We start from the raw sequence: 68981 nt of genomic DNA on the forward strand, positions 1-68981 counted from the left end.
TGCTCATTCATCTCCAAGATATCATCCAAATTACTTTTTTTCATGTGCATACCAAATGTAAATGAATTAGTGGCTATATACTTTATCTACTATCAAATCATGATCTCAACCTCAGGATTATGAAATTGTGACTAAGTTTAAAAACTCATCAAATCATATAACCCTTGCATTCCATTAATTTTAGGGCCTTGAACTTTGTAAGAGTGCCAATAAGTCTCTCCTATCTCCTTAGCATTCACTTCTTAGAACAACTTTGACAATTAAAAAAACTTTGTTCCTTTCTGAAACAGTCAATTAGTCTATCAGTCAAGATGCCTGCTTATTGCATGGGAGTGTCTGGGTTCCAGTCCCAGCTCCAGCTTTAGACACCAGGTTCCTGCTCATGTAGATATTGAGAAGTATCAAGGATGGCTTAAGTAATTGGGTTCCTGCCACCCCCGTGGGATGGCTGGATTAAGTTTCAGGCTTGGGGAGTGAACACTAGAAGACAAAAGGCAATCCCCCTCAACAAAGATTAACTAAAAAGTCACTCTTTTCTACTCAGCCAAAGCATAACTTAATTCATACCACTGGAACATAATTACTGAAATCTATCATTCTTCTAAATAATAATCCTGGGGGTAGATATTGTGGCACATCAGGCTAAATCACTGCTTGAGGGGCCCATCTCTCATGTTGTAGCATGACTTCAAATCCTGGCTGCTCCACTTCAGACCCAGCTCTCCACTAACGTGCCTGAAAAGCAGCAGATGATGGCTCAAGAACTTGAGTCCCTGCTACCTACATAGCAGATTAGAATTCCTGGTCCCTGGGGGAGCAAGCCACCAGATAGAAGATCTCTCTCTCTCTGGTAAATAACTCTATTATAAAAATGATAATCCCTTCTCCTTTACTATTTTAATAAGGATCTTCTGTGACAGAAACCTCATTTTATCTAGGTTAAAAAATGCTGCATTGAGGGCAGGTTTGTGGTCTGGTGGTTACAACCTGGGACTCCTGCACCCCACAGCAGAATGCCTGGGCTTGAGTCCTGGCTCTGCTTTAGGCTCCAGCTTCCTGCTAATGAAGATCTGGGAGGCAGCAATGGCTCAAGTAGCACGGCTCTTGCTATCCATGTGGGAGAACTGATAGGATATCTGGCTTCCAAGTTCAGCCTGGCTTGTTCCTAGCTTTGTGGGCTTTTGGGGAGTAAGCAAATAAGAGATTTCTCTCTCTGTCTCACTAGCTCTTAAACAAAAAATTTAAGCCTATAAAAGGGATAAATTATTTCAACTTCTAATAGAATTCTATTGCTCATTCTTAATTATATCATTCAAATCATCTGTATAATTTTTAGAGGTGGGAACTAATGAGAATATGTTATACTTCATTTTCATTTCTAAATATTATTAAGCATAAAATATATGTGAGCTTTATTTAACAATGAAATAATTATAATGGTAATTATAAATATTTGTCCTTATAAATATTTGTTCATTATACTGCTTTGAAGTTTAAAATAACTTCCATAAAGTTATTTTATCATCTCAGAATTGGTGTAAGGTAGGTGAGATCATTTATTTTTATATATTTGAAATGCAGATAGATAGAGAGCTTTCTGGTTCACTTCCAAACACAGCAGTTGGGAGCCCGACGGCGCCTAGCAGCTAAAGTCCTCGTCTAGAATGCCCGGGATCCCATATGGGTGCCGGTTCTAATCCCAGCAGCTCCACTTCCCTTCCAGCTCCCTGCTTGTGACCTGGGAAAGCAGTTGAGGATGGCCCAAAGCTTTGGGACCCTGCACCCGTGTGGGATACCCAGAAGAAGTTCCTGGATCCTGGCTTCGGATTGGCATAGCATTGGCCGTTGTGCTCACTTGGGGAGTGAATCATCGGACAGATCTTTCTCTCTGTCATTCCTCCTCTCTGTATATCTGAATTTCCAATAAATAAATAAATCTTAACAAAAAATAAATGCAGCAGTTGGGGCTGCAGGTTGAAGGCGGGAACTAGCGTCTCAACCGTTACACCAAAAATTAGCTCTAGGTAATTTTTTTATTTAGATACTTTTAAATTCAAAATCAGAGACTGTGACTAATCCATATGAAGGACAGTTCTAGGAATATTATTCAGGTCCTTGAAACTAAATATTGAGTATTCTTGTCTCTTGGCAGAAAGGATTATTCTCTTTGAAATAGAAAACCTTTTGGGGGGGGGCAGGTGATATGGCTCAATAGGTAGAAGAATTACTGTTTGGGACACAGTCACCATCATCCCAAGTTGCATGGCCTGGATTCAGTCCTGCTTCCACTTCTAATACAGCTTCCAACTAATGCAGCCTCGGAGGCAGCTGGGAGAGATTAAGCGCTGGAGTCCCTGCACCTAGATGGAAAGCCTGGATGGAATCCTTAGTTGCTGCCATTGAGCTGGTTTAGCCCTAACTGTTGGGAACATTTGGGGATAGACTCAGCGAGTGCTTTTGTAATTAAGTAAATAAATAAGCAAGCTATTGATTCCCAAGTAGTAAATATCTGTCGTAAGTCTCCAATGCTCAGAAAACTATCAATTATTAAACAATATTGAAGAAAAGATTAAGATCTCGATCGGATTTAACAGAGGCTATAATTCAGTTTTTTTCCCCTGACTTTACAAGAATAGGCTTGTACAAATGTCTCATGACTAGGAAAGCATGAGGTGTATGAAATCCAAGGCACAAAGAGGCTTAGCACAGTGGGATAATCTGTTGCTTGCAATGATGGAATCTTACCTCTGAATACAAATGGAAGGACTGAGTTCTCCACTTGTAATTCAGCTTCCTGCTAATGCACCCAGGGGGCAGCAGTGGAGAGATTACCCAAATGTATGGGCTCCTGTCACCCACTAGAGACCCAAAGGGAATTCTGGGCCCCTGGCTTCTGCTTGGGCATTGGGGCCGATTGTGGAGTGAATCAGCAGGTGGAAGATGGCCCTCTCTCCCCGTCACACACACACAACACTTTCATTCTCTCTCTGCTCTTCAAATAAATAAGTCTCTTATAAAAAGAGTAAAGTAAAGAAAATACAGGATATGCATTAAGATGCTTTGTGAAATATCATACAATAAGATCTAAAAGAAATCCACCAATACAAAGGAAAATACCAGATCTGCATGATTTACTGCAAAACACAAGGAATTAACTAAAGCAAAAAAAGCAAAGCAAAACAAAACAAAACCAAAAAAACACAAACTTTTAGAAAAGCCAATAAAAATGTTAATCTCACCTGGAAAGAGGAGTCTTCTTTACAAAAATCTGAATCCGCCTGTATTAAAAGAGGCTCGCTTTTCCCACAGCTCTCCTGGCTGAGCAGCGTGTCTGCATAGTTGGGCTGTGGGAAGATGAGGTGGCTCCTCCGCGAGTCCGCGGTCAGGGACACCTCATGAGAATAGGTCTGCAGGAAAGCACGCACCCCGTCCACGCCCACCAAGTGCGACGCGGCCACGCCCGACAGCCCGCCTCCTCCTGACGCCTGCAGCAACCGCGACTTGTGCCAGCGCCTCAGCCTGAGTGCCAGCAGCACAATCACAAAGGCCAGGAAGACACACGACACTGTGGCCACTGCCACCACCAGGTACAGAGTCAGGTCTGCCTCATCAGCTTCCACTGAAGGCTTCAGGCTGCCCAGGTCAGCCAGCACTGCGGGGATGCTGTCAGCCACGGCTACTGTGAGTGTAACAGTGGCCGAGAGAGGCGGCTGCCCGTGGTCCTGGACAGCCACCACCAGGCTCTGCTTCAGTGCATCTCTGTCCAGCAGGGCCCGTGCTGTGCGCACCTCGCCCGTGTGCAGCCCCACAGAGAACAGCCCTGGCTCGCTGGCCTTGAGCAGCCGGTAGGACAGCCAGGCATTCTGGCCAGAGTCCCTGTCCACTGCCACCACCTTGGTCACCAGGTAGCCAGGTTCTGCAGAGCGTGGTGCCAGCTCCACGCCTGTGGATCCATCGGTGGGGAGGGTGGGGTAGAGGATCTCGGGGGCATTGTCATTCTGGTCCAGTACGAAGATGGTGAGGGAGGCATTGCTGCTGAGAGGTGGGTCCCCACTGTCACTGGCTGTCACCCAGAGCTGCAGGTCTCGGAACTGCTCATAGTCGAAGGAGCGCAGTGCATACAGGACACCAGTGTCAGAGTTGATGGATACATAGGAGGACAGCGGTACACCTTGGACGGTGTCCTCGGCCAAGGAGTAGGTGACTTGGGCGTTGCGGTCACTGTCGGGATCCAGTGCATTCACGGAGAAGATAGAGGCACCTCTGGGGTTGTTCTCCGGGACATAGATAGAATAAGAGGAGCGGGGGAAGGCAGGCGGGTTGTCGTTGGTGTCAGCCACCTGTAGGGAGATGAGCGTCTGCGTGGACAGTGGAGGCGTTCCTCTGTCCGTTGCTGTCACGGTGACGTTGTACAAGGACACCCGCTCCCGGTCCAGAGCTGCGGTCGTCACGAGTCGGTAATAGCTGTCTACTGTTTTTTCCAATTCAAACGGGAGATTCGTGGGGATGGAACATGCCACCAGTCCGTTCACTCCCGAGTCTCGGTCGTAGACCTGGAAAAGCCCGATCACCGTCCCCACGGGCGCGCTCTCGGCGACAGTTCGGGTTCCGGATGTGAGCATTACTTCCGGGGCATTATCGTTCACATCCAAGACGGTGATGAAGACTTTGGCTCGGCCTCTAAGCCCGGGACGATCCCTGGCTTCCACCTCTAGCTCGTAGGAACTCGAGACCTCGTAGTCTAGCTCTGCGGAGGTAGAAATTTCTCCTGTCACGATGTCCAAGCAGAAGATCCGAGAGATCTCTTCTGGGATTTTCACGAAGGAGTAGGTGACTTGGGCATGCGCACCCTCATCTTGGTCGGTGGCGTTTACGGCCAGCACCAGTGAACCCACGGGCAGATCCTCAGGGACACTCACTCGATACACGGGCTGAGTGAAGACGGGAGCGTTGTCGTTCGCATCCAGGACCGTGACCAGAATCCGAGCCACACCCGAGCGGGCAGGGTCCCCACCGTCCACGGCGGTGAGGACCAGGCGGTGAGCGGCTTCCACCTCGCGGTCCAGGGCGCGGTCCAGCACCAGCTCCGGGTACTCGCGCCCCTGGACCTCGCTTTGCACGGCCACCGAGAAGTGGCTGTTCTCGCTGAGCCTGAAGCCCTGGAGAGAGTTCATTCCCACATCGGGGTCATAGACCTCCATGAGCGGAAAGCGAGAGGATGGGGCTGCGTTTTCGTGAATTTTTACTTCGAATTCCTCCCTTGAGAATCGGGGGGCGTTGTCATTAATGTCTGTTACCTCCACCTCCACCGAATAAAGCTTCATTTTCTCTTCCACCAGGATGTTCAGGCTCACCAAGCACTGCGCGCTCTGGGCGCAGAGCTCCTCGCGGTCTACCCTGCCCGCCGTGACCAAGCTGCCGCTGCGCGCGTTCAGAGCGAACAGCTGCGCCCTACCTCGGGAGACGATGCGGACTCCGCGCTCCGCCAGCTCCCGCGGCTCCAGCCCCAGGTCCTTGGAGATATTCCCCACGAAGGAGCCCTTCTCCAGCTCCTCAGGAATGGAGTAGCGGATCTGTCCCGCACCGGCTCCCCGCAGCATCCACAGCAGAGTGAAGAGCAGGAGCAGCTCTCTGCGGGGCTGGCGCCCCCGCGCAGCCGCCATTGGTGCCTTCTGAGGGATTTTCCTGCGATTAGGAGTAAGAATGACAGATCCGCACGCCCTTTGATCTCTTCAGCATTAACATCAGGATTCCCAAATCAGCAAAGACCTGATGCAAAGAGTTTCAAGACCAAACATCCTCCGGACGTAGGTGGCAGATCGGCTTTGCTGGCTGGATGCAGAAATCCGAGTTCCCTGGGCTTCTTTTGTCCGAGTTAGTGAACAGCGACGCTTAGAGTCCGAGCGTAGTACTGCACCAGTTTGTGAAACAGGCTTTTACTTCTGCTAAAACTGCAGGGCTGACAAGTCTTAAAAAGTAAATTATCTCTCCAAAAAAGTGAAAAGTCTGAAAGAATCTAAGGAATTTCAAATAATTCTATATCTGTGATTTGCCATGCATTTTTGAAAATAATCTCCAAGGATCATGGAAAACAGGATTATTACTTTTTTGGAGGGAGGTAGATCACGAATGATCAGATTATTCCATCGTCTTCCACCTTTCACTGATTTTCACTAAGAGCACAAAAACAACAAACAACTTTGAATTAAGCCAGCACAGAGCCAGCCATGACAGTGACTATTTCTGGAGCTTATTATCTGTTTTTAATCAGCATATAGATTAAGAACAGCCTTGATGTGGGAAAAAAACTGTATATACTTTCTAAATTCTTTATTCTATTGATTTGAAAGGCATCCCCACATCTCTCTCTCTCTCTTTCTCTCTCTCTCTCTCTCTCACACACACAGAAGGGGTGGGGTGGGGAAGTGAGAAAGAGATTTTCCATAGGACCTGGCACGGTGGCTTAGTTAGCGGCTAAAGTCTTTGCCTTGCATGTGCCAGGATCCCATATGGGTGCCGGTTCATATCCTGGCTGCTTCACTTCCCTCCCAGCTCCCTGCTTGTGGCCTGGGAAAGCAGAAGAGGGCAGTCCAAAGTCTTGGGACCCTGCACCCGCGTGGGAGACCTGGAAGAGGCTCCTGGTTTCGGATTGACTCAGCTTCAGCCCTTGTGTCTGGAGTGAACCAGAGGATGGGACATCCTCTCTGTCTTTCCTCTCTGTAAATCTGATTTTGCAACAAAAATAGATCTTTTAAAAAAATCTTTCATATACTGCTTTACTACTCAAATGTGCATAATAGTTAGGGTTGGCCTAGGCCAGAACCAGGCACTCAATCTGGGTCTTCCACCTGGGAAACAATGACGCTAACACTGCAGGAGAGTGGCAGGTTGCTCCTGTCAGTGGCCATGGTGGTGACACTGTACTCCAGGGTTGGCTCTCAGTCAGGACTCCATCTGTCACCAGCTGTATGTGTTTTTCATATCTTGAATTAATTTGAATGGTAGCCTCCCTTTGAGTTGGCAAAGGACTTCCCCATGCAAGCCAGAGTATGGATCATGCGTTTTGATTAGCACCATTACTGTTCCTGGCTCAGCATCCTCTGGGAGATGCTGGGACTCCAGATGCCAGGGTTATCCCTGGGCATTTGTTGTTTTCGTCCAGAATCTCTATTTGTATTTTACAGCATGCACTGTGCCCTCTGCCGTCCCTTGCTTCCACTCTCAATGTGTAGTTTGCTCTCTCCTCAAAGTTCAGCTCTGCACTGGTGCTAAGCTCCCTTGTCTTACTACCCAGCCTGAACAACTGTCTGGCCGCCTCGCCAACATTGATGAAGGGGTAGGTGATCTGGGCATTGCCGCCCTCATCCGTGTCCTTGGCTATTACTCTCAGCAGCGCTGAGTTGGCAGGCAGGTTCTCCCGGACGCTCGCTGAGTACACGTGCAGGGTGAAGCTCGGTGGGTTACCGTTGGCGTCGGCCACCATGAGCTGGACCGGGGTTGCATTACTCCTGGGTGGTGCACCCCAGTCCATGGCTTTGAGGACCAGGTGGTGGTGAGCCTGCCTCTCCCTGTCCAGGGGCACCGTCTGCACCCGCTCTGGGTAACTGCTGCCATCTGGCTCCTCCTCCTGCACCAAGGAGAAGTGCGGATCGGCGCTGAGGTGGTACTTCGTGTGCCCACTCCAGCGCGAAGGTGGCTCCGGCCGGCCTTGCAAGTTTGGTGCTGTTGTCGCTGAAGATGGGCGTGTGGTTGAGGTCCTGGATCAGCACGGTGACGTGGAAGAAGTTTAAAGGTTTCTCGGCCACTAGAAGCACGTTGCCTTCTGGCCACAGATCTGCTCTCGATCTATGCGGTCCTCACAACCAAGTACCCATCCCCTGGGCTCAAGCTGAAGAATTTCTTCTCCCCACTAACCCGGAGATTCCGAGCGGGCAGATTGTGCACGGCCCCATGTCCCCCGCGAGGTTCCCCATCGGCCAGCCCCGGACCAGCTTCTCCGGGATGGCACAGTGGAGCTGCCCCGGCCCGCAGCGCAGAACAAAGGCAGCAGGAAGAGAAAGGGCGCCGGCGCCCACACCACCGGACCCCGGCGGGCCCGAGCCTTTGCTTCTGATTCCGAAGGGGTGATCCCAAGAGTTCTTGGGGGAGGGGAGGTTACGAGTGAGTGTCTCGGTGGGAGTCTCCGACGTGTATCTCCATGGAAGGCAGCGGGCGAGAGCGCGTTTCTCTTCCTGTGCCGCCAGCTTCTAGCAGTTCGGCCCTGCGGACCCTCCGCCCAGCACTAGCCAACATCGCCACCCTGCACCGAGGCACAGGTGACAAACCAACTGCAAATAAAGGCTTTCGGAGGCAGTTCTCCCATATATGAATACCGATATTCATTCTTTCATTTTACAAGAGGTTTTAATCTTTTAAGTATTCTTTGTTTCTTCAGTCTGGTTTTTCATTTCCTTGAACTTGAACTGTATCCGTCCAAATCTAGTGTCTTTGACTTGTCCGAGAGCAGAGATAAACCTGTTCAAGTTGTTCACTGGCATTGTGCTTTCAGTTCCCAAGTTCATAAAGTGATCATAACAATGTATTTCCTGCTTAACTTAACAAAAATGAAGACCAAATAATGTATATAAAAGGATACAAATGATAGTGTTGTTGATGCAGGTATAATATCAAAATTCCTAAAATATCAGCCTGATACCATATGATGTTATTTCATTCTTCCCTTTTCTTCATAGTTTTTAGCTTTCTTACATTTCAGTATCTTATATATTATTTTCCCATGGAAAGAAGTGACATGATAGGTAAGCACGAGGATTAATGGTCCTTGTAAAATAGAGATATGAGGATAGTAAGGAGAGTCACTCGTTCCCTGGTTTCCAACGGCGCTCTTTTAATTAGCACAGTACGGTTTAAACTATTTGACAGATGATTATTTTTCATAGTACATTATGGCTGTTCTAAACTTGACTGTTTCTTTGTAGCTAGATTAACAAGGTGAGATAGATATTTGGGTTTTAGGGGGTGAAGCACAGTTTCTATAATTGTACAAGGGGACTACAAAAGGCTCATGCAAAGATGGATTTCAAAGGTAACATGCATCTCCCTCCTATGTTCTAAGCAATGTAGCCAATGTTGTTATGTTTCCTTGATATTCAGGTGAGTAACTGATCACCCCATCCTCTTGTTATTGGCACTCTTCCTTGGTTAATATGCAGTTTGTTTACTTGCTTCTAAAACTTTCCTGAATGTTTAACTTCATTTCCAGGCCAGAAGATTTTCCAAGAAGCCATCTTTAGCTTCTGCGACATACCATTGTTAATCCAAAGCTTGGCAGGTGTGCAGCGATATGAACTCGCCTCGCGATGCAAACCACTCACACTGCTCATTGTATCTGGGATTCTCAGTAAGCTCCCGTTGATGTGTTTATAGCACATACAAATTGTTCCAGAAAATTCCCATGCAAGTGATTTCCACCCGTCTCTGAATACTTAAATTAATTAAATTAAATTAAATTAATTTAATTAAATTAATACGAGCAAGCTATATAAGTACATATACCACTAAACTATGTGGTAAAAATAGTAAGATAATGAGTGTATGAGGATTGGACATTTTATTATGCAAAGCCTATTGGCTGTATGTAGAGGTTTAAATGATATTTTTCTTTTGTGTGAAAAAGTTCACTCAGGATATACACCAAAACTGATATTCCTTTCTTTAAGAAGTAATAGGAGAGTTTTCATGCAGGAGTGGACAGTGTCCTACCAAATACATGCTCTTGTTAATCATGGGGTACATTTGCCATTGACTGAATCTGTACATTTTGTATTGAGTTCAGAATTGCATACCTATTCTAATGTCCTTGAAGTAAATGCTTAAACAACAAAAATGAGGTAGCCAACAGTTACCAGTTGTATCAAAACCCTTCCATCTGGCTGAGTTATGCAGCCTAACATCTCCTTAACAATACTGCATTATCGTTTCCCCTCATTCATAATTTGCAGCTACTACTCAAGGTGGTGAAAACTTGAAAGGCTAAAACATATTTGAAAAAGACATGCATACAAGTCATTTTCAGCGAAGTAGATGTAGAAAACGAACTAGGTATGTTTTTCCATCAAACACACACATATTCCTGGAATTTGATACTCACAGATATTTCATTAAGAAAGGCCTATTAAAATGATCACATCTCTCAGAAATGAAATTTTAAACTTTAAGCAATTCTTAAGTTGAATTGATTTTCCTTTCTTTTTAAAAAGGAGGACATGAAGCTCAATACACCTTTCCTATCCTTTTGGTCTTTCTTGTTCTAGATGATTCATTGATTCATTTGGAAGGCAGAGTGACAGAGAAAAAGAAGGACACACACACACGCCTTCCATCTGCTGGTTCACGTTCCCAAATCAATACCTATGACTGGATAAGGCTAAACCAGGAGTCAGGTACTCCATCTAGGTCTCCCATGTGGCTAGCAAGAACCTAAGGACTTGGACCACTATTTGGGCACATTAGCAGGAAGGTGGATTGAAACCAGAAGAGCGCCAACCAGCACTCTGATATGGAATGCCTGCATTCCAAGCAGTAGGTTAACCCACTGTGCCACAATGCCTACTCCCCCACGTTGACTTGTCAAATACACATCTTAGATTTTTGTTTAAAAAAAAAAAAGGCAGAAAAGCAGTCAGTCCAGAGATAATGATCATGATGAATGATGAGTTACCACTAACAAGAAGCTGTCTTATCTGACACCGGAGAGGCTCTTGTTTCTCACAATGAGCATATGCATATGACCTATGTTATTGATATAAATTGAATGTAGCAGAGTCTGAAGTCTTCATGTCACAGAATAAAACAAATTCTAAAGTTCCTTCTCATTGATTTCTTTGCTCAACAAATACACATATCTAATCATTAAGCGGTTTAGCCCAAACTTCAGATTTTAGAATGTTACAGCCATTATCATCAATAGACATTTGACCTACCTTTCTGATATTCACTGTGTAGAAGTTTCAGAATTTGCTGCTAACTTATGCAAATACTGTACATTATCGCAATGTGAAAACGTACATATACTAAAATATTCTTCCTAAACAATGTGTTTCCCAAAGCACATTCAACTCACAATGCTCTTGAGGCAAATATTCGAAACAAAGCAACATACTGAACAAGTTGAACTAACAAAACCACTATTTCATGAACAGAAGAGCAGTTCCAAAGGATGCAAAATCTTCAGACAAAATGTTTATGCCTGCCACTTTTCTTTAAAGCAACTTTTCACTGATGTCCACTCTCAACAGCTAAATTTTCTAATACCCACAACCGAATAAAGAAGACACTAAGTTAGAATTTGAAGATAAAGCAAATCAAATCCAGCTAATAGAGCCAATAGAAACTTACTGTATGGATAATGAGCTCATCCATACTACAAGAAAACTGACCTGAATGGCTCCAGGCTCCTCCTTGCTTGGGTTTATCTTATCTGACACCAGGAGAGGCTCTTGTTTCTCACCACTGTCTTCGCTAATGAGCATATCCGCATAGTTGGGCTGCGGGAAGATCAAATGGCTTTTCCGGGAGTCCGTGGTAAGAGAGATCTCATGAGAGTAGGTCTGCAGGAAGGTGTCCACTCCCACAAAGTGTGAGGCTGGCACACCCGACAATCTCCCTCTTGAGGCTTGCAGAAGGCGGGAGTGGTGCCAGCGCCTCAGCCTGAGTGCCAGCAGCACAATCACAAAGGCCAGGAAGACACACGACACTGTGGCCACTGCCACCACCAGGTACAGAGTCAGGTCTGCCTCATCAGCTTCCACTGAAGGCTTCAGGCTGCCCAGGTCAGCCAGCACTGCGGGGATGCTGTCGGCCACGGCCACTGTGAGTGTAACAGTGGCCGAGAGAGGCGGCTGCCCGTGGTCCTGGACGGCTACCACCAGGCTCTGCTTCAGTGCATCTCTGTCCAGCAGGGCCCGTGCTGTGCGCACCTCGCCCGTGTGCAGCCCCACAGAGAACAGCCCTGGCTCGCTGGCCTTGAGCAGCCGGTAGGACAGCCAGGCATTCTGGCCAGAGTCCCTGTCCACTGCCACCACCTTGGTCACCAGGTAGCCAGGTTCTGCAGAGCGGGGTGCCAGCTCCACGCCTGTGGATCCATCGGTGGGGAGGGTGGGGTAGAGGATCTCGGGGGCATTATCATTCTGGTCCAGCACAAAGAGGGTGAAGGAGACATTGCTGCTGAGAGGTGGGTCCCCACTGTCACTGGCTGTCACCCAGAGCTGCAGGTCTCGGAACTGCTCATAGTCGAAGGAGCGCAGTGCATACAGGACGCCAGTGTCAGTGTTGATGGAGATGTAGGAGGACAGAGGCGCTCCCTGAAATGTATATTCAGCCAGGGAGTAGGTGACTTGGGCATTGTCACCACTGTCTGGGTCATGAGCTGTCACGGAGAAGATGGAGACACCCCTGGGGTTGTTTTCCAGGAGGGAGGTGTAGTAGGAGGCATGAGTGAAAGTGGGTGGATTGTCATTCACATCACGGACTTTCAGGAAGATGTGATTTTCTGTAGACAAAGCAGGAGTTCCATGGTCCTTGACGGTTACTGTGATATTGTAATCTGAAGTCTCCTCCCTGTCCAGGGCGCTTGTGGTTAGCAGGTGATAGTAATTATCAATGGACTTTTCGAGTTTAAAAGGCAGGTTGCTGGGGACAGAGCATTCAATTTCACCATTCTCTGCAGAATCAGCATCATGCACACTGAACAGTGCGATCAAGGTCCCAGGAAGGCAGTCCTCAGCCACAGAACTGGTGAGAGAGGTGAGGATCACTTCGGGGACATTGTCATTCACGTCTTGGACTGTGATCAGCACTTTGGCGCTGGTCAGAAGGGCGCCTCCATCCTGGGCTACCACTTCCATGCGGTAGAAACTGGTTTTTTCATAATCCAGGGGTTGCAAAGTCGAGATTTCCCCCGTGTTGGGATCAAGATGGAAAGTCTCTGCAATTTTGTCTTCCTCATTGCGGAAAGTGTAGGCTAGTTTTCCGTTTATCCCTTCGTCTGGGTCCGTAGCGGTCAGCGTGAGGAGCTGAGTGCCCACGGGGACATTTTCCGGCACACTCACTCTGTACTCAGATCGAGGGAACAGGGGCGCGTTGTCGTTTGCGTCGAGGATCTCCACGAGGATGTGCGCGGTGCTAGACAGTGTGGGCTCTCCACCATCCAAGGCAGTAAGCAGGAGGCTGTAAACAGCTTCTTTTTCGCGGTCCAGGGGCTGTTCCAGCACCAGCTCCGGGTATTTCTCGCCATCATTTCCGGTTTTCACGTTCAAAGAGAAGTACAGATTGGAGCTGAGCTGGTAACTGTGGAGCGAGTTCACGCCCACATCCGCATCCCGCGCAAAGGGAAGCACCAACCGCGTCCCCACAGCCGCATTTTCATTGATTTTTACTTTTAATTCCTCATCCCGGAATCGCGGAAAGTTATCATTGATATCCATTATTTCTACCTCCACTCCATAAATTTTCATTTTATTTTCCACCAATACGTTGAAGCTCACCACACACCGCAGGCTCTGGGCACAAAGCTCCTCGCGGTCTATCCTGCCCGCCGTGACCAAGCTGCCGCTGCGCGCGTTCAGAGCGAACAGCTGCGCCCTACCTCGGGAGATGATGCGGACTCCGCGCTCCACCAGCTCCTGCGATTCCAGCCCCAGGTCCTTGGCGATGTCGCCCACCAGGGCGCCTTTTTCCAGCTCTTCGGGGACGGAGTAGCGGATCTGCCCGGCTCCCTGAGCGCACAATGTCCCCAGCAGCACAAGCAGTGGCAGCTCTGTGCAGCTCCAGGGCTTCCGTGGCTCCGCCATTGCCTTCCCTGCGGCCAATTTTCTTTCACTCTTGTCTCAGTCTGCTGTTTCTCTGTTTTTCTAAAACCAAGAGGAGCATATCCCCTGGCCAAGCTGGGAGTGGGGGCACAGATGCGCGGCTCTCCCCAGGATTTTATCTGATCTGTGTTCCATAGGGAAAGGCAGAGTCCGGCGGCTTCTCTTACAGCTTTTCTCCCATCTTGGTGAACAGCGACGCCCAGAGTCTTAATCAATTACTACACCAATTCTGTTTCTCATTTCCCTGAAGTTTAACTCCATATTAATTTCCAATAATTTTGCCATATCCTTAAAGTGCTGTAGTAATTTTGTTTATAATTTTCATGCTTTAATTTTGAAATAACGGAAGGGTGCCACTACGCTTCAAGTCAGTATATTATTTTACTTCCTCAGAAAAGTTGTATTTAATGTATCATCGAACATTTGCCCTTTACTTACCTTCTATATATTGAGTTCTTTTAGTTGAGATATCGAGATTCTTACCTTTGTATCCCTCAAGTGTTATTCAACCCCCCCCCCATGATATATGTATGAAAACTTGCCCATTGGTACTGAAAAAACACTAGGTTCTCAAATGTTTCTTTGCAAAAAAAAAAAAAATCATTGTGCAAATTCTATTCTATCACATGTCATGCGTAAAACGGTTAAGGGCCTTTGCTTCTTCTGAGGCTTTTCAGAAAGTTTTCTAGATTTTCCATCTATGAAAACAGCAACGGCACTGTCTCATCCCTGAATTGCATTACTTCCATATGTCTTACCCATGTTCCCAAATACTTGGAGTCAGACAGTGTACAGTGACAGGCTCTTGGAGGCGACAGATACAGTGATGCTGACCAGGCCTTCAGACCATCATCAGTACAGAAATCACGCCTGGCATACTCATCAGCAAGAAGCAGTGGGGGGCACTTTTGTGTTGGGACAGACACTGATGTTACCACCTTTTGAATGATATCAGAACAGAAAACCCTCTTAACAGAAAAGATGAAAGAGGACCCGAAAGAGGCCTCAAAGTGAGAGAAGCATTTTTTTTTTTTACCTAATGATGCCATCATAGGAAACATTTTAGCACAAGTTTAAGTGTAGATATTTTGTATCTAAAATTCAAAAACTCTAGACCAAAGATTTGATATTTGGCAGAAAAGGTGAGCACAGGTTGCAAACTGTTTTCTCAAAGATGCACTTTTCTCTGCAGAGCAGCTTGTTCATAAGCACAACCACATCAATTTCCCACCTTTGTTCTATTCACTGGTCATGGCAGACACACCGGACCTTAAACATCACCCAACCTTTAAAAATACATTTGGGGTGCCCTGAGCATTTAGCCTATAAAGTACTTAGCATGTGGGTCTTCAAGTCAGTAAGACTATATCTTTGCCAAGTTCTGTGACTTTGGGTGGAACTCTCCCTTTCCACTTTGTTTCCATAAACCAGCAAAATGAGGACCTTTAACTTGGAACTTTTATGAGGTTAATAGGAAATAGAAGGGGGCTAGTGCTGTGACACAGGGTTAAGTAGCTTCCCGTGATGGCTGACAACCCATGACACCCCTTCTGAACACTGATCCAAGTCCCAGCTGCACAAGTGCAGATCCAGTTTCATGCTAATGCACCAGGGAAAGCAGTGGGACAAGAACCAGGTACTTGGGCCTGCTACCACCCACAGATGGACCAGCCCTCCTGGTTGCATCCATGTGAAGAGTGAACCAACAGACAGGAGCACTCTATCTTACTTCATCTGCTCCTCCCTTCTCTCTGTAACTCAGCCTTTTGAATAAGTTTTTAAAAGGTATATTTTTTAAAAGAGAAACTAGAAATTACATTTGAGTAAGAAATGTCTTGTACGTGGAAGGAATCACACAGATATCTCCTAATAATAAAAAGGAAGAAATATAAACATGAGGAACAAAATGAAATACTTCAGGGCGTGAAGGCTTACAGCTACAAGTAACACTCTTCTGGTCGGAAGCCCACGCTGAAGAGTTGGTTAGATGAGAATAAGATAATTAAGGTAGAACATTGCTCAAACCTGACTGGAACCTACTACCCCAGTTACACGATGTGCTAACAAACAGTAAAATTTGGGGTGAAAAGAACTAAACCCAAACTCACATTTAATATGGTGTCTGACGCAGATGCAACTCCAGCATCTTCCTGATTCGCATTTGGTACCCAACCAGCATCGCCACAAAGAAGATCCTGAGGGGGAGCCGTTTCTGGGGCGACCGTGAGAAAATTAAATTCTGTTTTGGCCGACTGTGAGGCAACGCATAGATTGTAGGCATAGGGCAGAGTGCCCTCAGTGTAGCTGGGAAGAACTCCGGGTCCCAAGGTGGAGCTAAGCCCAGGCTGGAAGCAGCCTCCCATTGCGGAGCTGGAGGAGCGGCGCAGGCGCAGCGCGATGGCCAGGATCACCGTGAGCAGGAAGAGCACGGAGATGGCGGCCAAGGCCAGCACCAGGTAAAACTGCAGCTCGGCCTGAGGGTCCGAGGGCGCCGCGTGCTCACTCAGGTCCGGCGGCACCTCCTGCAGGCTGTCCGCGAAGACCAGGTGCAGCGTGGCGGTGGCAGACAGCGGCGGCTGGCCGCCATCGCGCACAGCCACCAGCAGGCGCTGGCGGGCCGCGTCCCTGTCGCCCAGGGCGCGCGCTGTGCGCACCTCGCCCGTGCGCAGCCCCAGGCTGAAGAGCCCGGGCTCGCTGGCCTGCAGCACGTGGTACGAGAGCCAGGCGTTGTGGCCAGAGTCGGCGTCCACCGCCACCACCTTGGTGACCAGGTAGCCGGGCTCGGCGGCGCGCGGCACCGTGTCGAAGAGCGCCGAGCCGTCGGGCGCCAGCGCCGGGTACAGCACGCGCGGCGCGTTGTCGTTGCGGTCGCCCACCAGCACGCGCACGCTCACGTTGGCGCTGAGTGCGGGCGAGCCCTGGTCGCGGGCCTGCAGCGTGAGGTGGAAGGCGCGCAGCTGCTCGTGGTCCAGGGCGCGCTGCGCGAACAGCACGCCGCTGTGTGCGCTCACTGACACGTAGGACGCCAGCGTTTGTGCCTCCAGGTCGCTGGCCACGATGGAGTAGGTGACCTGACCATTGGAGCCCAGATCGGGGTCGGAGGCGCTGACCTGCGCGATGGAGGCTCCTGGGGGATTGTTCTCTGCCACGTGGACCACGTAGGAGGGCTGCTGGAAGACAGGCGCGTTGTCGTTGACGTCAGCGATGTGCACTGTGACGCTGACACTGGAGGAGAGTGGTGGCTTGCCTCTGTCTGTGGCCGTGATGGTGACATTGTACTCCGGGGTCTGCTCGCGGTCCAGGACCTTGTCTGTAATGAGCTTGTAGTAGTTCTTGGAGGAAGATTTCAGTACGAACTCGGGTGTCTCTAGAACGCGGCAGTGGACTTTTCCATTGTCTCCAGAATCTCTGTCTCTCGTTTTGATCAAGGCGATCACCGTCCCTGGAGGCGAATCCTCGGGCAGGGGAGTGAACACAGAAGTCACAATGACTTCAGGTGCACAGTCGTTCACATCTTGAATTTCAACTTGTACCCTGCAGTGGGCGGCCAAATCTCCAGGGTCTTTCGCCTCTATATTCAGGGTGTAGCTCTGTGCAATTTCGTAATCCAGGTCGCCCTTTGTTTTGATTTCCCCCGTGATTTGGTCCAAACTAAAGAAGCGCTCCACTCGCTCGTCCGCATTATGGAAGGAGTAAGAGATGTGGGCGTTGCTGCCCTCGTCCTGGTCGGTGGCCACCACTCGGAGCACGGAGAAGCCGGTGGGCACGTCCTCCCACAGTGTGACGGTGTACACGTCCTGGCCGAACACTGGGGCGTTGTCATTGGCATCAGTGACCTGGATTTGGATCTGGGTGGTGCCGCTCTGGGGCGGGTCCCCGCCATCTACCGCCGTGAGGACCAGACGATGGAAACTCTGTTCTTCTCGATCCAGAGGACGTTTTAGAATCAATTCCAGGTATTTCTGCCCATCCAGAGTCTGTTTGTCCGCGAGATCAAAGTACTCGTTGTCATTCAGGTGGTAGCTTTGCAGCGAGTTTGGACTCGCATCTGAATCCAGGGCTGGGTCGAGCGGAAATGCGGCACCTGGTTTGGTGGATTCTCCAATTTTTAAATCCACATGAGTCTGCTTGAAGAGCGGGGTGTTGTCATTTATATCCAGCACTGTCACCGCTATGTGGAAAATATTTAGCGGGTTTTCAGCAACAGCATCGAAATCTAGGACGCACAGAGGCTGCTTCCCGCAGATCTGCTCTCGGTCTATCCTGTCTCCCACCAATAAGTCCCCGCTCTCCGGGCTCACAGTGAAATAGTCTTTCTCCGAGCTCACCCGCAGCTTCCGGGCTGGCAAGTCCCGGGCGCTGAGTCCCAGATCCTTGGCGAGGTTTCCTACCACCGAATTCTTAGCCAGCTCCTCGGGGACTGAATAACGAATTTGGTCCGCGAGAGCCCCGCGGAACAGACAGAGCAAAAAGGGCGACAGTACCTGCAGCCACGGCGCGGAAAGGCGCGGTCCTGCGCTCAGCTTCATTCTCTCTCCCTTTTTTCCAGGCGCTGCTCTGCTCCTTTGCCGCCAGGAGGAACGAGACCTTCAACGACGGCAGAATCTGAGGCTGAGGTACTTTTCCTGCTCTTATTTTCTGTATCTGAATCCCGTTGAGCCTTCTCTGCGGGTTGCTTTGAGCAGGAAGTTCCCCCAGCAAGAAACTCCCTAACGCGTCTCCGGTATCATCTCTCTTCATTTGCCTTATAGCGACACCCAGAGTTTTTTTCTGGAAACTGCACCCATATATTGTAAATGCCAAGAACCTTTTTCTTTTTTGCGTTGTAGAGAGTATCTATTTGTTGTAAAACATTTAAAAGATTCACAACCTCCAAAATCAGGGGATGCATGCAATAAACTTTCTCCTTCTCATCGCTGCTTTCAAGTGAGTGCTATGTTTCTTGGGTAATCCTCCCAGAACTACGATTTGTATAGTGCTGTGGATTTTCAAAATTAATCTCCTCCCTTCTTTCTTTATTCAAAAGTAGGCTGGCAATATAACATATTGTGCACTTTAATAAAAATCTGTTATATCTTTGAGATTTCTTCATGCCAGTTCATAAAGAGAATTTCTATTTATTTTCTACAGCTATGTAATATTATGTCATGTACATATTACCATAATAGTTACTTTCATTAGATCATCATTTATAAAAGAAATTAAGGATCCATTAAGCAACAATACATTTTACATTTTGTATTAGTTTACAGATGACCTTCTTCTCTAGTGGACCTTTAAGACATGTCCTACTGGGATTCTGGAATGTCACCATCTCTTTCAGACTCTGATTACATGGAAAGTATTTTTAGGGCTTCAGCATTTTAAGGCATTTTTCCTTAGACATGAGTTATGTCTCAATATTCACTGGTTATTTCTTCTTTCCTAAGCCAGTTAAATGTATATCACATTCTGTTTTATGTTTTGTTCCACAACTTCGATCAAAACAAAACTGTGTGGGCATGAAAATTCTTTTTCAAAATTTATATAGGAGACAGAGACAAGGACGCAGGAAGAGAGGGAGAGAGAGAGAAAAACATTTCCATGTGCTGGGTTACTTCCCAAATGCCCACAAAGGCCAGGGCTTGGCCTGGTCAAGCTAGGTACCAGGGATGTCACCCAAGTCTTGCACAAGAGTGGCAGAAGCCCCAACCCTTTAGCCATCACTACTACCTCCTAGGACAGGAACTGGCAGACAGCTGGAATCAGGGGGTAGGGCCTGGGCGGTGAATGCGGGCACCCTGATGCAGGATACAGGCGTTTTAACTGCCATAGGCTAAGTGCCAGTATCTAAACTGCTCGTCATTGTGCTTCTGTGGACTCACATTCTACAAGGAATTGCTAAAACTTCCAAGACCACAATATGTTGATTTGTACAGCTGTAAACATTTACAAATTTTGAATTAATGCACAGAGCTAAATGAGTGCACATCGCACAAGTGTTACACGCTTTCCTCACTCTGTTATCTGAGAGTGATTTAGCAAGACAATGATGAGATAGGCTTACTAAGAGACATCAGTATCAGTCCAGAATGCCAGAAACTCATCCGTTATAAGAGATCCAAATAATGAAAATTGCATAAACCCCAGAAAGCTTTTTACTTGGAAGCCATAATGAGTTTCAAAAGTGATGCTATGATAAGTGATTTAGATATTTTAAAATTTACTCCTACAACGGACTTCTATACTAGTAGATAAAAGGGAATGGATGATATTTTCAGTAATCACAGAACTGTATCTAATCTCTCGTATATACTCACAGAACAGAAAAAAAGAAATCCTGGCAAGTCCCAGTCGATTAATTCTATTTCGACAATAAAGTAACAAATATCAAGCATACACAAGCTGCCAATTTTTTCTAACTATGTGAGACAACAAACTGTAAAGAAAAGTAAACGTCAACAAAAGATGCTATCATGTAAAAGGAGGAAATACTAAAAATACTCAACACAAAATCAACAATATTTCCAGGAAGAGAAGCAAACATAACAGAACAGCTGTTACCAATATTGCTAGTGTAACCTATGCTTCAAAAATGCAAAAATAAGAGTGATATTTAAAGATGTAAATGCCTAAGTAGCTGCAACAGAAAATTCAATATGATGTAATGTCTACAGAAAAAAAGAAAAAACTCATACATCCTGGGTAAGCTACAATAAGAGAAGAACAAAGTAATACATGAAAAATATTTCCTTATATAATGTTCTGTTATTTATCACTTCTAAAATCATTGAAGAAGACATTGAAGGCAATGGAACATTCATAGAGAGGCGCAACTACTTCGGACCTTAACTAACACTCACAATAGAGACACACATTATGCCAACATTATTTGCTATATTAACATCAATCATAACTCAGACTCACCGGGGAAATCGGATCGCCTTTGGTTTCCAGTAAATCCTGAGCTACCAGGAGAGGCTCGCTTTTCCCACAGCTCTCCTGGCTGAGCAGCGTGTCTGCATAGTTGGGCTGAGGGAAGATGAGGTGGCTCCTCCGCGAGTCCGCGGTCAGGGACACCTCATGAGAATAGGTCTGCAGGAAAGCACGCACCCCGTCCACGCCCACCAAGTGCGACGCGGCCACGCCTGACAGCCCGCCTCCTGACGCCTGCAGCAATCGCGACTTGTGCCAGCGCCTCAGCCTGAGTGCCAGCAGCACAATCACAAAGGCCAGGAAGACACACGACACTGTGGCCACTGCCACCACCAGGTACAGAGTCAGGTCTGCCTCATCAGCTTCCACTGAAGGCTTGAGGCTGCCCAGGTCAGCCAGCACTGCGGGGATGCTGTCAGCCACGGCCACTGTGAGCGTGACAGTGGCTGAGAGAGGCGGCTGCCCGTGGTCCTGGACGGCCACCACCAGGCTCTGCTTGAGTGCATCTCTGTCCAGCAGGGCCCGTGCTGTGCGCACCTCGCCCGTGTGCAGCCCCACAGAGAACAGCCCTGGCTCGCTGGCCTTGAGCAGCCGGTAGGACAGCCAGGCATTCTGGCCAGAGTCCCTGTCCACTGCCACCACCTTGGTCACCAGGTAGCCAGGTTCTGCAGAGCGTGGTGCCAGCTCCACGCCTGTGGATCCATCGGTGGGGATGGTGGGGTAGAGGATCTCGGGGGCATTGTCATTCTGGTCCAGCACAAAGAGGGTGAGGGAGGCATTGCTGCTGAGAGGTGGGTCCCCACTGTCACTGGCTGTCACCCAGAGCTGCAGGTCTCGGAACTGCTCATAGTCAAAGGAGCGCAGTGCATACAGGACGCCAGTGTTGGAGTTGATGGACACGTAGGAGGACAGCGGTACACCCTGCACGGTGTCCTCAGCCAGGGAGTAAGTCACTTGGGCATTGTCTCCACTGTCGGCATCCTGGGCAGTCATGCCTAAGATGGAGGCTCCTCTGGGGTTGTTCTCAGGAATGTAGGCAGAGTAGGAAGTGCGAGGGAAGGCTGGCGCATTGTCATTGATGTCCACCACCTGCAGTGTGATGTGAGTTTCTGTAGACAAGGGCGGAGTCCCCTGGTCAGTTGCAGTCACAGTGATGTTGTACTCTGAGACCTCCTCCCTGTCCAGCGCCCTCTGTGTCAGCAGCCGGTGATAGTTTCCATAAGCCTTTTCAAGTGTAAAGGGCAGACTCTCAGGGACTGAACACGTGACAAGGCCATTCTCTCCAGAGTCACTGTCATGCACATTGAACAGTGCAATCACAGTCCCAGGGGGAGAAGCTTCCTGGATTGAACTGGTGAGAGAGGTCATTGTCATTTCAGGAGCGTTGTCATTCACATCCAGGACCGTCACCAGGACTTTGGTTCTGGTTCGGAGACCTGGTCCATCGTGGGCTTCAACATCAATATCATAGAATCCAGATTCCTCATAATCTAGCTTACCCAGGACCTTTAGGTCCCCACTCACAGAATCCAGCTGGAATAGCTGGGATATCTTGTCCCTCACTTTCCGGAAAGAATAAGCCACTTCTCCATTGGTTCCTTCATCCGGGTCTGTGGCTTTGATGGTGAGGAGCCTCGTGCCCACAGGCACGTTCTCACGAACACTTATGTGGTACTCGGGCTGAGAGAACACGGGAGCGTTATCATTGCTGTCTATAAGTGAGATATGAATGCTGACCGTGCCAGACAGAACCGGGTCACCTCCATCGAAGGCGGTGAGGACAAGCTGGTGAGATGCCTTCTCCTCGCGATCCAGGGCATGCTCCAGCACCAGCTCTGGATACTTAATCCCATCTGCCCCACTTTGCACGTCCAGGGAGAAGTGACCATTGGAACTGAGCTGGTAACCCTGTAGGGAATTCACTCCCACATCTGGATCAAAAGCCTCTGGAAGAGGAAATCTAGTTCCTGGAGATTCAATTTCAATCACTCTTATTTCCCTCTGCGCTGTTGCAAAGCTAGGCGCATTATCATTCACATCAAGTATCTCCACTTTCACGCCAATAATCCTCACCTTGTCTTCCAGGAGAATCTCCAGGTTTACCACACACGTTGGAGCTCTGTCACAGAGCTCCTCGCGGTCTACCCTGCCCGCCGTGACCAAGCTGCCGCTGCGCGCGTCCAGAGCGAACAGCTGCGCCCTACCTCGGGAGATGATGCGGACTCCGCGCTCCACCAGCTCCCGCGGCTTCAGCCCCAGGTCCTTGGCGATGTCGCCCACCAAGGAGCCCTTCTCCAGCTCCTCAGGCACCGAGTAGCGGATCTCTTCGGCCCCGATTCCCCACAGGCTGACCAGGAGAACGCAGATCCTCACCAGCGGGCTGCATCCTGGCTGAAAAGAAGTCGGAGCCGCCATGACAGCCTCGCTGCTGCACAGCCTGTGTTTGGGCTTTCCTGGGAGCAGAGCTGCGGAGCCCTAGGATCTTCGGGGTCCCACAAAGTATTCCTTCACTATGTTTTTTTGGATAGCTGTCGGGTGTTCGGAGTGTAGCTTCCGCAGAGCCTCAGAATCTGCAATTTTGCTTTAAAAAAATCTTGCTTGTGCTGAGATTCTTGGCTGGGTCTTTTTCCTCCTTTGGTGAACAGCGACACTCAGAGTCCTAACGTGTTACTGCAGTATGCATGTCTGATAACTATAGTAGCACGAATGAACACTTCTACACAGAATATTAACTTTTCCCAAGAAAAACGTATGGTAGGTTCTAGCTCAATTTTGTAACATAATTCTAAGTAGTTATCTAAAGCCTCAGTAATATAGACTTTGTGACAAAATTCATTTTTACTTAGAAAATACTCTGGTCCATGGGGTATGTTTTTCCTTTTATGTATTTGCATAGTTCATCCACAGGTGATACTTTGAGTATATTAAGCTATATACAGGCATAGCTATCCTCCCCCATACAAGGTGGGATGTGAGAAGAAAGGAAACATAATACAGTCGCCAGTTTGTTTGCAGGTCCTGCCCTAGAACCTGCCAATGCAGAAACAACTTTCCTATTATGAGCCAACAGATTTATTTGTAGAAACACACAGACACCACACACACATACAGACACACACAGAGCAGTAAGTGGGGAGGAGAGAGAGAAATTTCCATACTGATTCTCTTTCCAAATAATGCTGCAGCTACAACTCCAGCTCTCATGTAGCTGAGAAGGATCCAAAAGCAGGAGCCACATGTGCTGCCTTAGCAAGGGGCTGGAACCATGGCAGGTACAGCTTTGGAACCAGAGGCACTCTGACAAGGGCCATGGGCTTTCCTGCATGCCAAATGCTTGCACTGGATTATTAGCTTTTAATTAAAGAATATATTCTGTAGGAATATACACGTATCTGCTTACCACTATTTACTTTATATCATGTTCCATGCATATTTACATAAGTGATTTCCTAAGATTCATGTAGAGATCTATTTATTGGTTAGAGATGTAATAAAATACCATTTTTATACAGTTTCAGGTGACTCTCTTTCATGATTTCCTGAATAGGAAAACCTTCAAAAATGCCCACATGGAGTGTCAAATTCTGATCCACACAAGCTATAGCACATGAGCAGGACACAGGTCAAAGTGCTAGGTTTAAGCATATTCCCTACTGAGCCTTTGCCCTCTATGATTTATGATTCCTCTCAAGGGACAGCAAGTTATACTCCAGGTTTATACCCAAACCTTTGCAGGTAGAGACAAAAGCCTATATCAACATGAATATACACAAACAAGGATTATAATCACAATATGTATAATCATTTGCTTAATCCTTTGTAAATCATTAACTAAATGTGTCACTGAGATGAAAAGTATTGTGTGATTGGACAATGACAAATATATAGCTTTATGAGAGCACAAAACACCTGGGATAAATATATAACGTAACATGCTTATGTCTGTGAAGATAGGCTGGTGGGAAAGCCTAACACATTTCATGTTATGAAGATTTAAAAACAAAAATGCTTTATTTGTTAAAATTATGCAGACAAAGCTGTTCAAGGACAGGATCTAATCTGTTAACATATACTCAGGCAATTTAGTAAAACTAGTCACAGAAGAGTAACTTAGAGCCAAGACATTCTAACCAAGGAAACAGAGCATCCTGGGAAAAATGACAGGTGTCTCTCCCACTAACATTCATAAATTGGTTAGACCAAGGAACACAAGCCCACACAGTACTAGGCTGGTTAGGGAATGCGGAAATATAGAAAACAACAAGGACACTGCAACAAATGTTTAAAGCACAGGTCAAATAACAGACTTACAGCTATTTCAAATAAATGTAAAGAACTCTCAATAACAATGGCATTAGCATGACTGTGCTTCCTCACTTTGGATAAGGACTCACCGGAGGCAGCCTGAGGTCGTCTTTGGTTTCCAGTAAATCCTGAGCTACCAGGAGAGGCTCGCTTTTCCCACAGCTCTCCTGGCTGAGCAGCGTGTCTGCATAGTTGGGCTGAGGGAAGATGAGGTGGCTCCTCCGCGAGTCCGCGGTCAGGGACACCTCATGAGAATAGGTCTGCAGGAAAGCACGCACCCCGTCCACGCCCACCAAGTGCGATGCGGCCACGCCCGACAGCCCGCCTCCTCCTGACGCCTGCAGCAATCGCGACTTGTGCCAGCGCCTCAGCCTGAGTGCCAGCAGCACAATCACAAAGGCCAGGAAGACACACGACACTGTGGCCACTGCCACCACCAGGTACAGAGTCAGGTCTGCCTCATCAGCTTCCACTGAAGGCTTGAGGCTGCCCAGGTCAGCCAGCACTGCGGGGATGCTGTCAGCCACGGCCACTGTGAGCGTGACAGTGGCTGAGAGAGGCGGCTGCCCGTGGTCCTGGACGGCCACCACCAGGCTCTGCTTGAGTGCATCTCTGTCCAGCAGGGCCCGTGCTGTGCGCACCTCGCCCGTGTGCAGCCCCACAGAGAACAGCCCTGGCTCGCTGGCCTTGAGCAGCCGGTAGGACAGCCAGGCATTCTGGCCAGAGTCCCTGTCCACTGCCACCACCTTGGTCACCAGGTAGCCAGGTTCTGCAGAGCGGGGTGCCAGCTCCACGCCTGTGGATCCATCGGTGGGGAGGGTGGGGTAGAGGATCTCAGGGGCATTGTCATTCTGGTCCAGCACAAAGAGGGTGAGGGAGGCATTGCTGCTGAGAGGTGGGTCCCCACTGTCACTGGCTGTCACCCAGAGCTGCAGGTCTCGGAACTGCTCATAGTCAAAGGAGCGCAGTGCATACAGGACGCCAGTGTTGGAGTTGATGGACACGTAGGAGGACAGCGGTACACCCTGCACGGTGTCCTCAGCCAGGGAGTAAGTCACTTGGGCATTGTCTCCACTGTCGGCATCCTGGGCAGTCATGCCTAAGATGGAGGCTCCTCTGGGGTTGTTCTCGGGAATGTAGGCAGAGTAGGAAGTGCGAGGGAAGGCTGGCGCATTGTCATTGATGTCCACCACCTGCAGTGTGATGTGAGTTTCTGTAGACAAGGGCGGAGTCCCCTGGTCAGTTGCAGTCACAGTGATGTTGTACTCTGAGACCTCCTCCCTGTCCAGCGCCCTCTGTGTCAGCAGCCGGTGATAGTTTCCATAAGCCTTTTCAAGTGTAAAGGGCAGACTCTCAGGGACTGAACACGTGACAAGGCCATTCTCTCCAGAGTCACTGTCATGCACATTGAACAGTGCAATCACAGTCCCAGGGGGAGAAGCTTCCTGGATTGAACTGGTGAGAGAGGTCATTGTCATTTCAGGAGCGTTGTCATTCACATCCAGGACCGTCACCAGGACTTTGGTTCTGGTTCGGAGACCTGGTCCATCGTGGGCTTCAACATCAATATCATAGAATCCAGATTCCTCATAATCTAGCTTACCCAGGACCTTTAGGTCCCCACTCACAGAATCCAGCTGGAATAGCTGGGATATCTTGTCCCTCACTTTCCGGAAAGAATAAGCCACTTCTCCATTGGTTCCTTCATCCGGGTCTGTGGCTTTGATGGTGAGGAGCCTCGTGCCCACAGGCACGTTCTCACGAACACTTATGTGGTACTCGGGCTGAGAGAACACGGGAGCGTTATCATTGCTGTCTATAAGTGAGATATGAATGCTGACCGTGCCAGACAGAACCGGGTCACCTCCATCGAAGGCGGTGAGGACAAGCTGGTGAGATGCCTTCTCCTCGCGATCCAGGGCATGCTCCAGCACCAGCTCTGGATACTTAATCCCATCTGCCCCACTTTGCACGTCCAGGGAGAAGTGACCATTGGAACTGAGCTGGTAACCCTGTAGGGAATTCACTCCCACATCTGGATCAAAAGCCTCTGGAAGAGGAAATCTAGTTCCTGGAGATTCAATTTCAATCACTCTTATTTCCCTCTGCGCTGTTGCAAAGCTAGGCGCATTATCATTCACATCAAGTATCTCCACTTTCACGCCAATAATCCTCACCTTGTCTTCCAGGAGAATCTCCAGGTTTACCACACACGTTGGAGCTCTGTCACAGAGCTCCTCGCGGTCTACCCTGCCCGCCGTGACCAAGCTGCCGCTGCGCGCGTCCAGAGCGAACAGCTGCGCCCTACCTCGGGAGATGATGCGGACTCCGCGCTCCACCAGCTCCCGCGGCTTCAGCCCCAGGTCCTTGGCGATGTCGCCCACCAAGGAGCCCTTCTCCAGCTCCTCAGGCACCGAGTAGCGGATCTCTTCGGCCCCGATTCCCCACAGGCTGACCAGGAGAACGCAGATCCTCACCAGCGGGCTGCATCCTGGCTGAAAAGAAGTCGGAGCCGCCATGACAGCCTCGCTGCTGCACAGCCTGTGTTTGGGCTTTCCTGGGAGCAGAGCTGCGGAGCCCTAGGATCTTCGGGGTCCCACAAAGTATTCCTTCACTATGTTTTTTTGGATAGCTGTCGGGTGTTCGGAGTGTAGCTTCCGCAGAGCCTCAGAATCTGCAATTTTGCTTTAAAAAATCTTGCTTGTCCTGAGATTCTTGGCTGGGTCTTTTTCCTCCTTTGGTGAACAGCGACACTCCGAGTCCTAACGTGTTACTGCAGTATGCATGTCTGATAACTATAGTAGCACGAATGAACACTTCTACACAGAATATTAACTTTTCCCAAGAAAAACGTATGGTAGGTTCTAGCTCAATTTTGTAACATAATTCTAAGTAGTTATCTAAAGCCTCAGTAATATAGACTTTGTGACAAAATTCATTTTTACTTAGAAAATACTCTGGTCCATGGGGTATGTTTTTCCTTTTATGTATTTGCATAGTTCATCCACAGGTGATACTTTGAGTATATTAAGCTATATACAGGCATAGCTATCCTCCCCCATACAAGGTGGGATGTGAGAAGAAAGGAAACATAATACAGTCGCCAGTTTGTTTGCAGGTCCTGCCCTAGAACCTGCCAATGCAGAAACAACTTTCCTATTATGAGCCAACAGATTTATTTGTAGAAACACACAGACACCACACACACATACAGACACACACAGAGCAGTAAGTGGGGAGGAGAGAGAGAAATTTCCATACTGATTCTCTTTCCAAATAATGCTGCAGCTACAACTCCAGCTCTCATGTAGCTGAGAAGGATCCAAAAGCAGGAGCCACATGTGCTGCCTTAGCAAGGGGCTGGAACCATGGCAGGTACAGCTTTGGAACCAGAGGCACTCTGACAAGGGCCATGGGCTTTCCTGCATGCCAAATGCTTGCACTGGATTATTAGCTTTTAATTAAAGAATATATTCTGTAGGAATATACACGTATCTGCTTACCACTATTTACTTTATATCATGTTCCATGCATATTTACATAAGTGATTTCCTAAGATTCATGTAGAGATCTATTTATTGGTTAGAGATGTAATAAAATACCATTTTTATACAGTTTCAGGTGACTCTCTTTCATGATTTCCTGAATAGGAAAACCTTCAAAAATGCCCACATGGAGTGTCAAATTCTGATCCACACAAGCTATAGCACATGAGCAGGACACAGGTCAAAGTGCTAGGTTTAAGCATATTCCCTACTGAGCCTTTGCCCTCTATGATTTATGATTCCTCTCAAGGGACAGCAAGTTATACTCCAGGTTTATACCCAAACCTTTGCAGGTAGAGACAAAAGCCTATATCAACATGAATATACACAAACAAGGATTATAATCACAATATGTATAATCATTTGCTTAATCCTTTGTAAATCATTAACTAAATGTGTCACTGAGATGAAAAGTATTGTGTGATTGGACAATGACAAATATATAGCTTTATGAGAGCACAAAACACCTGGGATAAATATATAACGTAACATGCTTATGTCTGTGAAGATAGGCTGGTGGGAAAGCCTAACACATTTCATGTTATGAAGATTTAAAAACAAAAATGCTTTATTTGTTAAAATTATGCAGACAAAGCTGTTCAAGGACAGGATCTAATCTGTTAACATATACTCAGGCAATTTAGTAAAACTAGTCACAGAAGAGTAACTTAGAGCCAAGACATTCTAACCAAGGAAACAGAGCATCCTGGGAAAAATGACAGGTGTCTCTCCCACTAACATTCATAAATTGGTTAGACCAAGGAACACAAGCCCACACAGTACTAGGCTGGTTAGGGAATGCGGAAATATAGAAAACAACAAGGACACTGCAACAAATGTTTAAAGCACAGGTCAAATAACAGACTTACAGCTATTTCAAATAAATGTAAAGAACTCTCAATAACAATGGCATTAGCATGACTGTGCTTCCTCACTTTGGATAAGGACTCACCGGAGGCAGCCTGAGGTCGTCTTTGGTTTCCAGTAAATCCTGAGCTACCAGGAGAGGCTCGCTTTTCCCACAGCTCTCCTGGCTGAGCAGCGTGTCTGCATAGTTGGGCTGAGGGAAGATGAGGTGGCTCCTCCGCGAGTCCGCGGTCAGGGACACCTCATGAGAATAGGTCTGCAGGAAAGCACGCACCCCGTCCACGCCCACCAAGTGCGATGCGGCCACGCCCGACAGCCCGCCTCCTCCTGACGCCTGCAGCAATCGCGACTTGTGCCAGCGCCTCAGCCTGAGTGCCAGCAGCACAATCACAAAGGCCAGGAAGACACACGACACTGTGGCCACTGCCACCACCAGGTACAGAGTCAGGTCTGCCTCATCAGCTTCCACTGAAGGCTTGAGGCTGCCCAGGTCAGCCAGCACTGCGGGGATGCTGTCAGCCACGGCCACTGTGAGCGTGACAGTGGCTGAGAGAGGCGGCTGCCCGTGGTCCTGGACGGCCACCACCAGGCTCTGCTTGAGTGCATCTCTGTCCAGCAGGGCCCGTGCTGTGCGCACCTCGCCCGTGTGCAGCCCCACAGAGAACAGTCCTGGCTCGCTGGCCTTGAGCAGCCGGTAGGACAGCCAGGCATTCTGGCCAGAGTCCCTGTCCACTGCCACCACCTTGGTCACCAGGTAGCCAGGTTCTGCAGAGCGTGGTGCCAGCTCCACGCCTGTGGATCCATCGGTGGGGAGGGTGGGGTAGAGGATCTCAGGGGCATTGTCATTCTGGTCCAGCACAAAGAGGGTGAGGGAGGCATTGCTGCTGAGAGGTGGGTCCCCACTGTCACTGGCTGTCACCCAGAGCTGCAGGTCTCGGAACTGCTCATAGTCAAAGGAGCGCAGTGCATACAGGACGCCAGTGTTGGAGTTGATGGACACGTAGGAGGACAGCGGTACACCCTGCACGGTGTCCTCAGCCAGGGAGTAAGTCACTTGGGCATTGTCTCCACTGTCGGCATCCTGGGCAGTCATGCCTAAGATGGAGGCTCCTCTGGGGTTGTTCTCGGGAATGTAGGCAGAGTAGGAAGTGCGAGGGAAGGCTGGCGCATTGTCATTGATGTCCACCACCTGCAGTGTGATGTGAGTTTCTGTAGACAAGGGCGGAGTCCCCTGGTCAGTTGCAGTCACAGTGATGTTGTACTCTGAGACCTCCTCCCTGTCCAGCGCCCTCTGTGTCAGCAGCCGGTGATAGTTTCCATAAGCCTTTTCAAGCGTAAAGGGCAGACTCTCAGGGACTGAACACGTGACAAGGCCATTCTCTCCAGAGTCACTGTCATGCACATTGAACAGTGCAATCACAGTCCCAGGGGGAGAAGCTTCCTGGATTGAACTGGTGAGAGAGGTCATTGTCATTTCAGGAGCGTTGTCGTTCACATCCAGGACCGTCACCAGGACTTTGGTTCTGGTTCGGAGCCCTGGTCCATCGTGGGCTTCAACATCGATATCATAGAATCCAGATTCCTCATAATCTAGCTTACCCAGGACCTTTAGGTCCCCACTCACAGAATCCAGCTGGAATAGCTGGGATATCTTGTCCCTCACTTTCCGGAAAGAATAAACCACTTCTCCATTGGTTCCTTCATCCGGGTCTGTGGCTTTGATGGTGAGGAGCCTCGTGCCCACAGGCACGTTCTCACGAACACTTATGTGGTACTCGGGCTGAGAGAACACGGGAGCGTTATCATTGATGTCTATAAGTGAGATATGAATGCTGACCGTGCCAGACAGAACCGGGTCACCTCCATCGAAGGCGGTGAGGACAAGCTGGTGAGATGCCTTCTCCTCGCGATCCAGGGCATGCTCCAGCACCAGCTCTGGATACTTAATCCCATCTGCCCCACTCTGCACGTCCAGGGAGAAGTGACCATTGGAACTGAGCTGGTAACCCTGTAAGGAATTCACCCCCACATCTGGATCAAAAGCCTCTGGAAGAGGAAATCTAGTTCCTGGAGATTCATTTTCAACCACTCTTATCTCCCTCTGCATTGTTGCAAAGCTAGGCGCATTATCATTCACATCAAGTATCTCCACTTTCACGCCAACAATCCTCACCTTGTCTTCCAGGAGAATCTCCAGGTTTACCACACACGTTGGAGCTCTGTCACAGAGCTCCTCGCGGTCTACCCTGCCCGCCGTGACCAAGCTGCCGCTGCGCGCGTCCAGAGCGAACAGCTGCGCCCTACCTCGGGAGATGATTCGGATTCCGTGCCCTACCAGCTCCCGCGGCTTCAGCCCCAGGTCCTTGGCGATGTCGCCCACCAGGGAGCCCTTCTCCAGCTCCTCAGGCACCGAGTAGCGGATCTCTTCGGCCCCGATTCCCCACAGGCAGACCAGGAGAACGCAGATCCTCACCAGCGGGCTGCATCCTGGCTGAAAAGAAGTCGGAGCCGCCATGACAGCCTCGCTGCTGCACAGCCTGTGTTTGGGCTTTCCTGGGAGCAGAGCTGCGGAGCCCTAGGATCTTCGGGGTCCCACAAAGTATTCCTTCACTATGTTTTTTTGCATAGCTGTCGGGTGTTCGGAGTGTAGCTTCCGCAGAGCCTCAGAATCTGCAATTTTGCTTTAAAAAATCTTGCTTGTCCTGAGATTCTTGGCTGGGTCTTTTTCCTCCTTTGGTGAACAGCGACACTCAGAGTCCTAACCTGTTACTGCAATATATTTTTTTGGCTACTAGAGCATCACCTACAAACATATTTACCACACTGATTCTTAACTTTCCCCAAGATTAATTAAGCTCAGATATTAGATGCCAATTTTTGTCACAAAAAGCTAGAAAATTATCTAAAGCTTCCAATACAATACATTTATTATGTGTTTTATTTGCACAAAAATATATGATAATTTTGGGTGATTCTTTTCCTTATCTCGTCTTGTATTTTGTTATCCCCATAGGATACTCTGAGTATAGCATGTTGTATGGGGCAAAATTATCCTCCTATGAACAAGAAGGTGGGATTGAAGGAGAAAGGAAAGAGGTGCTGAGCAGACAGTAGCCAGTAAACTTGGAGGTCCAGTCTAGAATCTTCCTATGCACAAACAACTCATCTACTGTGAGCTGATAGTTTATATTTGAAAAAACAATATCACACACACACACACACACACACACGCACACACACACACACACACACACACACACAGCACAGAGGGGGAAAAACGAGAGAGAGAGATTTCCTACTGGCTGTCTTTCAAAGGAGGCTTCAACGCAATCTCCATCTCCCAAGTGGGTGACAGGGACGCAACTACTAGAGGGACCATGTGCTACATTGGCAAGGTGTGGAACCACAGGTGGATCTAGCTTTTGGACCCAGGCACTCTGACAAGCAGCGAGGGTTTCCAGGCGTCCAAATGCTTGCACCGGTTTATGCATCTTTTTATTTCTGTGATACGTCAAGTGAGACACAGCTCCTTACCTGTGTTGCATGCATTCTTCTTGTTACATGTGTGTTGCAATATGTGCTTTCTTAGTAGACTAAGATACAGATGTAGTCCTTAGTGATCTGATGAAATATTATTTTCATCAAGTTTCATGTCTTATTGAATGACAATATCTTCATAAATTCTCCAGTTGACTAACACTTCTAAACCAAGTGAGCTACACATGAGCAGGACTCATGTCTTGTTGTCATGTGCACGGACTGGAAATCTTTCAAACTGAGCCCTAGATGCAATCTGATCATTCCCAAAGGATAGTAAGTTATACTGCAGGTTTAAATCCACAGCCTTTTACACCTCCAGACAAAAGCCTAAACTCAACATGATTACCACACACAGTGCTAACATACATATAATCATTGAATCTTTTCTCATTAACTATTTGCATCATTGAGATAAAAACTATTGTCTGGGTTGGACAATGACAAATATATAGCTTTATGAGAGCAGAAAACACCTGGAATGAATACATTTTGTTCATTATGACTGTCAAGATAGGTTAATGGATTAGCTTCATACATTTCATGTCTTAAAGATTAAAACAGCAAGCAGATCTATTGATTGTATCTATGGAATCAAGCTGGTAAAGACCCAGGTCCTTCCTCTTGAATATTACTCAGAGAAATTAGTAAAAGCAGTCAGTTTCAAAGAGTAACAACAGATTAAGACATTCTCACTACGGCAACCAGAGCATCCTGGGAAAAATTACAATTGTGACCCCATCACCACTCAGGAGTCAAAACAGGCACACAGAACAACTCAGTACTAGGCAGGCTAGGGAATGCAGTAATATAGAAAACAACAAGGACACTGCAACAAATGTTTAAAGCACAGGTCAAATAACAGACTTACAGCTATTTCAAATAAATGTAAAGAACTCTCAATAACAATGGCATTGGCATGACTGTGCTTCCTCACTTTGGATAAGGACTCACCGGAGGCAGCCTGAGGTCTTCTTTGGTTTCCAGTAAATCCTGAGCTACCAGGAGAGGCTCGCTTTTCCCACAGCTCTCCTGGCTGAGCAGCGTGTCTGCATAGTTGGGCTGAGGGAAGATGAGGTGGCTCCTCCGCGAGTCCGCGGTCAGGGACACCTCATGAGAATAGGTCTGCAGGAAAGCACGCACCCCGTCCACGCCCACCAAGTGCGACGCGGCCACGCCCGACAGCCCGCCTCCTCCTGATGCCTGCAGCAATCGCGACTTGTGCCAGCGCCTCAGCCTGAGTGCCAGCAGCACAATCACAAAGGCCAGGAAGACACACGACACTGTGGCCACTGCCACCACCAGGTACAGAGTCAGGTCTGCCTCATCAGCTTCCACTGAAGGCTTCAGGCTGCCCAGGTCAGCCAGCACTGCGGGGATGCTGTCAGCCACGGCCACTGTGAGCGTGACAGTGGCCGAGAGAGGCGGCTGCCCGTGGTCTTGGACGGCCACCACCAGGCTCTGCTTGAGTGCATCTCTGTCCAGCAGGGCCCGTGCTGTGCGCACCTCGCCCGTGTGCAGCCCCACAGAGAACAGCCCTGGCTCGCTGGCCTTGAGCAGCCGGTAGGACAGCCAGGCATTCTGGCCAGAGTCCCTGTCCACTGCCACCACCTTGGTCACCAGGTAGCCAGGTTCTGCAGAGCGGGGTGCCAGCTCCACGCCTGTGGATCCATCGGTGGGGAGGGTGGGGTAGAGGATCTCAGGGGCATTGTCATTCTGGTCCAGCACAAAGAGGGTGAGGGAGGCATTGCTGCTGAGAGGTGGGTCCCCACTGTCACTGGCTGTCACCCAGAGCTGCAGGTCTCGGAACTGCTCATAGTCAAAGGAGCGCAGTGCATACAGGACGCCAGTGTTGGAGTTGATGGACACGTAGGAGGACAGTGGTACACCCTGCACGGTGTCCTCAGCCAGGGAGTAAGTCACTTGGGCATTGTCTCCACTGTCGGCATCCTGGGCAGTCATGCCTAAGATGGAGGCTCCTCTGGGGTTGTTCTCAGGAATGTAGGCAGAGTAGGAAGTGCGAGGGAAGGCTGGCGCATTGTCATTGATGTCCACCACCTGCAGTGTGATGTGAGTTTCTGTAGACAAGGGCGGAGTCCCCTGGTCAGTTGCAGTCACAGTGATGTTGTACTCTGAGACCTCCTCCCTGTCCAGCGCCCTCTGTGTCAGCAGCCGGTGATAGTTTCCATAAGCCTTTTCAAGCGTAAAGGGCAGACTTTCAGGGACTGAACACGTGACAAGGCCATTCTCTCCAGAGTCACTGTCACGCACATTGAACAGTGCAATCACAGTCCCGGGAGGAGAAGCTTCCTGGATTGAACTGGTGAGAGAGGTCATTGTCACTTTGGGAGCGTTGTCGTTCACATCCAGGACCGTCACCAGGACTTTGGTTCTGGTTCGGAGCCCTGGTCCATCGTGGGCTTCAACATCGATATCATAGAATCCAGATTCCTCATAATCTAGCTTACCCAGGACCTTTAGGTCCCCACTCACAGAATCCAGCTGGAATAGCTGGGATATCTTGTCCCTCACTTTCCGGAAAGAATAAACCACTTCTCCATTGGTTCCTTCATCCGGGTCTGTGGCTTTGATGGTGAGGAGCCTCGTGCCCACAGGCACGTTCTCACGAACACTTATGTGGTACTCGGGCTGAGAGAACACGGGAGCGTTATCATTGCTGTCTATAAGTGAGATATGAATGCTGACCGTGCCAGACAGAACCGGGTCACCTCCGTCGAAGGCGGTGAGGACAAGCTGGTGAGATGCCTTCTCCTCGCGATCCAGGGCATGCTCCAGCACCAGCTCTGGATACTTAATCCCATCTGCCCCACTCTGCACGTCCAGGGAGAAGTGACCATTGGAACTGAGCTGGTAACCCTGTAGGGAATTCACCCCCACATCTGGATCAAAAGCCTCTGGAAGAGGAAATCTAGTTCCTGGAGATTCATTCTCAAGAACTTTTATTTCCCTCTGCGCTGTTGCAAAGCTAGGCGCATTATCATTCACATCAAGTATCTCCACTTTCACGCCAATAATCCTCACCTTGTCTTCCAGGAGAATCTCCAGGTTTACCACACACGTTGGAGCTCTGTCACAGAGCTCCTCGCGGTCTACCCTGCCCGCCGTGACCAAGCTGCCGCTGCGCGCGTCCAGAGCGAACAGCTGCGCCCTACCTTCGGAGATGATTCGGATTCCGTGCCCTACCAGCTCCCGCGGCTTCAGCCCCAGGTCCTTGGCGATGTCGCCCACCAGGGAGCCCTTCTCCAGCTCCTCAGGCACCGAGTAGCGGATCTCTTCGGCCCCGATTCCCCACAGGCTGACCAGGAGAACGCAGATCCTCACCAGCGGGCTGCATCCTGGCTGAAAAGAAGTCGGAGCCGCCATGACAGCCTCGCTGCTGCACAGCCTGTGTTTGGGCTTTCCTGGGAGCAGAGCTGCGGAGCCCTAGGATCTTCGGGGTCCCACAAAGTATTCCTTCAGCATGTTTTTTGCATAGCTGTCGGGTGTTCGGAGTGTAGCTTCCGCAGAGCCTCAGAATCTGCAATTTTGCTTTTAAAAAAAATCTTGTTTGTCCTGAGATTCTTGGCTGGGTCTTTTTCCTCCTTTGGTGAACAGCGACACTCAGAGTCCTAACTTGTTACTGCAGTATGTTTAATTTTGTGACTAGAGTATACCTTTTTTACAGCTTTTCCCCCACCAAATTATAACTTTGTGTCAGAAAATGGAACTTACATTGCCTGTGTAAAAACAGCAGAAATCTTGTAATGACTTAACTGTTTTAGCAGAACTTATTTTTATCATGTTTTTTTTACAGAAATATTATTGCAATTAGAGATGTTTCCTTGTTTGTGTTTGCATTGTTTTTCCTCCACAGTCCTGGTGCATGTTGTGTAGGGGATTGTCATCCTCCAAGGCTAAGAGTGTATTTGAGAAGAAAGAAAAGGCTTTGCTGAGAAGGCAGTGCCTGGCATACTTAGACTTTCAGCTCTATATTCCCGCTATGGATATACTAGCTTCCTCCTTTAAGTTGATTCCTTACAGCCTTAATCAACGTTTCAATTTCTTTTCAAGAAACATACACCATGGAATAGGTGATTGTACCCCTGTGTAAATGAGGTAAGCAAATTACAATTTTGGAACTCCAAGCATGTTTGCGACTGTTTCCTCAGCTTGTAGAATGCCGGCTTCCATAGAGTGCGCACTCAGAAATATTTCTATATGTTTAATTAATGGATCACAAGTGGCAGCAGTAAAATCACTGATCAATAAGTCTGGTGGTGTAGATAGAGTACAAATGTCAGAATGAAGCATAGTAAAAAGTATGCATTCTGGGATTTTTCCCACAGAATACACATCCAGTATTATTTTGCCATTTATTTCTAAGTTCACATTAGTTTTGGTTTTAGAAGTAGCAAATAAGGCCTGAAATGGTAGCCTACACTAAAGTCTTCACCTTGCATACATGAGCATCCTGTATAGGCGCTGCTTTATATCCCAGCTGCTCCATTTCCCATCCAGCTCTCTGCTTGTGGCCTAGGAAAGCAGTAGAGAATGTCCCAAAGCCTTGGGACCCTGCACCTGCATGAGAGACCCAGAAGTAGCTCTTGGTTCCTAGCTTTAGATCAGCTTAGGTACATCCATTGCAGCCACTTGGGGAGAGAATCAGTACACGTAAGATCTTCCCTTCTGTTTCTCCTCCTCTCTGATATCTCTTTCCAAAAAAAGTAACTAAATCTTAAAAAACAAACAAAAAAAAAAACCACTCATTTTGGGCCAGTGTTGTAGCATAGTGGGTTAAGCTATGCCTTATAATGCCCATAGCTCACATGCTCTGCTTCCAATTCAGCATCCTGCTAATGTGCCTGGGACAGTAGAAGATGGCCCAAGTGTTTGGGTCTCTGTCATCCAGTGAGAGACCCAGAAGATGATTCTGCAGCCCATTATCTCTCTGGCCCAGCTTGAGCTGTTGTGGTCATTGGACAAGAGCACAATGAATGGAAACCCCTCTCCACCACTATCACTTTGCCTTTCAAATAAACACAAATCGAAATCTAAAAAAATTGACCTTTACTGTATTTGGAAAAAAAAGATGGAGAGAGAGAGAGAGAATAATAGAGAGGAGTTTCCATGCTGGTTCTCTTTCCAAAGGAGGCTGCAACTCAATTTGGTTATCCCATTGGGTGACATGGACCCACTACTTGAGCCATCACATACTGTGTTAGCAGAGGGCTGGAACCACATTGGATCCTGCATTGGAACTCAAGCACTCTGACATGGTGTGTGCGCTTCTCAGTGTGCCAAATGCTTGCACCAGGCTATGTATCTTTTAAGTTCATGATACATTGAGTGAGAACACAGCTGTATCGGTTTACCATTACTTTCTTCCTACAATGTTGCATGCATGTTTAAATATGTGTTTTCTTAGTAGATTGAGGTAAAGATCTATTCCTTGGGTAGATAACTAATGAAATGTTATTTTGGTCCAATTTTGGGTAACCCTTGCATGACTTCATGAATGACAATAATTTCACAAATTCCCAAGTACATTGACAACTGCTGACCCATACAAGCTGTAGAACATGAGCAGGACTCCTGTCAGAGCTCACAGTCTTGAAATCTTCCAACACTGAGCCACAGCCCTCTAAGGTCTTTGACTGGTCTCAAGGGACAATAAGTACCATTCCAAGTTTAAATCCATGACCCTTTCCACTTCCAGACAAAAGCCTAATGTCAACATGAATACACACATAAACACTTTAGGCCATACAGGTAAAGCTGATTAATATCTCTCTCATCTTTTAACTATTAGTGTCATTGAGATGGTAAGTATGGCCCACTTGCACATCGTCAAATATATATTTATAAGGATATGAATTAAGCTTGTTTAAAAACCTTCAGGATAGGCTAGTGGCCTATCACAACATTTTTAATTTCATGAGGACCAAAATGTAAAAGGTCTATTCATCCTAGGCAAACAGCCAATGCGGGTCCAACCCCAGGCCTTTATTTCAACATCTTTAATTCAGGAAACTAGCAAAAGCATCACGGTTCCCAAGAGTAACTTAAAGACAGACCAGAACATTCTCACCATGACAAGAGCATCCTGGGAAGAGTGACAGGTGTTACTCTCATTGGTTAGACCCAGGAAGACAGGCTCATTAAGGCCTAAGCTGACCAGGAAATGCAGTCCCATAGAAGCTGAGGAACTGGAACAAGTATTTAGAAAAAAAGAATTAGTGACTTCCTTACACCTATTTCAAATAGAAGTGCATGAACCCTCAATAACAATCACATTGGCATGACTGTGCTTCCTCACTTTAGATAAGGACTCACCGGAGGCAGCCTGAGGTCTTCTTTGGTTTCCAGTAAATCCTGAGCTACCAGGAGAGGCTCGCTTTTCCCACAGCTCTCCTGGCTGAGCAGCGTGTCCGCATAGTTGGGCTGTGGGAAGATGAGGTGGCTCCTCCGCGAGTCCGCGGTCAGGGACACCTCATGAGAATAGGTCTGCAGGAAAGCACGCACCCCGTCCACGCCCACCAAGTGCGACGCGGCCACGCCCGACAGCCCGCCTCCTCCTGACGCCTGCAGCAACCGCGACTTGTGCCAGCGCTTCAGCCTGAGTGCCAGCAGCACAATCACAAAGGCCAGGAAGACACACGACACTGTGGCCACTGCCACCACCAGGTACAGAGTCAGGTCTGCCTCATCAGCTTCCACTGAAGGCTTGAGGCTGCCCAGGTCAGCCAGCACTGCGGGGATGCTGTCAGCCACGGCCACTGTGAGCGTGACAGTGGCCGAGAGAGGCGGCTGCCCGTGGTCCTGGACGGCCACCACCAGGCTCTGCTTGAGTGCATCTCTGTCCAGCAGGGCCCGTGCTGTGCGCACCTCGCCCGTGTGCAGCCCCACAGAGAACAGCCCTGGCTCGCTGGCCTTGAGCAGCCGGTAGGACAGCCAGGCATTCTGGCCAGAGTCCCTGTCCACTGCCACCACCTTGGTCACCAGATAGCCAGGTTCTGCAGAGCGTGGTGCCAGCTCCACGCCTGTGGATCCATCGGTGGGGAGGGTGGGGTAGAGGATCTCAGGGGCATTGTCGTTCTGGTCCAGTACAAAGAGGGTGAGGGAGGCATTGCTGCTGAGAGGTGGGTCCCCACTGTCACTGGCTGTCACCCAGAGCTGCAGGTCTCGGAACTGCTCATAGTCGAAGGAGCGCAGTGCATACAGGACGCCAGTGTTGGAGTTGATGGACACGTAGGAGGACAGTGGTGCCCCTTGGATGGTGTCCTCAGTCAATGCATAGGTGATGCGGGCATTGTCATCGCTGTCAGGGTCCTGGGCGATCATGGAGAAGATGGAGACTCCTCTGGGGTTGTTTTCGGGAACATATGCAGAGTAAGAAGGTTGAGGGAATGCAGGGGGGTTATCATTGATGTCCACCACCTGCAGTGTGATGTGAGTTTCTGTGGACAGCGTCGGACGTCCCCCATCCATGGCCCTCACGCTGATGTTATATTCCGGCACCTGTTCTCGATTCAGGGATGCAGCTGTCACTAAGCGGTAGTATTGATCTATTGGCTTTTCTAAAACAAAGGGCAGATTTCCCAGGACAGAAACTTCGACCTGTCCGTTGTGTCCAGAATCTCGGTCATGCACATGGATCAGTGCAATTTCTCTTCCAGCTGGAGCTTCTTCAGGAACTGAGCCTGAGAGAGAAGTGACTGTAACTTCCGGGGCATTGTCGTTGACATCCACAACTGAGACTAAAATCTTGGCCTTTGAAAGAAGACCTGGTCCATCCTGTGCTTCAATTTTAATCTCATAGAATGCCTCATCCTCATAATCGAGACTTTTTAATATGGACACTTCTCCAGTCACTGAATTGAGGTCGAAAACCTCAGCGATTTTCCCAGGCATTTTGTCTAGAACATAAGATACCTGCGCGTTGAATCCCTCATCAGCATCTGTAGCATTGACTGTGAGGAGCTGGGTACCTACAGGCACATCCTCTTGAACGCTGACCCTGTACTCTGACTGCGTAAACATGGGTGGGTTGTCATTTGCATCCAGAACAATCACTCGTATGTATAGGTTCCCCGAGTGGACTGGGTCACCCCCGTCTGAGGCAGTGAGGACCAGCTGGTGAACCTGCTTTTTCTCACGATCCAGAGCACGCTCCAGAACCAGCTCTGGAGACTTTGCTCCATCAGACACGCTGTTCACCGCCAGGGAGAAATAGTCATCAGAGCTGAGCCTGTAGGTCTGCAGGGAATTCACGCCCACATCGGGGTCAAAGGCAGTTTTAAGTGGAAATCGGGTGCCAGGAACTGCTAGTTCACCAATTTTTATTTCCATTTCCTCTGTTAGGAATTTCGGAGCGTTATCATTAATGTCTTGAATTTCTATCTCCACGTCAAAAATTTTCAACTTATCCTCAAGCAGGATGTTAAATTTGATTGTGCACCGCGCGCGCTGAGCACAAAGCTCCTCGCGGTCTACCCTGCCCGCCGTGACCAAGCCGCCGCTGCGCGCGTTCAGAGCGAACAGCTGCGCCCTACCTCGGGAGACGATGCGGACTCCGCGCTCCACCAGCTCCCGCGGCTTCAGCCCCAGGTCCTTGGCGATGTCGCCCACCAGGGAGCCCTTCTCCAGCTCCTCAGGAATGGAATAGCGGATCTGCCCTCCTCCTGTCTCACACATCATCCCCAGGAGCGCGCACAGCAGTCCCAGTCCCCAGTAGTTCCGGAACCTCAGGCAATTGATCATTTCTTTCCTGGTGAATTATTTTTTCTGAAACTGGTTCCAGTTTTCCGCGACGGACTCAATCTTATTTTTCTAAATGTACTAAGGCTTTCGCGGTCCTGATTCGTAGCGCTGACTGGCTTACGGGGAGAGCTTGGGAGCGGTCCCGGATCTCCTGAGGCTGAGGTGCGGGTTCTTGGCGTTTTGGAGCAAGGAAATGGAGGACTTGCTCTCCGAGAGCTGATTTTTTTCTCCCCGCCTTGAGTGGTCAACAGCGACGCTCAGAGGCTTCACCATTTACTGCACCCTCGCAGACAACTGCAAGGTTAAGTTTCCAAGCATCTGTAATCTTACCAGTCAGAGATAATGGGACTGGTGTTGATTTGACATTACTGAATTGATAGTGACTTCAAATTACATTGCTTGTCAAGTCCTGCACAAACATAGCTTCATCCATGTTGTTTCAAACATATAGTATTTTAGTATATACAAATGTTCCGTTTAAGAATCACCAAGATATATTTGTTATTTTTGCATTTAAGAGCCTGACACTTTAGGTTTAATATTTATTAATTAACCAGCTTGAACAAAGATATAATTGGGTGCCAGACAATCTGCTTGCCTGGGGGGTTACAGTGAACCACACAGACACAGGTTTCTTGGAATTCGTGAGTATTTACAATTCACCGGGAAAATAACTGTGGCAGCCATTACAATGGGAGAAGCTGAGAACAAGAAGGCCTCCGACCCAGCCTTGAAGGTTAGCAGACGGATTTCCCAGGAAACATGAGAGGATCAGATGAGGGGAGAAGCCTGGGCATGAGACAGAATGAACAGCAACACTTAGATAAGAGAGAGGAATCACAGGACTTGGGGTCCTTAAAGACATTCACTTTGTCTGGATCTGGGCTGTGAGGATGTTTTCTAAAAGCCACCAGTGAAATCAGTGGAGATGCGGGTTGCTTTTGTCCTTGAATCCCTGTGCTTAAATATTTTACTCTCCAAACACAGAGATGAAAAGCAACATGTTTCTTGCTTCAGTCACAGTTCAGTACACAGCTGTACTTGTATGCCTGTATTTATTCTCAGAGTCAACACTCACACGCACACCAGAAAAGCGATCTTTAGCTCTCCTCTATTCACAATTTATTTACTTACAAGCAAAGCTATTATGACATATTATTCCGGAGTGAGTTCCAACTTTACCTCATAGATATTTATGTAAATACTAGACACACCTGAATGTACTGTGTCATACCAAAGTTTCCTTGTCAGGTGCGCTTGAATATAATTAAAGCATCACGGCACTTTGAGAGATTCAGTACCAGTAAATGTGAGCTCAGTTACTACACACTGTTACTCTCAGGTCAAAATGAAAGATTATCCCAGTGATACAGAGAGCTAGTATGTTCATAGCCCTGTTTTATTAAATATATAACCAACATTCTAAATCCAACAAAGAAAGTAGAATGGAGGAAAGTTGAATGGAGGAGAACTGGGGCATTTTCTTTTCTTTTTTTAAAAAAATATTCATTTACTTATTTGATTCTTTTTATATAATTAATTAGGGTGATAAGGGTCAAGGGCTGCAGGAAGGTGGGTGAGACCATTATTTCCACATTCTCTTTTTTTCCCTTCCTGTACCTGGGGGAAAAGGGGAGATGAGCCACATCGAGCCTCCTAAATGCCTCTGGACTCTAGAATGGAGGACAGATACCTGATACCACTCAACTGGGCCATTTTCAAAGCTGTGTGAGTAGAAAACTTCAGGAAGGTAGATATTTAAAGCAATTGTATGCTGTGATCTTGACTCCCTGTATCTCTTCTAAACAGGCATGTTGAGGATATATACCAAATATTACAAATCAATGTGGTTTCCAGAAATGAAAAGCACTAGTTACATGGAAGAAAAAATCTGTTTAATACAGAGCAAATGATAAGTGATTTCTTCAAGGAACACATGACTCATATGATCTTTTCGTTTATATAAATAATTATTTTTGAAAGATTTGTCTATTGTTGAAAGGCAGAGTAACAAATAAAGAGAGGGAGACACAAAAAAGAGATCTTTTATCTGATGGGCCACTTTCCAGAGTGGTCATGATACTGGGTCTGACAAGGTGGAAGTCAGGATGAGCCTAGGACTCCATCTGGGTCTCCCATATTGGTGCAGAAACTCAAGCACTTGGATAATTTTTTTGCTGGGTTCTCAGCACATCAGCAGGGAGCTGGATTGAAAATGGAGCAGTTGGGACTCCAACCAGCACTGAGAAAAGGGACAGCAACAATGCAAGCACCTACTTCACATTCTGTGCCACAATACCCCCACCAGAGAGAATTTTGTAAATAATATGGACACTATGTGTTTCTAAATTTGCAGAGATATACTAGGGAAAGTCATGCAAATTAACAAAAATGAGGAATGATACTGCCAAAGAGTAGGAAGAACATCAAGACTGAATTAAGAAAGATGAACCAATGAAGGCACGGCTCCATCACGCACAATTTAAATACAAAGGAAAATCCACATTTTCAAGGAGAAAGCATTATGCCCAACCTTCACACTTCTAAGACACAGCTGTCAGTCCAGGTAGATGAAATGATTTGCATGGAGTGGGGAAGAAGCTAGTCAGTTCAGCTCTCATCCAGTGCCCTATGTACATTTCGATCACCCCTTACCCAGCAGCTCCTGACTTACACATTCACTGCAAAAAATAAAATAATCAAGTCCCACTTGTACACACCGAACATTTAAAATCCTCAAGAAATAAGTTACCAGAATTCATTTCCTAAAAATTCAATGTATTTCTAAGGCAATATGGGAAATAAAGATAAATACAACCATGGAAGCAACCATGTAAATAGGCAAATGTATTTATTTTAGCAAAATAAGCAGATGGAAAAAAGAAAATTTACCTGAGAAATTGTGTCGTTCTTGTCTTCAACTAGAGACTGCGGTGTGGAAGGGAAATCCTTTTTCCCACAGCTCTCCTGGCTCATGCTGAGCAGCGTGTCCGCATAGTTGGGCTGAGGGAAGATGAGGTGGCTCCTCCGCGAGTCCGCGGTCAGGGACACCTCATGAGAATAGGTCTGCAGGAAAGCACGCACCCCGTCCACGCCCACCAAGTGCGACGCGGCCACGCCCGACAGCCCGCCTCCTCCTGACGCCTGCAGCAATCGCGACTTGTGCCAGCGCCTCAGCCTGAGTGCCAGCAGCACAATCACAAAGGCCAGGAAGACACACGACACTGTGGCCACTGCCACCACCAGGTACAGAGTCAGGTCTGCCTCATCAGCTTCCACTGAAGGCTTGAGGCTGCCCAGGTCAGCCAGCACTGCGGGGATGCTGTCAGCCACGGCCACAGTGAGTGTGACAGTGGCCGAGAGAGGCGGCTGCCCGTGGTCCTGGACGGCCACCACCAGGCTCTGCTTCAGTGCATCTCTGTCCAGCAGGGCCCGTGCTGTGCGCACCTCGCCTGTGTGCAGCCCCACAGAGAACAGCCCTGGCTCGCTGGCCTTGAGCAGCCGGTAGGACAGCCAGGCATTCTGGCCAGAGTCCCTGTCCACTGCCACCACCTTGGTCACCAGATAGCCAGGTTCTGCAGAGCGTGGTGCCAGCTCCACGCCTGTGGATCCATCGGTGGGGAGGGTGGGGTAGAGGATCTCAGGGGCATTGTCATTCTGGTCCAGCACGAAGATTGTGAGGGAGGCATTGCTGCTGAGTGGTGGGTCCCCACTGTCACTGGCTGTCACCCAGAGCTGCAGGTCTCGGAACTGCTCATAGTCGAAGGAGCGCAGTGCATACAGGACACCTGTGTCAGAGTTGATGGACACGTAGGAAGATAGAGGAGCGCCCAGGATGGTGTCTTCCGTTAGGGAGTAAGTCACTTGGGCATTGTCATCGCTGTCAGGGTCCTGGGCGATCATGGAGAAGATGGAGGCTCCTCTGGGGTTGTTTTCGTGTACGTAGGTGGAGTAGGACAAACGACCGAAAGCCGGGGCGTTATCGTTGATGTCTGCCACTGTCAGCCAAATATGCGCGTCCTTGGAAAGCGGCGGGTCCCCCGCGTCCCGAGCGGTCAGAGTGATGTTGTAAAAGGCCACACGTTCCCTGTCAAGCGCTCCGGACGTCACCAATCGCTGGTAATCGTCCACTGACTTCTCCAGTTTGAAAGGGAGGTTCTCTGGGAGTGAGCATGTGACGAACGCATTCTGTCCCGAGTCCCTATCCTGCACGTTGAACAGTGCGATGACCGTGCCGGGAGGGGAATCCTCGGCCACCGAGCTAACCGCAGACGTCACGTGCAGTTCTGGAGCGTTGTCATTCACGTCCAGGACCGTTACGATGACCTTCGCTCTGCTCACAAGCCCCGGGCCGTCCTGGGCTTCAATATCAATCTCATGGAATTTAGCGTCCTCATAATCCAGACGTTTAACGACGATTAGATCTCCGGATGTCGACTGAAGCTCAAACACACGTGAGGTCTCTCCGGGGGTTTTCTCTTGAAAATACGCTACCTGTGCGTTGTATCCATCATCCGCGTCTCTGGCGGACACCGTGAGTATCCGAGTGCCCACAGCGACGTTCTCCGCCACGCTGACACGGTACTCCGGCTGTGTAAAAACAGGCGCGTTGTCGTTTACGTCCAGGACATTCACGAGAATGCGGGAAGTGCCGGAAAGGACGGGATCGCCCCCATCGGAGGCGACCAGAAGCAGGTGGTGCGCGGCCTCTTGCTCCCGGTCCAAAGGGCGCTCCAGCACCAGTTCCGGATACTTGTTTCCATCGGCCCCGCTGCGCACGTCCAGGGAGAAGTGGTCGTTTTGGTTGAGTTCATACTTCCGTAGGGTGTTCTCGCCTACGTCCGCATCGTGCGCGCTCTTCAGGGGAATCCGGAAACCCGGGGTAGTCGTTTCACTGATTTTGATCTCTAGTTCCTCGCTACCAAAGCGAGGAGCGTTGTCGTTCACATCCTTTATCTCCACCTCCACCGAGTAGATGGTCAATTTATCTTCCAGTAGGATGTTCAGGGTCACCAGGCATCTCAGGCTCTGAGCGCAAAGCTCCTCGCGGTCTACCCTACTTGCGGTGACCAAGCTGCCGCTGCGAGCGTTCAGAGCGAACAGCTGCGCCCTACCTCGGGAAACGATGCGGACTCCGCGTTCCACCAGCTCCCGCGGCTCCAGCCCCAGGTCCTTGGCGATGTCGCCCACCAGGGAGCCCTTCTCCAGCTCCTCAGGCACCGAGTAGCGGATGTGCTTAGCTGTGGCCACCCATAGGACAGCAAGAAGAAGATGCAGCGGGACCAGCCCCGCGCTGCATGGTAATTTCTGCAGAACCGCCATTTCCTTTCTGCTGTGTTGTTTTCCTCTGAATCAACTTCAATCTCCAGGGCGGAATTCCGGTTTTTACGATGTAGGGTCTGAGATGAACAGCATTTATGGGAGACCAGATCACTGTGGAGAGAACTAGTAGATCGCGAGGCTAAATTTCTTTGCAGCCCCAAAGTTTGCGGACCGAAAAGCCCCAGCCCTTTGCGATGTGGAAGCAATCTGGCTGTTTTGGGCATCTCGCTGGCTTTGGTGGTCAACAGCGACACTCAGAGGCTGCACGCGTTTCTGCACCCAAAGTTTGTTCTTGAAATCGCTCTAGGACTTCGCAGCTGTTTTCTAGGATCTTACAGTTCTAAGATACTTTAAGAACTTAATCTTCCAGGAAAAGCACCCCCTCAGAAATAATGATAACTGTGTCAGCATGTGTAATCTTGATAGCACTTGCTACAATGTTACTGAATGCTGACGGCATTAATCCACAGGGACACTTCCCTTGTTCCAAACACTTTCCCACCCCTTGTTGTATATCCAGAGACAAGATTATGAAACATTCGATACATTTTCCTAAAGTTATACACTTGAATTCCTATGTTCCGTGGCTTAGTGTTTAACTTCATTTAAATTACTGAGTCATCCATCATCGAACACATGTGCATGACCCTTTGCTCATAGAGTGAGGCTGGAGTCAGGAATGGGGCAGCTGATGAACACAGGCCTGCTCCTGGGAGGCCTGCAGGATGGGAGACGCGGCAGGAAAGTAAAGAGAACCTCAGGTCAATAATGTGTGAGCTCTGCTATCGGTTTGGGGAAGAAACACTTGGTGATGTGGGGACACATGGGCCAGAGCATCCAGTCTGGGTTGGGGGATCAGGAAAGACATGAGTGAAGGTGAATTCTAAAAGGCAGATCAAAAGATGAGCTAAAGTCACATTCCAATCACATTCCAAAACCTGAGAACACACACTTGACAGTGAGAGGCACCGTGGAATGTTACAGAAACTGAGGATGACTTGGTGGGACAAAACTGGAACAGAAACCACACTAGGAATCAATCTCTCAAAGTTGTTTGAGGTTGCCAAGTCCCTTTCCCAGTATTTAGTATTTAATAAGACATGACGTTTTCTTCTTCCTGTTTCACTTTATATATATTTATGCAGTTTATTTACAACATTTTGAAATGTTTCAAATATATAAAGAATAATATAACCAAAGTCTTTATTTGAATCTTTTAAATGTCAGCACCTTGCTATATTTTAGTCAGACTGGTTTTAAAACTTACTTTGAATACACTGACTTACAGAAAACTACAAATACAGGAAAATGATTCTGCTATATTCATCACTCATATTACCCTAAATGTTTCATGGTTGTTTGCTCTCTCTCCTGATTCAGAGTAAAGTGCAGATATTATGTACCTTTGTTTTTAAATGCTTTAGCACACATATTTTTAAAATGTTTGAAAGAGTTACAAAACAGACAGACAGACAGAGGTCAATATTCCAACTGCTGGTTTATTCTCTAAATAGCTGCAATGGCTGAGGCTGGGCCAGACCATTCATCCAATTCTATCATGTGGGTGACAGGGGCCCAAGCAGTTGAACCATCTTTTGTTGCTTTTCCAAGGGTATTAGCAGGGTGCTGGATCAGAAGTGGAGCAACCAGGACACAAACTGCCACCCACAGTTTAATCTGCTGTACCACAACATCATGAATCCTTAAAGTTTTCCTGCCTAGTCCAAATTCACACTTGATTAACATGTTATTTTTATTCTCCAAAGAATTCTTTCCAAAATGCTACATTTTTTGAGACTTATGTTGATGAAGTATGTGCATTTTAACTGCAGCACAGCATCCCATTGTTGGAAAAATGCCAATGATTTATATACACACACAACACGCGTTCATACACATTTCCTGATTTCATATCCTTTTTCCCCTTTGTTTTTCCTCCCCTTGCTCTTCTTTCTTCGTTATTGCAGGAAATTGTGTTACTGTGCATGTCTCTGCATATAACATATTTCTCTAAGCCTAGGATACAAATCTTAAAATGGAATGGTTGAATCAATCACATCTATGTCACTTCAGTTATATTAGTTTTATAATAAACCAACCTAAAATGTAGTGTCTTAAAACAAATGGTTTTGTGTCCAGTAACCTTCAATCTGAGACGAGACAGCTGTTCCTGTTTGCCTGATAGTCTTTTTTCCTCTTTTAAAATATTCACTTTTATTGGAAAAGCAGATCATGTTTACAGAAAGAAGGAGAGACAGACAGACAGATCTTGCATTCTCTGGTTCACTCCCGAAATGGCCAAAATAACCAGAGATAAACTGATCTGAAGACAGGAACCAGGAGCTTCTTCTGGTTCTCCCACGTTGGTACAGGGTTCCAAAGATTTGGGCTAATTTCTACTGCTTTCCCATGCCATAAGCAGGGAGCTGGATAGGCAGTGAAGCAGCCAAGACTCAAACCAGCATCCACTAATACTTTTGTTTTATTTCTGAGATCAAACTAATTCATTTATTTTAAATAATTTTATATTAAAATTATTACCCTCTATAAATCTACTCAAATACTGTCCTGCTACATTCCACAAATATTTAAACTTTGTTTTCATTTCTAAAGAGTTTTCATCAGTATTTTGATTTCCTAAATCTAAGAATTACTTAGGAATATAGATTTAAGTATCCAAATATTTTTTTGCTTTGTTTTCCTTTTATTGCTTTTATTTTCCCCCTTTATTTGAAAAGCAGAGAGATTGACAAACAGGTAAATAGAAACAGAGCTGCCATCCACTATTTTACTCACCATGTAACCTAAATGGCCAGGGACTGAGGCAGGACAACTGGGCTGGAGCCACAGTCAGGGAACAACTCCAGTCAGATCTCCCATGAGGGTAGAGGGACCCACCCACTTGAGCAATAACTACTGCCTTAGCATGAAGTGAGAACCGGAAGCCAGAGCCAGGAATCAGGTTCAGTCACTCAGATATGAGATGTGGGCATCTTAGTGAGTGTTTTAACTGCCAGCTTAAGAGGTAGAGTAAGCTTATAGATTCCGTTGTTCAAGTCATATCTATGAACGATGTTTAAATTCTATGGCATTATTTTTAGGTAATAGAAGCTGCTATTTTTATATCTTTTGATTTTTATCTGTTTTTCTAATTAGGATCAGTTAATTTATGCAAATCAAAATGTTGCCTTAGGTACTACTTTGTTATATTAATATTGCATGACCATTTTATTTTGAGTATGTTTATTTATATCTTTAATTTCAGTATTGCAAGCTGACTTTGGTGTGAGCCTATGTTTTGCCAGCAGACTATGGACTTTAAAACCAACTTATTTAGCAATCTCTGCCTTTTAATAGGTTAACTCAACTGTGTGTAAAGAGAAGAAAAATATATACTGTAAGAGAACTGAAATGATTGATCCACTGTGTACTCTTGGCGGAAGCCCCCAGCTTCCACCAAATTCAGTAGACACACAACACAAATGATGAAAATCATGGAAAAATCATCATATCAGAGGGAAAACAGAGATACCTTAGGAAATAGTAACAACTTGTTGATGGAAAAAATTCTCAACAGCAACAGTAAATTTCAGAAGACAATGTATCCTACAGTCTTCATTTGTAGGTTTAAGTGTAGAGATTTTTTTTTCATTTGTTCTCATCTGCTCTCTCTTCTGTCTCACTTCCTCTCAGGTTCTGTTGCTAATGGTCTTGGAGGACTTTCTATCTGACCACAGGTTCCAGGCCATAGCTAAGTCTCCAAATGGTGTGCAACTGGATACCCAAGCTCACATGTGACACACTAAGCATTCACTGCCAGCAGCCAGTGCCTGTGTGCACCTGTCTTCCCTGAACTCCAGTCTTCAAGGAGAATAAACACCACCAGAATTGGTTAGATAGTCTTTTAGGGCAACTTTCCGTTTGTAGACCACATGACAAATGTCACAACATTTAGGTTCCAGTCAATAAGCTGAGCACAGGTTCTTTCTGCAGCTGGAAATACTTCCGTCGCAGGCACCCTGCAAGACAGTCTCCTGACCTTCCATTCCTGTCTGTAAATTCAAGATAAGAATTCCATGGCCTCCAACCTACCCATTGCTTTCTGATCTGTTTCAATATTTATGTTCTGTTTGTACATACCCTTACTTCTGCTTTCTTTTTTCTGTTTATGCATTGCTGTAATTTATCAGAGTAAACAGATCTAACTAAGGCTTCCACCCGATGACACATCACTTCTTGGGCAGAGCGAATATACACTAAAGTGGAGTACGTTCTTGGATTTTGCTAGTCCTTTTCATGACAGAAATGTATATATCAGGAGGCTTCAAAATTATTTCTAAAGTTGCATGATAAATCTGCTGCTCATTTTGTTACTTCCACGCATGAATTACCCAGATGTAATCTTTGCCACACGTAAAATATCTCACAATAAAAGACTAAATGAACAACTACAACTTCAGCAACAATTTTCAATTGTTGAGTTTATAGCTATAATTTCATGGCAACATGACCAAAAATACTAGTTTATACCTTCATCTCTTTAAATGACCCCAAATAAAACAGCATAGCACGCTGACAAATGGCATCTACATGAACTTTAGAGATTAATCAGCAGGTTTCTATAACTTCCAGCAACTTGGAAATACGTTTTTTCTACAAAGGCTGGTAGGATTTCCTCTATTCAAACCAGATACAAGGACAGAAAAGCCAGAGCAACGAAAGAGTTCAGCCAGATACGAGCAAAAAATATCAGTAGCCAGACTTCCTGGTTCCTAACGCTGTGTTGTTTTTCGAAAAATAAGGGCGCCTCACTCCCACTCTCCATCTCAGCCACCTACAGTAAGATTATAATCATGTTTTCAATCTCACCACAATGACAAATACCTCTACGCATGTAAATCCACACAACCATGGCTTTCACGACTTATAACAGAAATCTGTAAGAGTGGAAGGCGCAGAAGTGTTTGTAGTCAAGAGTGACAGGAAGAGTGAAGATCAGTAAGGGACACTGTGCATGTTCACAATTTAACTTAAAAATTCGCTAAGGAAATTTACCTGAGAAATTGTGTCATTCTTGTCTTCAACTAGAGACTGCGGTGTGGAAGGGAAATCCTTTTTCCCACAGCTCTCCTGGCTCATGCTGAGCAGCGTGTCCGCATAGTTGGGCTGAGGGAAGATGAGGTGGCTCCTCCGCGAGTCCGCGGTCAGGGACACCTCATGAGAATAGGTCTGCAGGAAAGCACGCACCCCGTCCACACCCACCAAGTGCGACGCGGCCACGCCCGACAGCCCGCCTCCTCCTGACGCCTGCAGCAATCGCGACTTGTGCCAGCGCCTCAGCCTGAGTGCCAGCAGCACAATCACAAAGGCCAGGAAGACACACGACACTGTGGCCACTGCCACCACCAGGTACAGAGTCAGGTCTGCCTCATCAGCTTCCACTGAAGGCTTCAGGCTGCCCAGGTCAGCCAGCACTGCGGGGATGCTGTCGGCCACGGCCACTGTGAGCGTGACAGTGGCCGAGAGAGGCGGCTGCCCGTGGTCCTGGACGGCCACCACCAGGCTCTGCTTCAGTGCATCTCTGTCCAGCAGGGTCCGTGCTGTGCGCACCTCGCCCGTGTGCAGCCCCACAGAGAACAGCCCTGGCTCGCTGGCCTTGAGCAGCCGGTAGGACAGCCAGGCATTCTGGCCAGAGTCCCTGTCCACTGCCACCACCTTGGTCACCAGGTAGCCAGGTTCTGCAGAGCGTGGTGCCAGCTCCACGCCTGTGGATCCATCGGTGGGCAGGGTGGGGTAGAGGATCTCAGGGGCATTGTCATTCTGGTCCAGCACAAAGAGGGTGAGGGAGGCATTGCTGCTGAGTGGTGGTTCTCCATTGTCACTGGCTGTCACCCAGAGCTGCATGTCTCGGAACTGCTCATAGTCGAAGGAGCGCAGTGCATACAGGACACCTGTGTCAGAGTTGATGGACACATAGGAAGACAGAGGAGCCCCCTGGACAGTGTTCTCCACTAGGGAGTAAGTGACCTGTGCATTCTCTCCACTGTCAGCATCAAATGCCTGTACGGATCCAATGGAGGCTCCTCTGGGGTTGTTCTCAGGAATGTAGGCAGAGTAGGAGTCCTGATGGAAGTCTGGGGCGTTATCATTGATGTCTGCCACTGTCAGCGAAATACGGGTTTCAGTAGACAGAGCTGGAGTCCCCTGGTCCGTCGCTGTCACTGTAATGTTGTACCCAGAGGTAAGTTCTCTGTCCAGCGTTTTTTCTGTCACTAAGCGGTAATAATTATCCACCAGCCTTTCCAGTTTAAAGGGCAGGTCTCCAGGAATGGAACATGCGATGTGACCATTGTCCTCGGCATCCTGGTCATGCACATTGATGAGAGCAATGACGGTCCCAGGGGGAAAGTTTTCTGGGAGTACGGACGTGACAGAGGTGACACTTATTTCTGGGGCATTGTCATTTACATCCAGGACTCTGATCAACACCTTGGCTCTGGCCATGAGCCCAGCACCATCCTGAGCTTGAATTTCCATGGGATACATTTTGTATTCTTCAAAGTCCAGCAGCTCTTTATTGGATATTTCTCCTGTGTTGGAATCCAAATGGAATATCTGGGCCACTTTGTGCTCTACGTTGTGAAAAGAGTAGCTGACTTCCCCATTCGCCCCCTCATCTGGGTCGGTGGCATTTACCACGAGTAACTGAGTCCCCAGGGGCACATTTTCAGGGACACTTACATGATACTCTGCCTGGGTAAATGCAGGAGGGTTGTCGTTCGCGTCTACCACCTGAACACGAATGCGGAGAGTCCCTGAACGGACTGGGTCGCCCCCGTCCGAGGCGATGAGGACCAGGTGGTGGACACCCGCGGCTTCTCTGTCTAGCGGGTTCTGCAGCACCATCTCCGGGTGCTGCGACCCATCAGGTCCCCGTTGCACATCCAGGGAGAAATGAGGGTTGGAGCTGAGCCGGTAGCTCTGCAGCGAGTTTCTACCCACGTCACGGTCTTGCCCAAAAGGCAGAGGGATCCTGGTTCCTGGAGGGGTGATTTCATTCATTTTCAGTTCTAGCTCTTCCAACTGGAACTGGGGAGTGTTGTCGTTAATATCAAGTATCTCCACTTCGACCGGGAAAAGCTTCATTTTCTCTTCCACCAGGATGTTCAGGCTCACCAAGCACTGCGCGCTCTGGGCACAGAGCTCCTCGCGGTCTACCCTGCCCGCCGTGACCAAGCTGCCGCTGCGCGCGTTCAGAGCGAACAGCTGCGCCCTACCTCTGGAGACGATGCGGACTCCGCGCTCCGCCAGCTCCCGCGGCTCCAGCCCCAGGTCCTTAGCGATGTCGCCCACCAAGGAGCCCTCGTCCGTTTCTTCTGCCACGGAGTAGCGGATGTGCTCGGCCCCGACCTCCAGCAACAGCCCCAGGAAAAGGCACAGCAGCATCAGCCCTCTCCACCCGCTTGGTTGTGCCAGAATTCCCATTGTTTTTCTTGCTTCGTAGTTCTCTCTCAGTCCGGCACAGAGAGGGAGTGTTTCTCTGCTTTTCTAATGTTGTCTAGATTTCAGGATAATTCCGATCGGAGAATCGTCCAGGAATAGGATTTAGGCGGTTTCACGGAAACATTTTTTCTTTTTTTAACCCGGCGGTGCTGGAGCTTTCAGGAGGCTCAAGAGTATTTTTTCCTCCCCCTCGGCGTGCTCGTCACTGCGGGTATCGCCCAGATTAGTGAACAGCGACACCAAGAGTCCTAATCAGTAACTGCACGCCTAGAGAACTCCTTAAGTTCTTATTGCCAAAGCAATAGTTAATCCTTCTACAATACGTATGTGTGAAAAAGAAGCACTACTACGTTCATTTACTTAATTGAATAGAAATGTTGCTAAACAGAACTTCACAAGAGAATCCTAGTATCCCGAAGTTGTCTTCCATGATTGCTCTCCAGAAAACAAACAAGAATAGCTAGCACTGCCGAAAGATAAAACTGTCCCTCCATCTTTTCTATAGTAGCTTTATCATGTGGTAATTTTCAATCTTCAGTGGAGGGTAAAAACATTGGGAGGAAAAAGAAACATTTAGATGTAAGACAGACTTCCCCCCAAAATGGAACCATTTCATTTCCTTCCATTGTGCTTCAAATTTCTAAAGATTTATTTCTGTTTATTGGAGAAGAGAAACAAGAGAGAGAAGGATCTTCCATCTTCTGCCTCACTGCCCAAATGACCACAACAGCTGTCACTAAGTGACTTCAGAGGCAGGAGCAAGGAGCTTCTTCTGGGTGCAGGGACTTGGGCCATCCTCCACGGCTTTCCCAGGCCATGAGCAGGAATCTGGATCGGAAGTGGAGCATCGTGGATACAAACCAGTGTCCATATGGGATGCCAGCGCTTGCAGGAGGAGCATTAGCCAGTTGAATCATTGTGCCTGCCCCATGTGCTTTGAATTTTATCACGGTGTTTTTTGTTGTTAGGGATGTAGATAGCTTCATCATTAATCATTTTCAAATTAATTAACAAGGAAAGAAATATGCCAGCATAATAGCTTGCTGTGTGAGACTACAATCTTTTTTTAACATTTATTTTTATTGGAAATGCAGATATACAGAGAGAAAGAGAGCGAGAGAGAGAAAGATCTTTCAACCAATTGTTCATTCCACAAGTGGCTACAATGTCCACAGCTGGGCCAATCCGAAGCCAGGAGCCTGGAGCTTCTTCCAGATCTTCCATGTGCAGGGTCCCAAGGCTTTGGGCCATCCTCCACCGCTTTCCCAGGCCACAAGCAGGGAGCTGGATGGGAAGTGGAGCAGCCGGGACATGCATGCAAAGTGAGGATTTAGCCATTGGGCTATTGTTCTGGGCCTGGAACATTTTATTGAAAGATTTATTTATTTTTATTGGAAAGGCAGATGTACATAAAGGGGGACAGACAGAGAGGAAGATCTTCTGTTCATTGATTCAGTCCCCAAGCGACCGCAATGGCTGGATCTGAGTCAATCCGAAGCCAGGAGACCAGAGCTTCTTCTGGATCTCCTACGCAGGTGCAGGGATCCAAGGCATTGGGCCGTCCTTGACTGCTCTCCCAGGCCACAAGCAGGGAGCTGGATGGAAAGCCGGGCTGCCGGGATTAGAACCAGCACCCATATGAGATCCCAGTGTGTGCAAGGTGAGGACTTCAGCCGCTAGGCTACCATCCCGGGCCCTGTGGAACATTTTAATTCCTAACTGATACTTTAAGAGCTATTTGACAACATACAAATATTGGATTCTGGGTAGTGGCTATCTTGTATTGTGGTGTATTTCAAAACTTTACCACGTAATAGGAACTACCATTTTAAATGATTAACACTGGGGCTAGCACGGAGCTATAGTGAGTTAAGCCTCAGTCTGCAGCCTACATCACATATGGGCACTGGCTGCTTCACTTCTGATCCAGCTCCCTGCTGCTGTCCCTGGGAATACAGTGGAGGATAGCCAAAGTACTTGGGTCCCTGCATCCACATGGGAGGCCCAGGACAGAATCCAGGCTCCTGGCTTTGGAATGGTCCAGCTCCAGCCATGGTGGTCATTTGGCAATGAAGCAGGAGATGGAAGATATTCTCATTCTCTTTCTCCCTCTATTCTGTAAAATTTGCCTTTCAAATAAAAGCAAACTTTTTTTTTTTTAAATCACTATTGATTCTACAAAGGCCATAAGGATACATTCTTAAGCCTATACATGTTGCCTTTGTATCAGTGCTCCCAGGGTTACTATAAACTAATTTTTACTCTAAGCCTCCATGGTGTTTCTGGTTCTCACTATGCAAAGTCATTTTGAAGTAGAACTAACAAGGTTTGGGCCTGGCGGCGCCTAGCGGCTAAAGTACTCGCCTTGAACGCCCTGGGATCCCATTTGGGCGCCGGTTCTAATCCTGGCAACTCCACTTCCCATCCAGCTCCCTGCTTGAGGCCTGGGAAAGCAGTCGAGGATGGTCCAATACCTTGGGACCCTGCACCCGTGTGGGATACCCAAAAGAAGTTCCTGGATCCTGGCTTCAGACCGGCATAGCATCAGCCGTTGCACTCACTTGGGGAGTGAATCATCGGACGGAAGATCTTCTTCTCTGTCTCTCCTCCTCTCTGTATATCTGACTTTGTAATAAGAATAAAATAAATCTTAAAAAAAAAAAAAAAGAACTAACAACGTTTGCAGGGGACCCTGAATGATCCAAGCACTTCTGATTACATCCTTCTAAGCTTTGTCTTTTACTCATAATAGGATCTCTAGGTCTTCTTCTGGTAGTGGTGGTGAAATAGGTTCTCTTTATACCAGCTGTACAGGGTGACGAAGGTGAGCAAAAAATCAGCCATTGGTAGGAAGAAAATGGTGTCCTTTCTTCAACATTTTCCTTTTCGTTTGTTTATTTGTTTTGTGGTTTTGAAGGCTCTGTAAATTATGTTGTTCTTGATCATAACATCAGTTTCTGTAGCATCTTGCTATTTCTCATCAGACCAAGAATCATCTTCATGTAGCCTGAAGAGCAAGCTTTAAGTTTTTCCCCTTTTTCGGAAGTGTTAGTGTGTTTCAAAGATGTAAGTGTCTATCTTGAAGTTTTCAGAAGTGTCTGTTTTATAGCTTTCCAAATCACTCAAATTGATTTGGAAACAAAATGACACTGGGATCTTGCAAATTCATTGGAAAATGGCATATGAATATATACTTTAAAACTTATGTAATTTTAAAATTATATAATTAAAACAATGAAGGGAAAAGAGAAAACTGGGGAGGGGATAAAGGAAATCCCAGGGTCCATGGAACTGTATCATAAAATAATAATAAAAAGAAATAATAAAAAATTTTTTTAAATTTAAAAAACTAAAAAAGAAAACCTTCAAATTTAAAAGCCAGAGAGATTATGGTATTAATGTTTCATAACTGAAAAGGAAAAAGCCATTTTTATTTTTAGACAACCTATTTGGCTGATATGCATTCTCGTGCAGTGACTGTTTCCTCAGAGAGAGGTTGGCTGCTGCTGCTGCTGCTTTTTTTTTTTAATAGTAAGAAGCGAATTGCATATGGAGAAGAAGCTGGTTTCTTAACCAGCATCAGTTTTTAACCAGGAAGATGAAGCCATTATCTTCCTTCTGTTGTTACAGTACTTAATCATAAAAGGTTACAAATAAAACGTCTCATCTTAGAGTGATGTATTAATCCTTACTCTCAAATTAAAGAAATACACTATCTGAATTCCAGAGCTTCACATTTGGAAGAACAACCTGAGCCAGACAGTGGCAGTGAACCAGCTGATGAATACAATGATAAAGAACCAGAAAATGAAGAAAGAGAGGGAAGAATCAAAGAGCACAAGAATAGTTCTTAGAGAACTTGGTTTTGTTTAATCTAATCTACAGTTCCTCGGCTTCTTAAGGACAAGTACAATTAGCTGTGCCTTTTCATCAATCATAATGTCATCACTGGGTGAAGGGACTACCTGAAAACGCCCTCCTACCCGCCCTTTCTTAGCCTTTATAAACCTGGAACTTGTGCTGAATAAACAGACATTCCTCACCAGCCTGTCTCTGGGGATTGGTTCCTCCAGCAAAGAACACTGTGGCCTGCTGGCAGGAATTAACCCTCAAGCCAGAGCAGAGACTTTAAGACCTCAGGACTTCAAGAAATCAAGTAAATTTGGGTGAGTCCCCCCTCTGCCCACTCTCCCATCTTTGTGACTCACTCAGAACATCCCGGGAACAGACTCACAGGACCCATCAGGTCGCTGCCTGCCTGGTCCTTGGGCCTCATTTGGGACTTCTCCATCAAGGATTGTCCCCCTTACTAGGCTGCTGCCTCCTCCCCCACCCTGTGATACTCTTTCTCTGCCCCTGTGTACAAAGAAATTTCTCCCTTTAAATGAGTCTCTGTATTAGACAAATTCTGCTTTTTCAGAGCTCCTAGCACAGGTACTCTGTAATTACATTGTTTCACTGTGCCATGAGTCTAATGGCTTCAAAACTTGCAAAAAATTCAGAATCTGAAACCTGGAATTGAACCTTCTCAGAGCCGGACTCCTCTGACTCATAGGAGAGTGACTTTGAACCCCATCTGGGCTCAGGGAAGTACAAGTGAATTCCATTCGGGATGGAAGGGATGTGAGATGCAGCCTGTTTGCAATTTGGCCAAGCAGGGAGATGCCACAGATTTGCAAATCAATCTGATTGAGGCTGTCCTTGGATTGTTCTTATTAACCTTGCTCCTGCCTCAGCTGGTGGGAAATTTAGGGGGACAGCCCAATGCTGGCAGTGTGCCACTGTCGCTGCACTGTCATCAGCTTTGAGCCCCCACAACATTGTTGTGACAGGCATTTTGCCTGCACTATGAATCTGTAACAACTGATGTTATTATGTTAAAATTTGCCCTCAACTTGGGCCCAGAGCACTGGTCTAGCAGCTAAAGTCCTCGCCTTGAATGCGTTGAATGCGCCGGGTTTCCACGTGGGTGCCAGTTCTAATCTCTGCAGCCCCACTCGGCCTGGAGGAAATTCTTGGTTTCCGGCACAGTACTGGCCGTTGTGGTCACTTGGGAAGTAAATCATCAGACAGAAGATCTTCCTCTGTCTCTCCTCCTCTCTGTATATCTGACTTTACAATAAAAACAACAGCATGGCTAGAGCAGAGCATTGCAGGCACAGGGTGAAGGCCAGAGCCAGTTTAAGGAGGACAAGCACAGAGATCATGGCCAAGGTTATTGTTACGTAAAACTGCAGCTTGGCTTGCCTTCTGGTATGTGCCAGAGTGGTCAGAAAGAGCTGGCAGCAAACCTTAAAAACTGGACAAGGGCCAGGGTAGCACGAGGATTTGCCATTAAGTACAGTGACCCACAAAACCCTGGAGGACTCTATCTTCATCACCTGTTGTTGCATCGCTGGGTGCACCTGACTCTTACGCCTCTCTAGGCCTAAGATAGTGAGGTTAGCTATCTTGGAACACATGAAAAGACAAGCAGGACTCACGCCTCAGTTGGCATCCACTTGGTGACTAGGTGGTTGGATTACACTGTGTGTGGTGCAATGTCAAAATGATCTCCGAGTTACATTTCCCAATGTGCCGTCTTCCTCACATTCTGGTTGGTCGCGCACAATCACAACAGGCTCATGGATGACAGACACCAAGCCAAATTCTGGTCACCAGCTGCAGAGTCAGTTCAAAGGGAGTTTACCCAAACACACCACGCTCTATACTAACAGACAACAGTGGCTGAGGTGCTGAGTCATGGGCCAGGAAAAGACAGGAGGCCTGAAAGTTTGAAAGCATGAAAGTTTGTTTCTGGTTATCGGATGGAAAACTGGAGCCTTTTTGCTCAGGCAGATGAGATGCAGTGAGGCTGTGCAGGAGGAGAGGGAGAGCTTGTCTTTGTTGGTGTCTCTGAGGGTGACATGTCTCAGGATCTGCTCCCCACGCGGGTTTCCATCTCTCCATCACACGGCAGTTCCGGGAGATGAAATGTTTACTCATGTGGCCCTCTCCCTCTACATGATTTTCATCTGTTTATGCAGGACTTTACGTTTTGTTGTTTCAGTTAAGCAATTGTGATGTTTACCTCTGTTGGGACGAGATACCTAGGTCAAAGTTGCCTGCACTGCGTTTTAGCTCTCAATCTCTGTTTCAACCAGGACTTAGAAAATGGATCCTAAAACCATGTCCACTCTTCTCTCCCATGGTAAAGCCAAGTATGACTGTGTTTATTGGGCAGCAGATACTCTATACCCTGTAAGACTTTTGCAGGAAGTATACAGAATTCTGAAGGGTATCATGGAGGCCACTAAAGACCACCCAAAGATGCAAAGAAGTGGTGGAGGCGCAGGCCGACTCTGCTGTCCTTGGGGGGCTGGACAGCCAAGTTTGGGCACTGGCCCTCGAGGCCAGTGTTTTGCCCTAAGCTGCAATGCCCCCTTTCTCATGACTAAGCAGCAGCTGCACTTCTCTGTCCAGGGTTTCAACAGCAGTTCGGGAGTACCCGCTGCTTAGTACGCTCCTTCAATCCAAGACGCTTAATAAAACTAATAAATTCGGGGGCACTGTCAGTGCCTGCATTTGCAGATTAAGCGTCAGTACATCTTCTATTAAGAGGTTTCCCAGAATTTCTAAAATAAATATGCTAAATGCTATTGTGTTACCAAACATTACCAGGACAAATACAGTTATAGGAAAAGCATTATATATATCTAAAATCTTCCGTGGTTTTATATATAAGTGGCCTCAAGATTCCCCCAGCGCACCTGCTACATCCATTTGTCTTTGCTCTCTGTAATGCTGGCTGGGAGGCTTCTCACACTCACCCGTTGTTTCTGGCTGTCGGCAAGATTCCTCACTTTTATAAACTCCCAGCATTCCCTTCTGAAATCTTGCAGCGGATTTGCCACGTAGTTCTCCAGGGGGAACAAAGACTGCAAACAGGAAGCAGCCTCTCCCACGCTGCGCGTTCCTGCTTTTGTGGAGGCTCGGGCTCTAGGCTGCCTCTTGGAGTCCAGTACGCCTCCTCACTCCTGCTCCCAGCTTCCGACAGAGGCAGCGTCTCATATAGAACCATTAAGCGCCCTAACGTTCCGGGCCCGAGATCGGATGGCGAGGGAGGATGTGCCGACCCTCTGCGGGTGTGTTTGCCCAAAGCCTCCGGGCTCTGCTGCGTCACAACCGTAGTTGACAGTGGCCGACAGCGGCACCCAGAGGCCCACTGTGGTATCTGCCGCATGTTACAGCCCCCAGGACTGTGCTTTAAATTCCGGAGACTTCAGAATACTAGCTGCTTTACTTTGGAAGGTGAAAATCGTGATTGCGTCTGGACCTTAGTTTAATAAAAAGGTCTTTCCTCAGAGTTGGAATCAGATGTTTCCATGTATTAGTTTATCAAAATTTGATCTAACACGAATTTTGATGGAATTTTCTCTCTTGAAATTTCCTTTTCAAGATGATGCATCATTGGAATATTTTTCTTAAAAAATCTAAGAAATAAAGCATTGTAAATAGAGGTCTGCATTGTACAAAATGATTCTTGCTAAATTCAACGTTGTAAAAATGCTCAATATAAAGGGGTAGATAATACAACTAACAATAATTATATTATTTGACTGATATAAGAATGTCCATTATTTTCAATACTTATATAATTGCACAATTCCAAAAATTAGTTCTTTTGTGGATGTTAATGGTTGTGCATGTGCTTTCCTTTCTTCTAATGTTTTCTTTAAAAAAAGATTTATTTGCTTATTTATTTATTGGATCATAATGGACAATGCAAGAAAGTTGTCCATTTTATTTATACAGAAGTAGTTACAAGCTCTGGCTCAGACTTTTTACACCATGGTCAAGTGGGCTTAAAAAAGATTTATTTATTTTTATTGGAAAGGCAGATTTACAGAGAAATGGAGAGATAGAGAGGAAGATCTTCTGCCCACTGTTTCACTCCCAAAACGGCTGCAATGCTGAGTCGAGTTGATCTGAAGCCAGGAACCAGGAGCTTCTTCTGGGTCTCCCACGTGGGTGCAGGGTTCCAAGACTTTGGTGAGTCTTCTACTGCTTTTCCAGGACATAAATTGGGAGCTGGATGTAAAGTGGGGCAGCCAGGACAGGAACTGGCGCCCATATGGGATCTTGGTGCTTGCAAGGCAAGGACTTTCGCCACTGAACCATCGCAAGGGGTGCGCTAATGCTTCTTTGTAGCTTAAATGTGTGAGTGGTGCTTAGGCATCCCAGTGCCCCCAGAACAAAAGGCTCAAAAGGGCAAGTTAAACCAGCTTGCTACTTGCCACCAGGAGCTGTCCTATGCAAGACGGTTAGCAGGAAGCCCCGTCATTACCCACCCAAATGCTAAGATCCAAATCTTGCAATTACGGTAGCCCACAATGTTCATTATCCACTCCCTCCTAACTACTTTGAGAAGCACGGGAATAAGTCATTCCCACCATATTACTCAACAATGGATAGAAGAGTTTACTTAGGACAGACTTCAGCTGGAGAGAGCTGCATGCTCTCTCTTTTAAGATTTGCTTATTCTTATTGCAAAGTCAGATATACAGAAGAGGAGGAGAGACAGAGAGGAAGCTCTTTCTTCCGTTGATTCACTCCCCAAGCGGCCACAATGGCTGGAGCTAAGCCAATGCGAAGCCAGGAGCCAGAAGTCTCTTCCAGGGTCTCCCACACCCAAGGCTACTGCACCGGGCCCCAAGAGCGATCTCTTAACTGGATATAGACAAGGAAGGAAGTTCTTTAGAGTAGGCAGGTATCTTGTGACCAGGACCTCTGAACGTTTACAAAAAAGGGCAGACCTGAAAGAATAACGCAAACACTATAAAGACATTTATTCTTCATAATTTAGAAGAAGGAAATAATTTATGCTAAGCCATGACTGTATGCTATCTAGACGAAATAGTCTTCTAGACTCACACTATACAATATTCACAAGTCACGTGGTCACTAGTTCAAACTGAAATGTGCTATAGGTACAAAGCAGATGTTAGGCACTGGAGATTTAAAATAAAATGACCATGCAGGGGCAGACACTTAACCCAGCAGTAGACACCTGTTAGGACTCTCAGGTTCCACCTCACAGTGCCCGTGTTGACTTTCAGCTTTGCCTTCTGCTCTGAGCTTCCTCTAACCCAGACCCCACAGGCCTGTGATGATAAAACAAGTACCTGGCTGTGCCCCCGCTACCCATGTGGGAGACCTGGATTGAGTTCTTAGCTCCCAGCTTTAAAAATCCTGGCCTTGGTGGGTCCCTGGGAATGACCCAGTGGATGGGAGTGCACACTACCTCTCCCTGCTACTCAAGCAAAATTTTTTTAAAAGTAAAGTCTATTAGTAATAATTTCTAAGCAATTACGTGACATATTTAAGTAAGCTGGATTTAATCAAATTATTGAAATAAATTTCACTTGCTTATTTTAATGTGCCTACTAGTTTAAAGATACAGTTGTTGTAAAATACCTGGTCTTCAAGATAATATTATTTAAAAAAATATTTATTTTTATTGGAAAAAGAAATATACAGGGATAAGGAAATACAGAAATATCTTCCATCTGCTAGTTTACTTCTCAAGTGGCTGCAATGGCTGGAGCTAAGACGATACAAGGTCAGGAGCCAGGAAAATTTTCCAGGTCTCCCACATGGGCGCAGGGTCCCAAGGCTTTGGGCCATCCTCTACTGCTTTTCCAGGTCACAAGCACGGAGCTGGTTGGAAAGTGTAGCCTCCAGGAAGTGAAACAGAGCCCATATGGGATCCTGCTGCATGCAAAGTAAGGATTAGGCCACTAGGCTACCGCACTAGGCCAGTATGATAATATTGTTTTAATACCTCCTTTCCCATTTATTTCTTTACTTATTTATTTAAATTTTTACAATTACATACTCTCATGTCACTTCAAAGTCACAGGTTTAACACTCCATTAGGAAAAGAATTAAGCAGGAACCAGCATGATAGCCTAGGGCTAACCTCACTTTGCATGTGCAAGCACCCCAAATGGACATGTCAGTTTCCCCGGTTTGGTACAGGTTAGCCCAAAGCCTTGGAACCCTGCGCCCACGTGGGAGACTCTGGAGAAGCTCCTGACTCCTGGCTTCAGAAACATTAATCACTGCGGCCACTTTGGGAGTGAACCCGCAGACAGAAGATCTTTCTCTGCCTCCTTCTCTCTGTAGATTTGCCTTTCCAAAATAAATTAATAAATACTAAAAAAAAAAAAAAAAGAATTAAACAAAAAGCAAGTAGGAGTAAAATAACATTGTTCCTCAAAACAATATTCAGGTCCCAAAGCTTCAAGTTTGTCTATAGATTACATTTTCTGCACTCTGCTTTGGGTTTTGAGATGACCTATTTTTAATTTTTATTATAGTTAAGAGCTCAATTCTCCATCAAATAAAGCATTTAACAAGTAAAAAAAAAAAATCCAATTTAGCCAAAATATAGGCAAGAACTATAAACAGCAGTTAAATGGAAAGATGATCATTTCACTCATAGTATATTTTAAAATAATTATATATTATTAAAACTATAGTAATACAGCATTCTTAACCATTGGTTTGATAATGTATAAATAACATTTGACAAAACCACCTGCAGCAATACTGATGTACACAGGCCTGCTTTTTTCTTTGTTATCTGATTATACAAAATATGATAGCATTGTTTATTTTTTTAAATTTATTTGTATTAATTACGTTGCATTATGTGACACAGTTTCATAGGCTCTGGAATTCCCCCAACCCCTCCCCGTACCCTCCCCCCAGGGTGGATTCCTCTACTCTGAAGATAACATTGTTTAAACCAGTGTAAGTTAGGTTTGATGTTTTCTGTTTTTTTTCCCTCAAGGTCTGTTCATTAGTTAGCAGCGTGACATTTTTCAAATGTTTTCCACATTTTCTTGGCTGCTTTTTCCATCACCTTTTCCCTTAACAATGACATTGTGATAATATTTTCGGGATTTTTAAATTATTAGACATATATTTGTTTGTGGATATAGTTTCATAACTAAGGGATTTCCTCTCTCCCCTCTCCAATTCCCCTCCCTACTGTTTTTCAATACAAAGTATATAGCACAGGAACATTGACACTTTTTTAAAAAAATGATTTTTACTCAAAAGTCAGATATACATAGATAAGGAAAGACAGAGGATCTTCCAACTGATTATTCACTCCCCAAACTGGCTGCAATGGCTGGAGCTGAGCTGATCCAAAGCCAGGAGCCAAGAAATTCTGCCAGGTCTCCCACACTGGTGCAGGGTCCCAACGCCTTGGGCCATCCTCCACTGCTTTCCCAGGCCACAAGCAGGGAGCTGGATGGAAAGCAGGACTGCCAGAACATAAACTGGTGCCCATATGGGATTCTGGTGCATGCAAGGTAAGGACTTTAGCCGCTAGGCTACTATGCCGGGTCCGACACATTTTTAATTAAACTGTTTTTTTTTTTTTTAACGTTTACAGTGACAGCAGTATAAAGTATAGTTTTTGTGTGTTTTAAAATTTCTCAGCTCTAAAATTTTCCACCTCCAAAATAGAACCAGAACTTCTCCCATCACCCACATTTATTTTATCCTTCATAGTATAAGCAGTCTTGTGAGTAATTTCAAAGTTCACTAAAGGGACTTTTCAGACAGTATCAGCAGTAGTGATTGCCACACTCCTTAATTATAGGTAGCAATCTGGAGGACTTGCCACTGCTCTGGAAAACTCATTGTTGTCCCCAAATCTCTGGTTCCTTCCTAATACAGATACTCCATGGAACATTCCCAGGGGTACTTTTTTTTTCCACCAAGTTACACATATAGTTTCCTGTGTGTCTTAAGGATTTGAAAGCAACAACTGGTGACATAGCAAAGATCTTAGCTGTAAAGTCAGTATAATCCACAGCCACAGGTGCAAAATCAACATTTAGAAAACATGTGAAATCCGAAAGCAACATGCTCCAAGTTTGCAGGAGCGAGTACTAGAGCACTTTAATTATCTGTAATAGTCTGCCATTTAGATGTTTACTAACTAAAATAGTAATTTTGGCAAATTAGAATTGTACAGAATTCCTATCAGGATATCTTCTGTGACAAGGAAAGCTGACAATAAAACACGCAGGGAATTCAAACATAAAGTAATACTTGAATTACTTTCATACATACACACGCTCTTACACGGCATATGGTGAAACATAGTACTGTGAAGAAGTTTAATGCTCATATTCGTAATATAAAGCCAGGTACAATTAAAAGATGATTGAAACAAATTTCATCTTCAAAACGGGGATTAGGTTATCTTGGAAATTACCAATGAACCAGGAACATTGTCCAGCACACTACAGAACAGAGAGAAACGATGTGGTTGTGTGGTGGGGTGGGAGGGGTGTACCTTCTCCTTTAAAATGAACAAAAAAAGAATACCTGTGCCAGGCCTTTCATTTCCTCCAGGATCACAGGGTCACGGTTCACAGAAAAACACACCCACACACTGTCAGGCTAAATCCTCAACAACAGGTGCAGTTCAGAAAGCAATATACTGTAAGTCATTTAAGCCCCTTTTAAGATGAGTTAGAATGTTTTCTTGAACCACTTATTACACATTTCAGACTGTGTGTTACTTCTAGACAGATCAACTGCTTCACTCAATTAGCAAGACCGTATGCATCTTGTACATTCCAGTATTTGGCACTGGGATCCACAGTCAGGCAGACAATAATCACAGGATGATGATACAAAGTACATTTTACAAGTGTTAACTGTTTACTAAGAGAGTTCTTGTACATTTCAACTGTTAATGTTTTGTTTTAATTTTTAATTTTATTATTTTAAAATTTTTATGGTACAATTGCATAGGGTATGGGATTTTCAACTGTTAATATTTTAGAGGAAATAAATGCCCTTGACAGGCCCTACTTAAAAAAAAAAAAATGGAAATGAACAGAAGTGGACACTGTTGCAGTTACACCAAAGTAGCATAAACACACATCGGCGCTGTTACAGTTACACTGAGTACCATAACAGGTGCAGAAGGCCAGAGCGGCCACAGAGCAGAGATAGAGTACAGCGGAACAGTAGCAATGGAGTGAGAAAAATAAATCAAGAAACCCCAAAGCAATGCAAAAATTCTTGGCACATACAGGCAGCAAATAATTCTTCAGTTATATATTCTGATGTAATCAGACTGTCCATGGCCACAGCACAGCTGTGTTCTTTGCTTACATTTCTACCCACGTCACGCACAATGAAGACAAAACTCCCCTCGGCCCAACGCCCTTGGGAAAGCTCCAAAACAGAAATTTACAGAAATTAACCCAGCAGCGTGTCTCCCTCCTGGCCTTCTCACACTGAAAACACAGAATCACACAGTGAACGGCAGGTCTTTCTTACACAGTTCATTTGTAACTTTTTGGTCAGTTTTAGATTCCTGCAGGGGCATCAGAACGGATAAAGCCTGGGAAACGCTCGAGATGTTTCCAAAAGTTAAAAAAGCAAACTTGGTGGGAGCAATGTCCTAAACTCCAGTAACCCCGAGCCCAAATATGCAGCCGCTTGCCGGTCCAGTAAAAATGCTGTCTTAGCAGGGGGGCGGCACTGTGGGCTTTTCGGGCTCATTATTTCCTACTTTGGAACTATGTGAGCTAAAAACTTCCTTAACGCGTACCAAGCCAAGTTCCGGAGAGTCCCGTTCAGGTGCGGAAGCATCAGGACGCAACTGCGCCTGCGCGCGCTCCGAGCGGGCCGTACTTCCGCCCGGGACGTGCTGTCACTCACGGCCATCTCCCGCCCCCGCCGTGACGTAGCGGGCCTTTCTGTAAACTGCAGCTGGACCGGCACTTGGCGGGCTTCGGGGCGGCTCGGCTGAACCGGGCTGCAGGGCTGCCGGGCTGCAGGGCTGCCGAGCCGAGCCGCCGAGCCGAGCCGAGCTGAGTGAGCCGAGCCGCTGAGCCTAGCCGAGCTGAGTGAGCCGAGCTGCCGAGCTGAGCCTAGCCGAGCTGCCGGGGCTGCTGAGCTGTGCTCTGCCGAACACGTTCCACTCTGTCCTTCCGTGCTCCTTGCAGCAGGAAGAATCGGGAGGTGGAGAAGTTCCAGTCGCCTGGAAGCCAGCGGTGGCTTCCCCTCCCCCCACCCACTCCCGCGGCTCGAAGAAGCTGTTTCTAATTGTGGCGGCACTGTAAGTACCCGAGGCGAAGGGAGCTCGCTGCGTGCCCCCGCCTGCTTTAATAGCCTCGTTTCGGGAGACTCTGCGGTCTGTCCTGACTTTGTGTCCCGTCATCATTCCGCAGGAGCTGCGCTCCCTTTGTTTCCCTGCGCGCTTTCAGTTGCCGTCTCTGCGCTGTCCGGCACCGACACCTAGAGGCTGGAACTCGGCATTGCATCTCAGAGCTTT

At 47.2% G+C, this 68981-nt stretch overlaps 10 protein-coding genes and 1 pseudogene across 10 annotated transcripts in view; 1 reads left to right on the forward strand and 10 right to left on the reverse strand.

The window, feature by feature from the left end:
- Positions 1 to 3131: 3131 nt before the first annotated feature.
- On the reverse strand, positions 3132 to 5663 carry LOC121152039 (protocadherin gamma-A6-like). Its single transcript, XM_040973946.1, has 2 exons — positions 3240 to 5663; positions 3132 to 3155 (listed from the first exon to the last, which is right to left on the reverse strand). Exons 1-2 carry the CDS (start codon positions 5661 to 5663, stop codon positions 3132 to 3134), a joined length of 2448 nt encoding a protein of 815 aa, XP_040829880.1.
- Positions 5664 to 5744: 81 nt separating this feature from the next.
- LOC121152044 (protocadherin gamma-A5-like) lies at positions 5745 to 13850 on the reverse strand. The gene is made up of 4 exons (XM_040973960.1): positions 11398 to 13850; positions 7668 to 7845; positions 7288 to 7627; positions 5745 to 5911 (listed from the first exon to the last, which is right to left on the reverse strand). The coding sequence occupies exons 1-4, from the start codon at positions 13848 to 13850 to the stop codon at positions 5745 to 5747; spliced, it is 3138 nt and encodes a 1045-aa protein (XP_040829894.1).
- A 2078-nt stretch (positions 13851 to 15928) lies between these two features.
- Positions 15929 to 18397, reverse strand: LOC121152050 (protocadherin gamma-B2-like). Its single transcript, XM_040973972.1, has one exon. The coding sequence runs from the start codon at positions 18395 to 18397 to the stop codon at positions 15929 to 15931; it is 2469 nt and encodes an 822-aa protein (XP_040829906.1).
- A 2356-nt stretch (positions 18398 to 20753) lies between these two features.
- LOC121152059 (protocadherin gamma-A4-like) lies at positions 20754 to 23286 on the reverse strand. Its single transcript, XM_040973986.1, has one exon. It carries the CDS (start codon positions 23196 to 23198, stop codon positions 20754 to 20756), a length of 2445 nt encoding a protein of 814 aa, XP_040829920.1. The 5' UTR covers positions 23199 to 23286.
- Positions 23287 to 25156: 1870 nt separating this feature from the next.
- LOC121152068 (protocadherin gamma-A4-like) lies at positions 25157 to 27695 on the reverse strand. The gene has a single exon (XM_040973998.1). The coding sequence runs from the start codon at positions 27605 to 27607 to the stop codon at positions 25157 to 25159; it is 2451 nt and encodes an 816-aa protein (XP_040829932.1). The 5' UTR covers positions 27608 to 27695.
- Positions 27696 to 29564: 1869 nt separating this feature from the next.
- On the reverse strand, positions 29565 to 32030 carry LOC121152075 (protocadherin gamma-A4-like). The gene has a single exon (XM_040974010.1). It carries the CDS (start codon positions 32013 to 32015, stop codon positions 29565 to 29567), a length of 2451 nt encoding a protein of 816 aa, XP_040829944.1. The 5' UTR covers positions 32016 to 32030.
- Positions 32031 to 33830: 1800 nt separating this feature from the next.
- LOC121152089 lies at positions 33831 to 36509 on the reverse strand (annotated as a pseudogene).
- A 2840-nt stretch (positions 36510 to 39349) lies between these two features.
- Positions 39350 to 41812, reverse strand: LOC121152105 (protocadherin gamma-A3-like). The gene has a single exon (XM_040974012.1). It carries the CDS (start codon positions 41795 to 41797, stop codon positions 39350 to 39352), a length of 2448 nt encoding a protein of 815 aa, XP_040829946.1. The 5' UTR covers positions 41798 to 41812.
- Positions 41813 to 42041: 229 nt separating this feature from the next.
- On the reverse strand, positions 42042 to 47172 carry LOC121152121 (protocadherin gamma-A2-like). The gene is made up of 2 exons (XM_040974014.1): positions 44668 to 47172; positions 42042 to 42091 (listed from the first exon to the last, which is right to left on the reverse strand). The coding sequence occupies exons 1-2, from the start codon at positions 47117 to 47119 to the stop codon at positions 42042 to 42044; spliced, it is 2502 nt and encodes an 833-aa protein (XP_040829948.1). The 5' UTR covers positions 47120 to 47172.
- A 4523-nt stretch (positions 47173 to 51695) lies between these two features.
- PCDHGA1 (protocadherin gamma subfamily A, 1) lies at positions 51696 to 55054 on the reverse strand. Its single transcript, XM_041000881.1, has one exon. It carries the CDS (start codon positions 54602 to 54604, stop codon positions 52145 to 52147), a length of 2460 nt encoding a protein of 819 aa, XP_040856815.1. The 5' UTR covers positions 54605 to 55054; the 3' UTR covers positions 51696 to 52144.
- A 13496-nt stretch (positions 55055 to 68550) lies between these two features.
- TAF7 (TATA-box binding protein associated factor 7) overlaps positions 68551 to 68981 on the forward strand; it is a 2214-nt gene continuing 1783 nt past the window's right edge. The window contains exons 1-2 of the mRNA XM_041002047.1: positions 68551 to 68765; positions 68878 to 68981. The exon at positions 68878 to 68981 is cut by the window's right edge and continues 1783 nt beyond it. The gene's annotated coding sequence lies outside the window, so the exon portion shown is untranslated. The remainder of the gene's footprint in view (positions 68766 to 68877) is intronic.

Source organism: Ochotona curzoniae, unplaced genomic scaffold (assembly GCF_017591425.1).
Source record: "Ochotona curzoniae isolate NIBS_2020 unplaced genomic scaffold, NIBS_Ocur_1.0 contig_1, whole genome shotgun sequence".
Lineage (NCBI taxonomy): Eukaryota > Metazoa > Chordata > Mammalia > Lagomorpha > Ochotonidae > Ochotona > Ochotona curzoniae.

Coding starts and splice junctions, on each gene's coding strand:
- PCDHGA1 (XM_041000881.1), bottom strand. CDS start 54,604: ATGGGAATTCTGGCACAACCAAGCGGGTGGAGAGGGCTGATGCTGCTG.
- LOC121152044 (XM_040973960.1), bottom strand. CDS start 13,850: ATGGCGGAGCCACGGAAGCCCTGGAGCTGCACAGAGCTGCCACTGCTT. Junction 7,846..11,397: donor ATGAGCTCATTATCCATACA/GTAAGTTTCTAT, acceptor AGGACCGCATAG/ATCGAGAGCAGATCTGTGGC. Junction 5,912..7,287: donor ACAGTTGTTCAGGCTGGGTA/GTAAGACAAGGG, acceptor AAACTGGTGCAG/TACTACGCTCGGACTCTAAG.
- LOC121152121 (XM_040974014.1), bottom strand. CDS start 47,119: ATGGCGGTTCTGCAGAAATTACCATGCAGCGCGGGGCTGGTCCCGCTG. Junction 42,092..44,667: donor AAATTTTCTTTTTTCCATCT/GCTTATTTTGCT, acceptor TTAACCTTGCAG/TTGTCTGCGAGGGTGCAGTA.
- LOC121152075 (XM_040974010.1), bottom strand. CDS start 32,015: ATGGCGGCTCCGACTTCTTTTCAGCCAGGATGCAGCCCGCTGGTGAGG.
- LOC121152059 (XM_040973986.1), bottom strand. CDS start 23,198: ATGGCGGCTCCGACTTCTTTTCAGCCAGGATGCAGCCCGCTGGTGAGG.
- LOC121152068 (XM_040973998.1), bottom strand. CDS start 27,607: ATGGCGGCTCCGACTTCTTTTCAGCCAGGATGCAGCCCGCTGGTGAGG.
- LOC121152039 (XM_040973946.1), bottom strand. CDS start 5,663: ATGGCGGCTGCGCGGGGGCGCCAGCCCCGCAGAGAGCTGCTCCTGCTC. Junction 3,156..3,239: donor AAGAAGACTCCTCTTTCCAG/GTGAGATTAACA, acceptor TTTTTGCTTTAG/TTAATTCCTTGTGTTTTGCA.
- LOC121152105 (XM_040974012.1), bottom strand. CDS start 41,797: ATGATCAATTGCCTGAGGTTCCGGAACTACTGGGGACTGGGACTGCTG.
- LOC121152050 (XM_040973972.1), bottom strand. CDS start 18,397: ATGAAGCTGAGCGCAGGACCGCGCCTTTCCGCGCCGTGGCTGCAGGTA.